This window comes from Camellia sinensis, chromosome 8 (assembly GCF_055761805.1).
Source record: "Camellia sinensis isolate YWXY chromosome 8, ASM5576180v1, whole genome shotgun sequence".
Lineage (NCBI taxonomy): Eukaryota > Viridiplantae > Streptophyta > Magnoliopsida > Ericales > Theaceae > Camellia > Camellia sinensis.
In genome coordinates this window covers 7,691,489-7,763,577 of record NC_138968.1, presented here as the reverse complement: position 1 = coordinate 7,763,577, position 72,089 = coordinate 7,691,489, and the positions used below count along the sequence as shown (strand labels likewise).

Here is a 72,089-nt window from a genome sequence, read left to right as displayed (position 1 = left end):
GACTTCTGAATGCTATCTTGTGGACATCCTCCTCTGCAATGAAGATTTGGTTATAACCAGAGTGCCCATCCATCATTGATAAAATTTGATGCCCTGCTGAACTGTCTACCAACAAATCTACTATAGGCATAAGATATTCATCTTTTGGAGTTGCTAGATTCAAATTTCTGAAATCAATGCATACCCTTATTTTACCATTCTTCTTAACTACAGGCACAATATTGGATAGCCATTCAACATACTTGGTTGTCCTAATAAAACCTGCCTTGAGTAGTCTAAGAATTTCCTCTTTAACTTTCTGAATCACTTCTGGACTCATTCTTCTTGGTTTTTGCTTGTATGGCTTAAAATTAGGCCTCATAGGGAGCCTATGTTCTACTAATGACCTATCCAATCCTGGTAGTTTATTATAAGACCATGCAAAACAATCTTTATATTTCTTCAAAACAACCAACAACCGGTCCCTGTCCAGAGCATTCAACCAAGCACTTATATAGGTGGGCTGTTGTATAGAACCTTCCCCTAAATTTACTTCTTCTAAGGGGTCTTGTGTCTGAGAACTTACTGAAGCTTCTTCTTTGATTCCTTCTGCCTTCGAAGCAATCTTCTTGCTTTGTTCTGCTCCTAGGTTCTTTAATTCAACATCTTTATCCTCCTCCTCATAGAAAAAGTCTGTCCACAAGGCTTCTTCTTCCTGTATTTCCTGGACTTTTGTTTCAATGTCCAATGCACAGTATTTATCAAGGGCCAAAACTCTGACCTGTTGCTGCTCCTGCTTGCAGCCAATTATCATGGCTTCTTTCTCTTGCTCCTGCACTTTATGGATTATTGATTTTACATCCAATGTTGAGAACTTTATTAGAGTCAAAGACTTAGCTTCTTGTGCTTCATCTCTTTGCCTACAACTAGGCATCATTGTCATCCTTAACGACAATCTCTTCATCAGAACTCTCCTGGACTAAGTGCTTCAGGTGTGTCACTTCCCCATAAGCCGTCACTTCGGCTGAGCCATCAGGTTTCCTCAGTATACTGAGTGGTGTCACTCCCTCAATATACAATTTGGCCTCTGCGAAGTTTGCACAGGCTATGAAGGGTTGAGGATCTGCATCAATTTCCTCTGTCTCTCCATTGCCAAAGCCATCATTATTTTCTGATGCAAAGAGGAAGGCACACATTTGTTAGTGTGAATCGAATCTCTACCAAGTAAAGCATTGTACTTAGCATTGCTGTCGATAACGAAGAATGTTGTTATGCAGTCCCTGGTTCCCACACTCAGGTTGATGGGCAGAATTTCCTAAGCCATCTGTTTGTCTCCAGCAAAGCCAGCAATGGTTGTGCTGGTAGGGATCAACTTGGGGTTCCTTTTCCCTAGTTTCTTCAAGGAAGATTTCGGTAGTAAGTTCACTGCTGCTCTATTGTCCACTAAAACTCGGTTCAATTGTATCCCATCGAAAAAGGCCTTGATATATAAAGGCTTGACATGTTGTGTCATAGAGTTCAAAGGATACTCAAAAGGATAAGAGAGGTTAATGCTCACCTCTTCTTCACTCTCGTATTCAGTTTCCATTGGGGTAGCCATTCCGGATTCATCTTGCACCATACTCACTTGTGAGTCTTCACTAGAGACTGGAATTGGGTCAATTTCTTGCCCCTCTTAGTTCTCATCTCCAGCTTAGAATTCATGCGGTAGTATGTGTACCATATTCACTGACACTGAGCCAAATTGGATGGCTGGTTGTGCTTGTTTCTCCTCTTGGCCACCTTGTTCAGTTACTTCAGATGCATCCTCCATGCTGCATTGTGGCACTTCATTACTAACAGACTCCTTCGAATGGTCTTTTCCGACTGGCTTTTCAACCAAAAATGTTTGTTCAACCATGAAGGTTTCGAACATTTCTTCCTCAACCATTCCTTTCTTTTGGCCTAGGCCAACTTCTTCTTCTGTCTCGCTATCACTCTGCATCAAAGCCCTCTCCAATCCTGCTAAACTGGACTTCTCTCTGGCTTTTAGTTCAGAGTGAACTTTGGCCAACTGTTCTCTGCTGTAGCCCATTTTGCCTTGTAGAGTTGGTTTTGGAGTATGCTCTGACTTTGGATTATTCTTTCTTTCTGTTTGGACCAATGAAGAGCTCTCTCCACTTTCTTTCAGGTCTTTCTGGTATTGAGCGTACCTACGCTGAATCTTTCTCCTTTGTGATCTTGAAATTATTGGGACCATATCTGGTTCCTTTGTTTTTGGGTGTTTAAGTAATACCCAATTGTTTGGGGCCACCAAAGGAGGTTTGATCATCATACCTTGGTTTCCAACAACATCTCTTCGGGTAAATACCTCCCTATGTTTGTTCTGTATAACAAACTAATCTGGAACTCCAGGTACCCACGAACTTACCGACCTAGATGTTGAACTGTTCTTTTCTTCCTTCGAAGCCATCTTCGAAGCTGGCTGTGAAGGCCACTACTTGGTCCTGACTTTATGTTTTGGGCCTAACTCAGGCCTTCGATGAAGGTGGCCACTTTCTGTCCTGCGTGAGGCTGGTCTGGGGGTCCAATCTCTGGCTTTGATCCCATGAACTGAACCCTTCTCCAGTCTTCTTTCAGAATGACTGCTCTCCATTCTGTAATAATTAGGTGGCCTAGACTCATACAAAGGTCTCTTGCTTTTAGAATGCACTCTATTGGCGGTTGACTCAACCAATAATAGCTGCTGCCAACCACTAGTTGGATATGGCCTTTTGTTATAAGCATTGGTTGGTTTAGGACGTTTCTGCACATCCTTGTAATATTGCTTCCCATCAATTGGAAGCCCTTTCAACCACTTATCACTCAGTCTGTACCTGGGACACATCCTTTGCATTACAGCTGCCTCTAAGGAATCGTCATCCAGTGCTTCTTCATCAGAGTCTTCCCTCTGGTGTGAGAAACCTTGTCCAATAGCTGGTAGATTTCTAGTGTCTTTATTGATAGTTGTCTGGTTGGCAACATGCATCTGCACATTGACTTCTTCCAATTCTTTCAAGGACAAGCTCTGAAAGTCTGGCATAATGACATTGGCTGCCACCTCTCCAATTTCTGGAAATGGATTACTGTCGATCCCCATGGCCTTTTCTGCGTTGGCTGGGAATTTCAAACTTCTTTTCCGAATTTGTTCTTGGATCCTGTCTCAAAAAATAATATAGTTTTTAGTCAAGTGAGACCAAGAGTTATGCCATTTACAATATACTTTTTCTTTAAGTTCATCTAGAGATGAAATTTTGACTCCCTTTGGTAACTTAAGGAAGTTGGCCGTAAGCAAATGATTAAAAATGTCATCTGCCTTAGTTAAATCGAAAGAGTATTTCCTATGAAGGTCTTTCTTTTTAAAGTTGGTCAATGGTTGTATCCTTATGAACTAATGCTTCACAGATCACAGGTTCTTCCCCCATAATCTCTGCTGCATCGATCTCATAATTAGGATCTCTATAACATGTCTTGTACGATGCATTATTTCGATCTTGTTCCTCCTCTAGTAATGCTTCGTACCTAGACACCTTATAAGTCAGTTCCACTAAATCTCTGAACTCAGTTGAGTCAAACTTCTTTCGAAGACCAAACTCTAAGCCATTTTGAGCCAATCTTACGAATTCTGGCTCTGGTAGGATGACTCTACATTTATTTCGAGCCCTTTTAAATCTGGCAATAAATTGAGTAGCCTTCTCCTCAGGCCTTTGACTCAATCTTGCCAAGTCTGTCATGGAAACTTCTGGCTCCGATTAGAAGAATTGGGCATGAAATGCCTCTTCCATTTGTTACCAAGTTTGGATAGAGGCAGGTGAAAGGTTAATGTACCATACAAATGCTCCCCCAGTTAGAGAATTTTGGAATAACCTTAACTTCATATAGTCATTATTAGTAAATTCACCGCATTGAGCAGCAAACCTAGCAATATGCTCTACTGTTGATTGGTTTCCATTCCCATAAAAAAGGGCAAAATCTGGTATCCTGAAACCTCTTGGGTATTCATGTATCCTATCTACCTATTCTAGGTATGGTTTCCTGTACACATGAGTCTGGACCCCCCGAGCCATCGATCCACACATTTCTCTAACAATATCAACAATTTGGTCCCTAGGGACCATATTTTGTGTCTGCTGAACCACTACTGGAGGGACAAACACAGGATTTAGTGGACAAACTTGTACCTGTGGTCCTCTTGGTCCATAAGGTGGTAAATTTGGGACTGGTTGTCCCTGTGGTGCAGGTTGTTGTTGGGGTTGTGGGTAACCCCTTTGAGTCTATCTTGTGAAAGGACCTGCGAAAGGTGCTGGAACAGGCGTTGTGTCTCTTCCATTTGTAGGAAAACCTTCCAACCCCCAGGTATAAATTCGAACAAGGGATTAGTGTACCCCCTCGTGCCAGGTATGGCTTCGAACATGGGATTTGGAACCATTCTTATGCCATTTTCTTGTACTGGGCCAGATCCATCAATTTGCTTGGCTTCACTATTAAGTACTGAGGCATTTTGACCTGCTATAGGCCTCGAAATAGGTTCGTACCAAGACTGAGGTGATGGTGTTTCATAGTTCTGATTACTAGTTTGACCATTAGAATGTCCATTAACTTGCATTAGTTGTTTATCTCTAGCCAATCTTTGCTGAGGGACATTTAAAACTTCCTCCATATGTTTTGTGTTTGTTGGTTGGTGGTTATTCATTCGATCCAAAAAGGATGTTGCCTACCTTTCCATTGTGCTCATTAATTGCTGTCCCATAGCATCTACTAGGCCACCCCATGGATTTATTGGCTGAGTAGATGGAATAGTGGATGGTCCAATTCCTTGGTCTCGTCTAATATTATGAACATGTGGTTCTTGTTCCGAAGTGCTGGTCTGTTCGACCATAGGTTCTGATAAAATGGGAGTTTCCACAGGATGTGTTATCATATTATCCCCTAGATTAGGTATCTCTACCTCTCCTTCCACACCTTCTTCCAAGCGTTCATTTTCTCCTTGTCTCCTACGTTTAGCCATTTCAATTAGTCCCACCGGGTGTGCCAAAAATATATGTTAGCTTTTTGACTTTCCAAGGTTATTATTGTAATTGCGAGCGTGCCAGCAAGGATCAATCAGTCCTTACAGAAAAATAATTGCCAATCAATTATCAGACGATTGTTTTAGTTCTTTTAGCCTCAATGAAGAGGACTTTTACTGGTGGTGGCTTGATTTATGAGAATTATGCAAAATAACAATTAAATGAAGAGCAATTGAAGCATTTCATAAAAATGAAAAACTTACAATGATCCAAACTTAGCCTCGTAGAGGTTTACAGCGACAATCTATTTGAAACTACTCCTATGAATGAAGTGCAGTGCAGGAATTGTAAAGTGCAGAAATGTAAAGAACAGGAAATACAAAGAACTAGAAATGTAAAGCTGGAAATGTAAAGCTGGAAAAAAATAAGTAGAATAAGACTGGTTTTTTGGATCTGAGTCTGGGGCATTTTTTTGGGGCCTTCTCTGCTATTTATACTTCTCAAGGATGACCATCGAACTGCATTTCGAACCGTCGAACTGCTCCTCCATGATCGTTGATCATGTTGCCTTATAATTAGCTCCACTATGCCATCACTTGCAGTTAGGCTTTCCTCCTAAATTTGAATTTAAATGTGAGTAACCGTTGAAACCACATCATCTTACATCTCTTCGTTGATGCACTGTTACTCAGATCTCGTAATAACTAATACTAACTGCCACATGTACGATCAGGATCGAAAGTCTGAATTATTTTCTCGTATTACCCTTAACCTACCACATGTCGAATTGTAATTGGCTTGTACAAAATATGTAGCCAACAGGTACATAACTTTTTCCTAAATATTTCATTAAATATTTATTTGCTTACGTATAGTAAAAATAGTAAACCCATGGTTATGTGTTTAAAAAACGAAAAAGAAAAATCAAGTTACTTAAACGTATGTTTGGATTTAAAATTTATTTGAAAAAGAAGAAGAAATTGAAACATGACAAACATATTTTTTTATTGGGTTAAGAAAAATGAATATCTTTTGGCAAAATTAAAAAAAAAAATCAATTTTTTTTTTTGTTTGATTACATAGTTAATGAATATATATTAGTAGTTTCATTTCTAATTCATTTTCTTTCACCTTGATAAATTTAATATCCAAACATAAACATAGCATAAATGAGTAAAAGAAAGTTAAAATTATTATTTTTTTATATATATATTTCAATACATTTTATACATATTTTTCAATTCTACCAATAACTTTTAACATTATGTTTAACATCTCTTGTATAATAAGATGGAGTTTGAAGTTTGGAAAATGACCATCCTGCAATATCATGTGTGGTGTAGTGTGGTACATTGGATCAAATAAAGCCAAAGCATGTGCATGATAAAAGAGGTGGTTTTTTTTTTTTTTTTTTTTTTTTTGGCAGAGATGCTTGTGGAGCAGCCTTCTGCTCTAACCGTATCTTTGGAATTTGATTTTGAGGGAACTAGTTCCTCCGTCTTGTTCCAGTTTAGTTTGGTTCTTTTTGTGTCTTAATATAGTATATTAAGATATATTAGGATATTATTTGTATATGTCTGTTATAATATATTTTCTGTATATACTTATCTTCTCTCTTATATAAAAGAGTGTACTTATTCATTTATTTAATGAATACAAGAGTTATCTTTTCTCTTATTTTTCTACTCTCATAACACGGTATCAGAGACTAGGGTTTTTCCTTAGCCTCCTCATCTTCTGCATCACGTTTTTTTTTTTTTTTTCTATCTGGCAGATTGCTTCCTTCTCACATTGGTTTCTACGTATCTAGTCCTTTTTTGTTTCACCGATTGGACTATACTAGCTTCTTTGTCTCTTTAATATGAAGCCAACGCCACCAGACTCATCTTTATCCGACGCTCCACGCGTCGCCCTAAGATTGGCCACATGCTGTCCCGTTATCCTAAGTGCCTTACACACCTATTGCACTTCTCTCGCGCTATTGTGCGCCGCGGCCTCATCTGCTAACGTGAGCCGCGTGTTTCTAACGTTAGCCCTGGTTGCTTCTGTGCACTACTCTTGCTCCCTTGCTATCGTGCGCCGTGCGCCTCTCTGCTAACATACGCTGCGCCTGTTGACATCATTCCTCCTGCTGTGACATTAGCCTTAGTTAACCAGATTGGTTAACCCACTTTGACCAGCCAATTTATTGCCTTTCTGGATGTATTTTTGGTCTGTTCAGCCATATCCCCACTATTTTTGGCCTCTTAAATCTGCTGGTGTGTTATGTTTTGCCAAAATTAGCCTCTACAAAGCACTTTTTTCTTTTTTGGCCCTATTTGAGCATCATGGATCGTTCTGACAACATCCATTCTGTTTCTGTTACACTTGATGGGTCTAATTATGTTCTCTAGGCCCAAGCTCTCTCTGGATTCATCAAAGGGAAACGGCTTCAGAGTATTATCACTAGTGCTCTTTCTAAACCCTTCCAGGAAGACAAAAAGATTGCATCTGCTTTCGATGAGTGTCTTGATGAATGGGAAGAGAAGAACTACCAAATTATCACATGATTTTGGGCTACTTCTGTTCCTTCCATTAACCTTCAGTTTGGACACTTTTAGGATGATGATTCCATTGTCTCTCCTGCTAAGGCAATTTGGAATTTCTTGAAGGAATGCTATCAAACTACTGGCCATGCTCACCAATATCAACTCCTAAAAACTCTTCATCACATGCGCCAAAAACCTGGTCAGTCCATCAATGATTTTTTATCCCATATGTCATCTGTCTAGGACCAGTTAGCTCTTTCTGAACCTACTTGGGCACATTCGGAGGATGCACAGTTATTTATTGTTCATAGGAATCATCAGCAACTATTACAGTTTCTTATAGCTCTTCATAGTACCTTTGAACCTGTGTGTGCTTCCTTACTCCATCGTCTGCCCTTACCGGCTTTGGAGCAAGCCATTACTAAACTTTGGTCAGAAGAAACTCGTTTTGAGATGCTTAAAACTTCAACTTTGGATTCTGCTCTTGCTACGCCATCATCACGAGGTTCTTCATCTGCACAGCCTCCTAGCTCATGCATTTATTATCGCAACCGTGGCCTACTTGCCAATCATTCTTTACTTCAGTGCCAAGTTCGTGACTGCTTGACTTGCCACAAGATTACTCCCGGTCATCTCCAAAGCAATTGTCCTCGCGCTCCCCCTGCTTCTTCTTCCAAGAAAAGGTCTTCACATTCTGGGCCTCAGTCCAAATCTGCTCATGGTTCTCGTCCTGCTGCTACATTAGAGAGTTCTTGCATTCTCCACTCTACTGATCCTATTGCTTCATCATTTTCTATGGATGATGTTGAGTCCATTATCTAACAGGTGCTTGCCAAATCTGGTACTCTTCCTTCTCCTACTCTTTCAGTCACATCAGGTAATCTTTCATGGTATTTTGATTTTGCCTGCTGTAATTATATGACCTCTGATTCTACTATATTTTCTTTTATCTTATCATCCTCTTTTGTTCCCCCTATACATACTGCTGATGGTTCTCATATGCGAGTTAGTTACATTGGTCCAATTTCTACTTCCACTGTATCTCTTTCTAATGTTTATTACATTCCTACTCTTAAATTAAACCTTATCTCTATTGGTCCATTGTGTGAACTTGGTCTCATCGTCACTTTTTTTGCTAATGGTTGTTTGGTGTAGGACCCTCAGACGAAACAGCTCCTTAGGATAGGTCGTAGGCATGGACGTCTGTTTGAGCTTCTTAATCTTCGCATTCCATTTACATCATCCACTGCTGCTTCTGTTGCCTCTTCTGCTGCTTCTACTTCTATGTCTTCTTTTCACCTTTGGCATTGTCGTTTAGGACATATCTCTTTCTGTCGTTTAAAAATTTTGGTTTCTAATGGTTGGTTAGGTCGTGTTAGTTCTGAAAATGATGCTTGTTTACCTTGTCAACTTGTTAAACAGCCTGCATTACCTTTTAATAAAAGTAATTCTATGTCTACTGCCTCGTTTGCTTTTGTGCATTCAGATATATGAGGACCCTCCCCCACCCCGACCATGGGAGGTCTAGATATTTTGTGATTTTTGTTGATGATTTTTCTTGTTATACTTTGATATTTCTTCTCAAAAATCAGTCTGAACTTAAACAGGTTTATTATGATTTCTCTATCATGGTCCATACTCAGTTTTCTCAAACTATTAAAACCTTTCATTCTGATAATGTTATGGAATACTTGGATTCTAATTTTCTTTCCTTTCTTCGGCCACATGGTTCCAATTCTCATCATTCTTGTGCAGGCACGTCCCAACAAAATGGTTGCGCTGAAAGAAAGTATCGTTATATTCTAAACATTACTCAAGCCTTTCTCATCTATCTCTGATCTCTTGACTCGTGCTGGTCTTACCGATTGCAAGACTATTATTACTCCAGTTAATCCTCAGACTCGTTTCACACCTCTTGATGATTACCTATTGGCGCTGTTTGGGAAACACAGGTTAAGGCTATTATAGCCTCATTTAGGATATAAGCCAAAAAGCGTGAACAGTAGGCGGAGGTGCAAAATACAAAAAAAAAAAAAAAAAAAAAAAAGACCGCAGCTCAGGACAGTGTAGGCACAGCCTACACTGTCAGTTGACAGATTGTAAAATCAATTGAAAAATTACAATTTCACCCATTTATATCAATTTAAAAATTATAATCTTAAGGACAAATTTGTCATTTTAACTTCAAACATCATTTCAACACATTTTTCAATACAACAACTCAAATAAAAATCTATCTCATCTTCCCAAACACAAAACCTAAATAGCCTACTAAAATAGCCAAAAAGCCTCTAAAATAGCTACTTCCCAAACGAGGCCATTATCTGATGCTACTTTATATCGTCAGCTAGTTGGCAGTCTTGTCTATCTCACAGTTACTCGTCCAGACATTGCCTATGCTGTTCACATTGTCAGTCAGTTCATGACTGCTCCTCACTCTCCGCACTATGATGCTCTAGTTCGCATTTTGCGCTATCTAAAAGGCACTATGTTCCATGGTCTTCACTACTCAACACACTTTTCTCTACAGTTACATGCATTTTCTAATGCAGATTGGGCTGGGGATTCTACTGACCGCCGCTCTACTACAGGATTCTACTTCTTCTTGGGTGATTCTCTCATTGCTTGATGTAGCAAGAAGCAAAATCTTGTTGCTCGTTCTAGTGCTGAGGCTGAGTATCGTGTTCTTGCGGATACTACTTAAGAGCTTGCATGGCTTCGTTGGCTTCTTTCTGATATGGGAATTCCCCATCCTGCTGCCACTACCCTCTATTGTGACAATCAGGGGTTGTTTGGGGTGTCCTAAATAAGTGCACTTTTTGATTTTTTAGACTAAAAAGTTGAGAAAAAATTATGATTGTTTGGGATAACTTTTTGACTTTTTACGAAAAAATGTGTATTAAAAAGTTGTATAAATTAGTGCATAGAAGAAGATTGGGATGGAATAGGCAGTATGGTGGGATTAAAGGTGGGACAGCGTGTGTAGAGTATGGGGGGAGATGGTTCCTTGCTTTTCGGGCAGTGAATTGAAGGCGTTGTTCGACCCGTGGGGGCCTACCACGGGTCCCGTTTTGCTAATTAAAACCGTTCAATGTGTAGAACTCGTCGACTATTATATGCTTGTAAAAAATCACGTTGATCGGATATCGATAGTTATCTGATCGGTTTAGTTTGTTTTTAACTGTTAACTATAACACCATCCATGTTATAAATTTTAACTGATTTGATCATATAGTTACCGATACCGATCAATGTGAATTTTTACAACTATATAGTACTCGACGAGTTCTACACATTGAACGGTTCAGATTATTAAAACGGGAGCCGTGATGGGCCCCCATGAGCTGAACAACACAGTGTTATTTGTGCACCTAAATCAGTGCAATTTTTGCAAAAAAGTCAGCTGCGCCTGTGGGACGTCAGAGTTGCTTGAAAATTAATGTTGTGTAAAATTAATTTTTTAATTTTTTTTTGGTGAATAGTGATAACTTTTTAACTTTTTGGCTTTTTTTCATTATCCCAAACTAGGCCTTAGAGTGCTATTCAAATTGCACATAATGATGTCTTTCCATGATTGCATCAAGCATATTGAGATTAATTGTCACTTCATCGTGTAATACGTTATTAGTGGCACTTTCATCTTATCTTTGTGACCTCTGCTGGTCAGACAGCTGACATCTTTACCAAAACTCATCTTCCAGGATGATTTTCTGATTTACTTACCAAGGCTCATCCTCCAGGACGATTTTCTGATTTACTTACCAAGGCTCATCCTCTAGGACGATTTTTTGATTTACTTTCCAAGTTCAACTTGATATCTGCATTACCATCTTGAGCGGGGGGTGTTAATATATTATATTAAGATATATTAGGATATTATTTGTATATATCTGTTATAGTACATTCTCTGTATATACTTATCTTCTCTCCTATGTAAAGAAGTGTATACCTATTCATTTATATATTGAATACACACTACAAGAAAAAACACTTTTGGCGACCACCTATTTTTTTTTGTCGCAAATAGTCCACTTTCTGCGACTAAAATTTAACTTTTGGCGACCACCATTTTTTGGTCGCGGAAAATCACCTTTTGGCGACCAAAAAAAAAAGTTGGTCGCGGAAAGTATACTATTGGCGACCAAAGGCTTTTTTGGTCGCGGAAGATCACCTTTTGGCGACCAAAAAAAAAGTTAGTCACGGAAAGTATACCCTTTGGCGACCAAAAAAAAAGTTGGTCACGGAAAGTATACTATTGGCGACCAAAGGCTTTTTTGGCCGTGGAAGATCACCTTTTGGCGACCAAAAAAAAAAGTTGGTCGCGGAAAGTTTGCTATTGGCGACCAAAGGCTTTTTTGGTCACTGAAGATCACCTTTTGGCGACCAAAAAAAAAAGTTGGTCGCGGAAAGTATACTATTGGTGTAACAACCCTCACACTGTTTACCGACTAAACACTGTTTACCGACTAATGACTGACTGATTACTGTTGAACTGAATTGATTATGACTGATAATTGGACTGATTAAAAGTACTGAACTGACTGACTGACATTGGAAACCGAATTGATTGAGTATATGTTAGTTAAATTGCATTCTATCTGTTTGACTGTATGATTATCTGTTCATGCTTATGTGTTTAAACTGCTAATTGAAGGCCTTATCGACGGCCGAATCGGGAATTGGTTAGTGTTTTATGACCCTCATAATTAATATGATTTTATGGTATATTTATCTGAAAACTGATTAGGTATGATTAAATTAGATTAAAACGAGTTAATTGCAAAGTTTGCCATAATTACCAATTTGCCACCCTTAGTGGCCCACTCAATATAGCATATGTGAGCCTTGTACACACTGGAAGAACATTTCATCAGCTTTCTCCTTGCCATAACCGACCAAGAAGAGAGTTAGAGAGAGAGAGAATTGTTCTTGTTGATTTAGCTTGAGAATCTTGAAGAATTGAAGGAGTTTTGTACAATTGAGCTTCCCTATCCTAAATACAAGACTTAAGGTAGCTCCATTGTCTTCTTATTCATGTTTTGAGTGGATTCTTGCTTGGTTCATGTCATGTTGATGGAGTTTAGAGCCAATCATGGATTAGATGTTGAATTGGAGCTTGATTGTTGCACGCATGTACATATATTGAAGTTTTGAGGTTGTAGTTCATAATACCTCACATGCATGTCCATCTTTTGGTCATACTCCATGAGTTCATCTTGTTTTTGAAGGTTTGAGCTCTTTTGAAACAGCATTAAAGCTTTGGAAATGATTTAAGATCATGCATGCCATGTTTGAATGTTGTTCTTGAAATTGGGTTTGAATTAAACACCCTTGGGCTTTGATTTTCTAAATTGAGTCTTGAAACATGGTATTCTATGTGTTTAAAAGAGTTTTCCAAAAAAATTGGCCCAAGAGGATCGAAGTTTATGCATCTAAGCTTGGTTTTGAACCTGGAGCTCGAATCTGGGATTTCCAGATTTCAGTCGTCCGCTCGAGCGGGGGAAGTGCCGCTCGAGCGGGAAAATCGAGCTCCCAACATCTTGCACTGTTTTACAGTCCGCTCGAGCGGAGTAATGTACGCTCGAGCGGAGACCTTTGTCAGCATGTCCGCTCGAGCGGGGAAACACACGCTCGAGCGGGACCTCTAATTTTCTGAAAATCTTTTTTGAGCGCATCTTTGTATCCTCATCCCATTCTAGGCATTCTTAGGCCTAGTTTAAGACATCTTAACGAGGATATAGATGTAGAACACACCGAGGCATTAGGGGTTAAGTTATTATCTTTCCCAACTGTATAGCTTAGTGTGTGTTCAATCTGTTGACTGTGTAGGGTTGACTTCCGAGGAGACGCTCTAGCTTACTATAGCCCAGAACTCTGTGAGTAACATTTGTGTAAAGATATGTTCAAACTGATTATCTTTTGAACAATTAAACTGAACTGTTTCTGAACGGTATTGTTAACTGAATGAATGAATGTATGACCTATATTCTGAACTGTATTGTGGCATCCTTAGCAACTACTGTTATTGACAATTACTGTTACAGAGATCTCTGTCGGTTCCCATGTTGGAACCACTACTGTTTACTGATATGATAGCCATCATTCACTGTTTGGTCTATTATGACCCGGTCTATTAAGACCTACTGTACTGTTTAGCTACTGGATGTACCACATATGACTGTTATAATCTGTGAACTTGGAGCAAAGTGCTGCACGGAACTAAGTGCTACAAAGTGAGCCACCTCTAGAATCTGGGCGAGACACCTCTTGAGTCCATAAGAACTGTACTGTTACTGTTACTGTTACTGCTACTGTACTGTTACTGTTACTGCTACTGTATTGCTACTGTACTGTTACTGTTACTGCTACTGTACTGCTACTGTACTGTTACTATATTGTTACCATTACTGCTACTGTACTGACACTGCTACTAGTACTGCTAACGAATGTGCCACGTACGATTACTATGATTTCTAAATGACTGTTACGGCATCAATATGAGCCACAAACTGACTGGCCGATATACTGAATCAATGAACTGTTTAAATGTTGAAAAGACATTCATCCTAAACCTCTTTACGTATTATGTTATTCACTGGGCTTTAGCTCACTGCTCATATATATATGTAGGTGTTCAGGCACTGGACCGCTGCTAGGAGCGTCAGGCAAGTTTTTGTTTTGTCAGCCAACCACTGTGCCTCACTGTGAGGTTCTAAGCCGTTCAAGCTTCGGCTTTGGGGTGTTTTAATATTCCCTGTCCGTCCCTGTAACTGTTTTGTTTACTGTATAGACTTTATAGACTGTTACTGTACCGTTTAATAGGGATTAGATCCCTGTTCTGAATGATTGTGCATGTATGTGTAGACTGTCACAGCTCATTGGACATTGTTCATTTACTATATTGGCTTCCGCCAGGCCCTGTACTCTGTTTTACTGGTTTACTGTTCGGCAGGCCTTCGGTAATCTCGGATTACTGGCCGGTTACGGTGCTAAACCCATAGGGCCGGGTTTGGGTCGTGACAATTGGCGACCAGAGGCTTTTTTTGTCGCGGAAGATTACCCTTTGGTGACCAAAAAAAAAAGTTGGTCGCGAAAAGTTATGGCGGGATAAATTTAAAAAAAAATGATACTACAGTAATTACATACTATTTTTCTATTTAGGCATTAAAAGTTTTATAAAATAATATATAACCCAATTTTTATGGGTTATATATTTTTTTTGCCAAATATGAACAAGAAGTATGTTATTGGTAGAGTGGCAGAGTGGATTGGGTGCATGGTGACTCCTTGGTCAGGAGTTTAAGTCCCAGGGAGCACAAAAGAATTTTTTTTTTTTGGGTCAAGGCGCTGACTTTTGGTGACCAACTTATCTTTGGTCGCTAAAAGTTCACTTTTGGCTAATATGAATTGGACTTTCCGCGACCAAAAAAGTTGGTCGCGAATGGTCACTTTCATTCGCGACCAAAGGCTTTTTTGGTCGTAGAAAACTATCTGTGACGAGGCTTTAGCGACCAACTCGCGACCAATATATTTTGGTCGCTATGGTACTTTTTGCGACCAAAATGTTGGTCACGGAAAGTGTTTTTTCTTGTAGTGACAATAGTTATCTTTTCTCTTCTCTTTCTGCTCTCATAACATTGTTTATTGACTTTGGCGCTTTATTCACCCTAAAAAAAATGATAAACCCAATAAAAAGTTACTTAAGAAAAAGCTGCTATTCTATTCGAATATAGAAAACCCACTACAATGGTGTTGTTGGTATTGGATTATGGCTTGTTTTGGATCAAAACAGAAGCTTGAAGAAATCAGTTTCATGGAAGAGGTTCATTTGACTTTTTTGAGCTTCCTTGGATAACCAAAATGGCCTTTCATTCTAGTTCCAAAAATCAAATTCAACTGAAATAAGTTACCCTTATGACACCATAAAAATTCTCTAATTTAATTCCTCATATTCATCCTCTGTAAATTATTAATAACTTACTGTAATTTAATTCAATTTAACATGGATGTGACTTTGCCAAGGTTAACATCACTCTAGAGATAGTCTACATACTTATTAATTATTATTTAAATATTAATTTTTAATTTATTATTTGAGATAAATAATTTTAAGAAGGTGGAGTGCTTGTGACCTTTGGATGTGATTTTTGATGGTGTGTAATTCCCTCTGTCAAATCATGCCAAAGTTACGGCCTTATGGAGGAGGGGATTCAAATCAATATAGACTTGACTGGGCTGGCCCATATTTTGAAATATAGGTATGGCTGTACCAGCCCTAGCCCATTACTTATGTCGACGGGTAAGGCCTAGAACAGGGGTTAAAAAACTAGCCCGACTTTGTGGGCTCAGCCCAAGCTCAACTGGGACTAGGCTCTGGCATGCTTTTGAGGAAACATAAAACATGGGGAAAATTATGAGGTACTGCGTTTAGTAAGTGATGCTCCCGACAAATGAAAAATCGTGAAACATACTATGGAATAATTTTCTTGAAAAATTAGGTTGCCAAGTGAACAAACACAAGAAAATAATTTTTCTTTTATTTTATGTTACATTAATATACTTTTTCATAACTTTTTCCGAAATAATTTTCTTGTGTAAAATTTTTAATAACTATAATCATTGATTAAAAATACCACATAAACAATATAAGAGGACTCTAATAATTACAATAATATTTACGTATCAATAGTGACGAATGTTTCTTAATTTCCTACTAGTAAAGACAGACAGGACAGCATTGCTTACCCAACAAGGTGAGTGTGGGTGGGCCTATACTATAGAGGCTACGCAACTAAAACTTATCCCAAGGCAAAGAAAAACAGAGCATACAAAAGATAGAAAAAGTTCTCAAAGATTGTTGCCAAAGTCATGTCTCCGTCCTCATCTTCACTCTCTTCCACTCCTACTCCTACTACTACCACTCCCATTACTACAAATGTCTTTGATGTTGGAAAGTACACAACTCTTCTTCTAAGTGCTGAACCAAACACTTGCACCACCAAGTCTTCACTGTCTCTTCCCCCTCCAAAGCCACTTTTGATTGCCATACCAGATGTAGCTGGTGAATTCCCTTTTCTGCTCTTGCTTGCTTCATGGCTATGGCTATCTTCTCTACAACTCTTTCTACTCTCAACTCATCCGACATATCGCTTCCAACGGATTCATTGTTGTTGCTCCTCAGGTTAGTTCTTTTCTCTCTTTGACACAATCTAAATTCTCTGTTTTTGATTGATTTATGAATGGACTATAAAGTTTTTCTGTGATATGTTACAAAGAAATTCATATTCCTTGTTTCCAACCTCTCAATTCTATGATAATTCTTTAACCCAATTACGTCAATTTTGTCATGGCAATGCACAGAGGCCTAAGGCTCTGATTTTATAATATGTTTTTGGCTTTCAAGTTTATTGTCTTTCATGTCCCACACAGCTCATGATAAAATGTGAATTTCATACGGTTTTTCAAGGCACTTTTTAAATTTTTTTTTTTTTTTTTTCTTTTACAATTGATAGAAGAGAATTAGGATAAAATTTTGTGTTTCAACTATAAAATTTTGTTACTGCATTTTCTTGTTTTCTTTCACGGTAATTTTTTTTTTTTCTACTCCACAATGTAAAACAACCTACTTAGCAGATATTTATCTATTCTGCTGGCTGCATCCTGTTCCACTCACTTTGCAGGTTTAATTTTGTAAAATACATTTAGGGACTGAACTATTGAGTTTACTTATTTGCTGATTTGTGTTTACATTATTATGTTGAATTGTGTTTTTAGTTTCTATTATCCCACTCCAAAATATTTACTTCTTTCAATTTTCAATTAAGAAAAAAATAATCATGTATAGTTCTAGACTTCTAGTAAGAATTCCCCTGACAAAGATCCTGACTCTGCCCTGGTTTCAAATTTTAGTCCATCAAATTTGTGCAAAATCAGCTAAACATTTGTCATAACAATTTCTTTTTGTGCACTGCAACAGTTATATACAGTGGCTGGACCAGACTCAACCAATGAAATCAAGTCCGCGGTTGCAATAACATACTGGCTACCATCAGGACTCCACAAGGTGCTTCCAACCCATGTTCAACCAAACCTAACCAAAATCAGACTGTCAGGCCATAGTTGTGGAGGCAAGGCTGCTTTCGCGCTAGCTCTTGGCAAAGTAACAACTCCATCCTTAAAATTTTCAGCCCTCATAGGCATAGACCCTGTTGATGGCATGGACAGAGGGATACACCCCCACCAGTCCTCACTTAGATACCTCATTCCTTTGATCTCGACATGGCGGTTTTAGAGATTGGCTCAGGTTTAGGTGAAGTGAAAAAGAACCCTTTGTTCCCTCCTTGTGCTCCTAAGGGAATCAACCATGAAGATTTTTACAAGGAATGTTGTGAACTGGCTTGTTATTTTGTTGCTAAGGACTATGGTCATGTTGACATGTTAGATGATGAGACAAAGGGGATAAGAGGGAAGACAAGTTATTATTTGTGTAAAAAGGCAAGTCTAGAGAGCCCATGAGGAGGTTTGTTGGAGGGGTTATGGTTGCTTTCATGAAAGCTTATTTAGAAGGTGATTCAAGCTGCTTGGTGGGTATTAGATTTGGGCATGAAGTGGCACCTGTGGAGTTTCAAAAATTTGATTTTCTTTAGTGAAATTATATAGCACTTTGACAGTAAGCAGAGAAAAATTGTTATACTCGGAGCTTGGAGATGGAGATCTTGCTAGTTTGTCGATGAAACTTGATGGGAAGAAGTTGGGCTGCAGGGGACTATATCACACTCATTTTCTCTGCTTCTTGTTATACTTGTAGCTTTCAAGGGTTAAATATGGTTTTGAAAGTATGCATGTTATTTTGATCCTCTATGTTTTGATTGTATTAGTCCCAAACTTATTCAAAATAAAACTTCACTGGTGAATAGAAATAGAACTGAGCACAAACTTTGGAGAACAATAGCTTTCAATGGTGAATAGAATTTGTGATTACTTTATAATGTGTATGGTGAATTTACACTACCAAGCATTAAATTCTCATGTATTATGTATTTGGGGATTCAAATGTCTCAAAATGCCAGTGCAATACGTTCACGTGGTGTTCTTAGACTAATAAGAGCAGTAGTCACAAGATGAGTGGAGCTGACTTAAGTCATCTTAATCGGTTCAGTGAAAGACAATGTCAGTTCAATTCATTTCCTCTTATACATTCTCATTGAATAGACTAATAAGAGCAGTAGTCACAAGATGGGTGGAGCCGACTAACTCATCTTAATCGGTTGAGTGGAAGATAAGGTCAATACCATTCATTTCCTCTTATACATTCTCATTGAATAGGAACACCACGTGCACATGCTACGATGATAATTTTGAACTATTGAATAATTTGATTTTTGAGGGGCATTTGTTCTGTTTTCCAGTTTCTAGTTGTTGCAAAATTGGATTGATGATCAAAGAAGCTTTGTTATCTCTTGTGAATTGGTTTAGAATATTCAAGAGGGGAAGAAAAAAAAAATTTGTCGCTATTAGTCTGTCAAGATATTTGAAAATTAATTATCACACCTCTTTTGTCTGAAAGCCGAGCAAAAAATTTAATTTAATCTCAAAGTGTGACAAAATAAAACCAATAAATAAAATCTATAAAACTCATCCTAATTATAAGATTATATATATAAATGAGTTTAATATTTTTTTTAAAAATGGCACAATGTAAAAAGAAAACAAACTAGTAAGTATTATTCAAATATAAAAAAAATCTCATTTGAGATTTTACTTTGAGTACCCAAGAGTATTAGGCTGGCATTGTCCTAAATTTGTAAGCTTTTTATCTGTTATTAGATTAGTCTAAAATAGTAAACAAAATCCTATTAAAAGTGAAATTAATTCTTTGGTTTTATTGATTTTTTGAAAATTGAGTTTTTTTGCACAAATATTTTACTTTTTAAATGCATCTAGAAAGTAAAAAATTTACTTAGAATATTAAAAAATCCACTAAAAAAATAATAAAATTTAATAAATACACAAGAATGCAAAAATGTATTCAATTTTTAGTGTTTTTCTTTTTTTTGTATTTGATGAATTTTGTAAAGATTTTGTTCATAAATATTATCATTTTTAACTGTATCTAGGTGTATCCAAAAAATAAAAATAAAACATCTTAAAATATTAAATTTTTTGACTAAAAAAAAATATGAAAAATAAAAAATTTAATTTTTTGAAAAATAAATTTAATTTTCTAAAACCAAACGAGATGAATATTTGAAAATGTGTTCCTGAATCTCATCAAGGAGGGTCTAGAATCAGATCTTACTTCCCCTTAAATTGTTGTTATAAATTTTCATTAAAAATTTGAAGAGTATTATAAATTTTTGAAATCCAGGGGCCGAGTGTAATGTAGCATAAATTAAATTCATCTTGAAAGCTAGGCTAGACATTAATAGCGAGTGCGTGTTGTAGAGCTACTGAAAGATATCTCCACTCGCCATCATCACTGCCGCCGCGGGCACCACCGTCTGCTACGGTTGCTTCTGCCACCATTTACTACAAAAATTTATATTTTTAGCGATCAAATTTGATGACTAAAAGGAATTTAGCCACAAAAAATATCACTTTTGGCAACTACAAAATGTATTAGTCGGTGTTGATTTAGTGTATAGCTACTAAATTTTTTTAGTCGCGATATATTAGTTGTTGGCGACTAAAATTTTTTTTATTCACCGAAAGTGACATTTTTGGCGACTAAAAATTGTATTTGTCGCCATTAGTCTATATTTTGGGCAGCAATTTTTTTTTAGTCATCGTGTAATAGTTTTTGCCGACAAAAGAAAATTTAAACCTTATTTGGTTTAACTCTCAAAACACAATTTTTTTAAAAAAAATTCCAAAATTTTGTTTGATTGGAAATTTTTTTCAAAATCACTTTTCTCTTATACACATCAATCAATCATTTTTTCTCTCTCCTCTCTCTTTCTCAACCATTTTTTCTCTCACACACATCTACTTAATTACAACAAAATATCAAATCATTCCAAACCCCTATTTTCCAAAACTATTTCAAAAATATACAACCAAACAAATCAAAAAAATTTCTAAACTCTTTCTCCAAGATTTTTTTTGAAAACTTATATTCCAAAACCAAACGAAACACACCTTTAGTTGCCAAATAACGGTGATATTTGTTATGATTACTCTTTGGCAACCAAACAATTTTGCAAGAAAATGTTGGCATTGTTTGGTTTGTTTTTAAGAAAGAAATTTTGAAGAAAAATTTTCTAAAATTTTGTTTGGTTTAGTGATTTTAGAAAAAAAAATATTCTAAAATCACTTTATATCTCTTACACATCAATCAATCATTTTTCTCTCACACACGTCTACTCAACTACAACAAATTATTAATAGGTCCTAACAGTTGAACTTAATTCCCATCAAGTTCTATTGAAAATAAGCCTTGGTAAAATTGTCGCTAAAAATAATTTTTTTGTGACAATTTTTTATATTTGTCGCTAAAAATTGACAATTAGTAATTTTTTTGTCATGATTTTTATAAATTGTCGCTAAAACTTACAATTTGTGACATTTTTTATGACAAATTTTTTTCATAAGACCTATTAGACAATAAATCTGCTTATTAGGACCTACATGTAAGTATCCCAAATATCAAATCATTCCAAATTCTTACACTTCAAAACTATTTTCAAAATATACAACCAAACAAATCCAAAAAAAAAAAATTAAACTCTTTCTCAATATTTGTTTTTAAAAATTTATCTCTCAAAATCAAACTAAACAAAAAAAAATATTAATCATCGTATATTCATTTTTTCTGACCAAAAAAAATTAGTTGCCAAATTAATATTTTTGGTGACTAATATTTTATTCGCCGTTGATTGAGATTTGGCTACCGACAAAAAATAAATTTAGTCGCTAAAGGTGAATTTTTTTTTGGAGGGATCAGAGGGAAATTATTTAACATTGGCGCCCGCCCCTGTTCTCCGTCTAGACCAAAAAATTTGTTCGAAGCTCTCACACAACAAAAATTCTCCTTCACCACACCAAACCTCACCCCACTTCACCAGACCATAGACCACCGCCACCGCCTCAGATCGCCATCGCCACCGCCGCAGATCACAGGTTCTCTCTCTCTCTCTCTCTCTCCTTCCTCTATTTCCCCCTTTCTGATTGTTGCTCTAGGGTTTTATATTCTTGATTCAGTTTAATTTCGTATTGATTTCTGAAATGGGTTTGGTTGTTGTGGTTTGATTTCTAAAGTTCTATGGGTTTGATGTCCTAAATATGGGCTTGATTTTAGTGGTTTGATACATTTCCCCCACTTTTTCCTTTCTCTTTCATTAGTTTATTGAAAAGATGTAGCCACACATAACAAGTCAAAATGAGTATTGCGTATGAGTTTGTTGCTAATATATATACTTTGAAAGTGTAACTAATTTAGTTTTTAAAGTGCTCCATGTTTAAGAGGGTTAGAAACCTATGCATTTGTAAAATGAGAATCACAAACGGGGAACTCTTTGTAAATGAGGAGAAACAGGAAAATGGGTTGTCATGTATAGCAAATGATAAGAATTTTGAGTTACTAACCATTTGGACAATCCTCTCCCTGACCCTCTCACTTAACCAATAGGCATTTTTAACAGTGAACTGTATGTCCACCTTGCTGTTCCACTGTAATATATGGAACAATAAACAAACATAGTCTTCAATAAATACCGGCACAAATGAACCAGAAAGCATAATTTGCTATTAAAGGAACCAGAAAGCATGTTGTAGATACAAAAGACACTAAGGAATGACAAGCAAGCAAGCAATGCTCTTAAAGAGGGAGAGGGCAAAGGAAAATGTCAAATAAATTTATTCACCAAACACTAGGATGACCAAACACTTGTCTTCAAAGCTCTTCCTGGGTCATTGATGTCCCAGACTGGGTGGCTTCGTCTCGTAAATTGATCATCTCAGCCTGCAATTGTAGGAAAAAAAACCACAATAAGGGATATATATGAAGTCATTGTTTTCTAGATTAACATATCAGGTCATTGTTGGAACATTAATATATGAAGTCATTGTTTTCTATGACAACTTTTTTTTATCCTATTGCTAAGATGATTATTGTTCTTGTTATTCTACTTCTATGCCTTGTGATTTCACTTACTGATAAATTAGTAATCTTATCTTCACTAATGGATTTACACAGCTTGCGTTGTGCTTACTGTCATTAAATTTGTCCATTTCTCCTGTGCTTCATAAGTTTTTGGTGACAAGACTGGCACTGTTGGTCTTTTGAGTAGGCATGCTTTTCTTTTGTTTTTATTTCTTCTTTGTATTTAATTCAATGGTAGGAATGTGGATACCATTTTTCACTGTTGGTGGTAGTGTCACATGATTGGTTTCAATTCTCTTACAGAGCTTGAACAATCCCTTCATTACCCATCTCTGCTTGCAAATAGCACAGAAAGTATAAAATAAAATCTCTCATTGGAATTTTTTGTTGTTTGTAGCTGTGTTTATTCAGTTTAAAATGATCTCTGGACTCATATATGAATGCTTGGGCATGCCAAGTGGAGAGAACCACCTGGTTCTTTGCTTGCCTCAATGAAGAGCACTTAAAATGTGTTAGAATGTAAAGGGGACAAAGACAAATGTTGTAAGTAGCAGAAAATCAAATTACATTCAAAATGATCAAGAATGCATTCAAAATCGAAATGCAGTCTAAAATATGCAGAGACATTAATGCTTTCTCATAACACTATACAATCCTCCCCTTGAATGAATTTAATCCATTAGATGTTTAGAGTTGTGATTATAGGTTTTAACCTTTGTCATTCCAATCTTATTTTTGGGCATGCATGTTATGAGTTTGAGAGCAAAGGTGCTTAACTAGTAGCAATTTTTGTGTATGAAAACTGGGCACAAATGCATATGGTTCATAAGTTTGTCTCAGATGCATATGTAAGCTTTTTTTTGTCTCAGATGCATATTGTCTTGATTTCTTACGCTTCTCATATGGTTCTTGTCTGTATAATATGTTTTTGGTGTGATCTCTGTTATACAGTAATTGGGTGTATTTTTTTTTAAACTCTTCAAAATTGTGCTATGTTTTCTCTTCTATTGGTGTGATTAGGTGATTCTTTTGGCTTTGGAAAGTCTGGTGTGTTCTGTTGTGGTAACAAACGCCTTCTCTTCCTTTCTTATGCTTCTTACATGTTGCTTGTCTTCATTTTTTGTTTTTTAAAGAATCTTTAGGTATATATATTTATCCTCTCTCTTAAAAAAAAAAAAAAAAGTGTTTTGTTTTCCTTTTTTTCGTTGTCCTTGGTATATTTATTTGACTGTTTTTGAGTTTACTAGACAAATCTAACTAATTTGTCCTTTTAATGTATGCCTTTGACCATAGTCACAATAAGCAATTTGTTAATAATACTCATCTCTATTTGTTCTATAATCTGTGTATGATATTCTCTCTCTCTCTTTTTTTTTTTTTTTAGGTATAGTTATGGTTTTATAGATTTTCTAAATTTGTTGACTTTGAGTTTGTGTTCCTTGTTATTGATTTTTTGTTTGATTACTCATGGTTTGGGTTCATAATGGCCATTCACCCAAAAAAAAGGTTCTTAATGGCCTGGTTTTTAAGTGTAGGGATTTCAAATGTAACCATGTTCCTTCTGTAAATTTTGCTTGCTTATTTCCTCTTCTATGTTTAAGGTTTATCTCTTTCTTTCTTTCTTTCTTTCTTTTCATGCAAGTCTTGTATTTGGTAAGTCTTGTGATAAAAAAAAAAAAAATTAAAAAAAAAAAAAGAGAAGGGGGGAGAAAATAAAATGCTTTCAATACAGTAGAAGTTGTGAAAAGTACAAAATAGGAATAGGGGCAGTAATAGACCCATCTTTCCTGTTGATTGTTTTCCTTTTCTTTCTATTTCTCTTTCTCATAGTTTTGCTTTGTTTTCTTGTTATATCAAAGGCAAGAAATTCTTTCTCTTACTGATGTTCAGGCTTTAATGCATCATTCAAGTAAGTTGCTAGCATAACCTCACTTAGCTTTGAGTCAAGTTCATTAAGTTTTGACTTCATATCCTCAATATCTATCACTAACTGCAGCTCCTCGACAATAATATAAACTACAAATAGATAAGGGCAACAAACAGTCAGAAACTATGGTGTACAACTTTGTAAAAAAATGTCTTAATTAGCACATGTAGGTTGGGAGTTGGAGTGAAAAACGCCTTAAACTTAGTCGAGAAAGGCCGTTCGGGAGGCAAAAATGCAAACAGCCCCCGAACCACTCTATAGATGTCACAGGTAGCTTCCTCGTGACAAATAAGACTTGTGGGGACAGACGGGATGTAATTAGCACAAGTAGGTTGGGAGTTGGAGTAAAAAACGCCTTAAACTTAGTTAGAAAAGGCCGTTCAAGGGAAAAAAATATAAAACAGCTCCCGAACCACTCTATGGATGTCACGGGTAGCTTACTCGTGACGAATAGGATATGTGGGGACAGCTGAGATGTAATTAGCACACGTAGGTTGGGAGTTAGAGTAAAAAACACCTTAAACTTAGTCGGAAAAGGCCGTTTGGGGGGGCAAAAATATAAACAGCGACCGAACCACTCTATGGATATCACAGGTGGCTTCCTCATGACAAATAGGACTTGTGGGGACAGCTGGGATGTAATTAGCTCACATAGGTTGGGAGTTTGAGTGAAAAACACCTTAAACTTAGTCGAAAAAGGCCGTTCGAGGGGTGAAAATGCAAAATAACTCCCAAACCACTCTATGGATGTCACGGGTGCTTCTTCTTAGCTTATTTGTTAAGTGAGGCACACCCATACACACAATGAACTACAACAATTTTCAAACTTCCTCTCAAATAAAAGTGACAATGCCATGCATGTCCCTATTTCAACATAAGGCAACAACCTTTGCCAAACATATTCTTTGTCTTTTTTTTTTGTTTGTTTTTGGGACACTATGTTATGTGCAAGATTATTTTGTAGGAAATGCTTCTTTTATGCTAAAGCTTCTACAATGCTGTAGAAGTCTGCCGTTTAAATAACCATAAGTGAAAGACAATGTCGTGAGGCAGACAATTCATTCACCATTCAACTTGTGGGTTTTGAAAAACCATGAAAGTAAAATAAAAATTGACTTCCAGTTCATAATACACAGGTGTGTTCAGAAACAGATTATACGTACATGATCTTTTTATGTACTTTTGTTAGGAAAAATGCCTATGAGTGTTGGAGTTTCTCTAACCCATTGATTGGGTGTCTTCAAAAATAAAAATACTGATAACTGCATAACACATATATATATTCACGTACAATGAAATTGGAGAAAGAGAGAAAAATTAGATAGAGAAAGAAGCAGAGAGATAATTGTAAATTTTTATTGAATTCACTAGGTTAAACAAAGGAGAATTTCCCAGCAACTCTCTCCCTAGCACAAAAATCCAATAAGTAACAAGCAGATAAACCTGTCTCCCTAAAAAATGTAATAATAATAGAGGCTAATCAATAAGGAAAATTGCATGTCATGAAAAAGTTGAAGAAAAGACAAATACACCAAAACTGTGAAATTATCTTCGAATGCTATATGGAACTAACGGATGTAATTTTTGTTTTCTAGATGGCTTTTGGCATGGACATGTGGATCTTTCATTTTTGTGTACGGATGACAATTTACACTTTTGAATAATCTTGCTTTTTTGTCGTCCTCTGCTTTTTGTGTGAATTTGGATGAATTGTACATATAACTTTTGGCGGGATACAGAATACTTTTGACATCGAACAAATATTTATTGCCGTGGTATATAGATTATCTTTTGTTGTGGTACAGATTATTATGGTAATTTGTACCATGCTAAATGGTCATTTCACCTAGTAGTAAATATGATAGGCAACTAAAACTTTAGTAGCTAAACAAAAAAATTAGACTTTAGGCGACTAAACATTTAGTAGCTAAAAAAGTAAGATGAACAAAAAACAGAAAATTTGCGACTAAAACTTTGGTCACTCTACATAATTCAACTTTTGGCGACAAAAATTTGGTAGCTGAAAATGTGATGTTAAATTTAATTGTAAGCTTTTGGCGACTAAAAAATTAGTCGCCAATTTAGCCTTTCAGCAACTAAAGATTTTGTTTGTTGCCAATACCTTTACTTTTGGCGACTAAAACATTAGTCGCCAATTTAGTACTTTCGGCGACTAAATATTTTTTAGTTGCCAATACCTTCCCCGACAATCATCCGGTGACAAAGCCGGCGACCAAAAAGTTTAGTCGGGAAAATGTTTCAGTGACTAAATAAAATTTGACTTTTTGTGACTAAAAATTTAGTCTCCAAAAGTACAATTTGTTGTAGTGATTAACAGTATGCCCCACCCCTCTTCTTCTCCTTGTATTCTTTTCCATATATATATACACATATGTGTGTGTTTGGAATGGTTGTTTTCCATATACCTCTTTTCCAAATCCCTCAACCAAACACAGATTATTAGGAGAGCCTTGAATCCATTAGGGCTTCCATGAACTCCTTTTTATGTTTGTTTCTGTTTCATTTTTTATTGAAATTTCAACAACATTCAATGCTGATTCTCAAGTTTCGAGCAAAAACCCCCAAAATTTGCCTTTTCCCATTGTGTTGGTGGGTGCGAATGTGAGAGAGAGAGAGGGAGTAAAAGAAGGTAAAATAGTCAAGAAAATCAATTTCATTTCCTTTATATTAGAATTAGCCATTCAATCTTGTGAACTTAAAAAATAAAGAAAAATGAAGTCAATGAACTTTTATTTTATTTTTATTCTATTTTTTTTTTTTTTGGGAGGGGGGGGGGGGGGAAGGGGTTTAGGTGAGCAAATGAGAAAAAAATTAATTGAAATTTAGTTTAAAAAAACTACTTTTTCTGTTCAATTATCCAAAATAAGTATAAGCAATTTCATTTCCTTTGTCTTTTCTTCTACTTGACAATCCAAGATTCAAACATAGCCTCTATGAAGCACGGACACGGACACGGACACGGAATACTGCAATTTCTAAAAAATGGGGACACAGACACGGCAGGGGACACGGCAAATTTTTTAATTTTTTTATAAATATTTTTATTTTAATACATATTAATTATTTTATTTATTTATTATATTTTTTAAATAATGTGTTCCAATTAATTTTTTTATTTTTATTTTACCTACATGTGTTTTTTTATTTATTTTATTAATATGTATAAATATATGTTATCTTATAATATGGATTATATATTATCTTATAAGTATATTATATGTTAGATAATAACTATTAATATATATAGTATATTATCTTTTGAGGTGGTCAACGAAACATTTCAGTTTGAGAAAGAGGGGCAGACGAAAGGGGGAAAGAAGAGAGGCAGACGAAAGGGTTAAAAGAAGACGAGAGAGAGAGAGAAGAGAGAGAGAGAGAAGAGGCGTGACGAAGCGAGCCAGACAAGGGAGAAGAGAGAGAGACGAGAGGCGAGCCAGAGAAGAGAGAGAATAGAGACGTACCAGGTCAAGAAGTGATGGAAGATCAACTGGAGACAGAGATCGATGGAGATCGAGATCGATCGATCGAGATGGAGATGAACAGGTTCGCACGCCTCTTCTCTCTTTTCTTCTTTTGATTTTGGATTTAGCTCTTCTTCTCCTCTTTCTTCGAGTTAGGGTTTTCTGTTTTGTTCCCCTTGCCGTGTCCTCTTGCCATGTGCCGACATGTCCCCGACGTGTCCCGTACCAAAAAAATAAATTAATTAAAGGGACACGCCAAATGGCGTGTCTTGTACGTGTCCCCGGCGTGTCCCCGTGTCCGACACCGCCACGGCTTCCATTTTGGCGTGTCCATGCTTCATAGCATAGCCTTATAGTGTATTGTACAAAGGCCTGTTTATCTGCCTGGAGTTTAATCAAAGCATTCAAAATTTTATTACTTCTAAGTTCCCAAATATTAACAACATTGCAGTCCATATGTAGAATAAATTTCAAGCACAAATATGTAATTCTGAAGTTGTTCAGCTACTTTTATATCTTCAAACCTATATGGAATTAGCATTAAGTATTATTTGACCGAGTGTATTTTCATTGGATTTGCATTCATTTATTATACAAAATTCAAATTTGCAGATATATATCAAATTGGTTCCTTCCGGTGGATATTTGGAGAGTGATATTGTTTCAAAGCTAGTTGGTCTTGATCTTTGTTTCCTTGGTGATGAAGATGTACGTAATTACCCTTTAAATGGATCAACCCCTAGAACCTATCGATTTTTGTTCTGCTAATGTAGTTCTCTTGTAATAATGAGCTGGCTCTCTACAAATTTTTGTTTTCATCTTTCAACTTTTGGGTGACTGTAATTTGTTTGATTGAATGTTTTGCAGAGTAAAAGCCAATGCTGGCACACTTACCAATTTCGAAGTGCTTGATTTTTTACAATCTAGAGGGGCTGCAAAGGATTCTGCACGGATTATTGTTTCTGTTGCACAATCAGAATTCAAAGTTGCATACTTGCGAAAAATCTTATTTTTGCTTCTATTAGGATACAGTATTGGGAAGCTTCATGTGGTTGATTGTTTGTTATTGCATTTTAGGTTTTTGATTATTTGGAGCAGAGCGCTGCTTGCAATCAGACGAGAGAGAGAATTACCGAATTTGTGAAAAAATGTAAAAAGTACAACCTAGCGAAAGCCGAGATTCTCAACATCATCAACATTAGACCTTCTTCTGTGGTTGAAATCGACCCGGTAATTCTTATAGAATGCTGTTACAAATTCTTTTCAGCATCACTGAACATGGTTAAAAAATTATATACTCTCAGTATTTTTCGGTGATTCTTGATGCTTCGCTTTTTGATTTTTTAATGAAGTGTATATGTTCTATTTTATTTTTATAAGTAATTGTGATCAACTGTGAATGAATATCTAGCCATGCTAGTTGATGAATAAGTGGCAAACATGTTTCTGGTGGACAAGTGGGGCTTGTCTGCAAATCTGTTTTTCAGTTGTTTCTCCATTGTTTTGCAGATTATAGAGGAATGTGAATCACGTTTGGGAGACAGTGTTGAAGAATTGGTAGAGTTGGTGGCAGAGGTATTGCCCGCTCCTCCAACACAAACAGAGTCTGACGATGCTGGTTTTGAGGACAAACAAGAAATTCCAGATGGGGCAACAAATGGAAACCAGTTGACACCATATTGCTTGGTTGAACTAGAAACTTGTTACAAAGACCTAGAAGGGATCAGGTGAGTAGCTAGAAACTGATGAAAATGAACTGTTAACATGAATGATGTCGACTTTCCTAGTCAGTATTAAGTGTATGCTTACCTTTGATGATATGCTTGGAAACACAGTTACAAGTAATGCTTTTGAAATCTACATGGGATTGGTTGAACCTAGTTGTTTGCTTCTGTAGGCTTCATGTGCTTTATTTCCATTTTATCTAACCATTATTCACATACAAGTCCGTATCATTATGTGCCTCATGTGCTTTATATGATTTTTGTATCGTTTCTTTTTTCTGCCCCATTATCTTTGCTCTAGTTCAGATATAACAAGAAGCTTAGAGCCTTTATGGTTTTTTTTTCATTGTTTTTGTTGTAATTTTCTGTGTTTTTTTTTTTTTTGTGCGTGTGTGTGTGTCTGTGTGTGAAATCAAATAACGGGACTTGGTAACGTAGTTGTTTTCCTGCCATTTGTATTTTCTTATAATTTTTAATGTTTGAGAATTTAGGAAACAGTTTGTAATACGATCTATTTTGGCAAATTTTCCCAAAATCAGTTTTCAAGAACAATTTTGCCAAACATTTTTTTTTTTGGGGTGGCGAAAACAGAGTTCTCAAAACAAATGCCAAATGTTGGTGATTTATGTATCATAAGGTTGAATAATCACTGCTTGTCTGAGTAATTTTCTCACTGATTGGATGAAATGTAACCTGCCTTATCCTATGGCACAAGAATCGGTAAATTACCCGTAGGTACTAATAGTTGTGCTTAATTTTTATCAAATCTTATTGAAAATAAACAATAATAAAATCTCTGTTAAAAATTATTTTTTGTTATGATTTTTTATACGTCGTTAAAAATTGATAATTAGTGATTTTTTTTTGTCACGGTTTTATAAATTGTCGCTAAAATTTATTGGTGAAATTTTTTTGTGATGAATTTTTCAAATGAAAGTTAAAAATTAAGTACTTTTTTTTTTATGATTTTTTTTAAACTATCACTAAATTAGCGACATTTTTTATGATAATTTTTAAATTGTTATTGAAAATTAACAATTAGTAACTTTTTTTAGTAATGTTTGATGAAAAACATCATTAATTATCCTAGGACTTATTGGACAATAAATTCACTTATTTATTGGATAATAAGTTCATTTATTAGGATTTACATGTAAGTCTTTTTTAAAAAAAATTAAAAAAAATCCTAAAGATTATTTTATCTTTATTTCACAAAAATAACGAAAGTAGTTTTTATATAATGAAAATTTTTATATAACTTAATAGTTTTTCTTTTTTGGTTAACGAGTAAACTTTTTAAACCTGTCCTTCGTTGACTTCGAAATCAATTACTTAGTGTCGGTTAATTAAAGTAAGACGAGAGGTAAACTTTAGGTGTGCGTACTGACTCCACAACATACATATCTTTTCAGTTAGAGAATGTCACAACGTACACATCATTGTAGCTATCAGGATTCGATTTCACACCTAGGGCCTGAATATGGGTCGTCCAACCCTTAGACAATCGTCCTACGACCGCTGCATCAAATTCCTAAGAGCTGGCTTTGAGAAGTGTGAAACTTACGACTTCAAGACTTATACCCCAAAATCTTATCAAAGTTTCGCAACTCCTTGGATTAACTTCATAGATTAATATCATCCAACTAACATAATCACACACCACACAAAACAACACATAATGCAAACTCACTACTAATTTGAATCACTGAATTCTATGATATACTCGTAGGCTTTATAGCTTTGGCTCAGGTGTAGATATATCAATCAACCGCAGGAGATGAGTGTTACTGATGACAGAAGATGCAATGGCTAGCTCCGTTGATCTACGTTTGAGCACTTTAGCTTTTGAAAGGTGTAGCTTTTAGTATATGATGATGGAGTCCAATCTCAAGTCGGGAGGACACTGGCACTGCTTAACAGAAACTAAAGAAGAACCAAACAGAGCATGGTATAGTACTCTCTTACATGGGTGACAGACACCCCCATATCATGTCTTTTAAGAAACGGGGACAGTTCCTAAAAAAAAAAGAAGAAAAAGACAGGCGGGCACGGACGGATTCAAGGAGGGTAAGGCCATGCTTGGAAAGTTGGGTTTAAACTAAAATAGTTAATAAAGATTAAATATATTAAAATAGTTAATAAGATAAAATGTTATATTCAAATTAAAATTATTTTATTTTTTTTCTCACAACTATTAAATCAACTTCAAAAAAAAAAAATCAATTATCATTCTAAATATAACTTTTTTAGTCAAGTTAAAATAATTAAAAAATTAACTAAAATAATTTATTCTCAAACGGGACCTCCTTTTCTCTCTCTCTAATTAAGGATTCCTCTCTCTTTGAAATATCTCCCGCTCATTTATTTTAAATTATATAAAAGTTTAAAAATATGTATATCTTAGTACATATAATTGAATAATTGATCACGCTTGCTTGAAAGGTAAGAGCATCTTCAACCATTATTGCTATAATGTTATTGCTATTGTTATAATTTGGTAATAAATAGTGTTATTTTGTCAAATTATAGCAATGGTGCTCCAATGGTCATTTGCTATTTTAGCAAATCTCAACCAATTTTCCCTCCAAGTTTGTAGGTGTTGTTTGAATATAGGTTTTTTTGTAATTTTATTTTTTGTTTATTTTTTGTCTTTTGTGACATTTTGCCAAATTATGACATTTTTTTGGCAAATCTCAACCAATTTTCCCTCAGTCTGTCTTCCTCATCTCTCAGTTTTCACTCTTCATCTCCCTCTCTCTGTCTTCACTCTTCCTCTCCCTCTCTCTGTCTTCCCTCCATCTTCTTAAACCAGTGCCTTCTCCTCCTCCATGATCGAAACGTCTCTCTCTCTCTCTCTCTCTCTCTCTCTCTCTCTCTACCTATGAAGCTCCGATCTGTCTCCCTCTCAATCTTCACCTCTAATCTGTCTACTCTCTGTCTCTGGTACGATCGCCATCTATATACATACTCCCTCTCAGTCTTCATGTGTTGATTTTTTCTTTATTTTTCTGATTGTTGATGTGGATCTGAGGTGATCGTGATTTTTGAAACTCAAATCTGGCAATGGATTCAAACTGGATCTTCAAAGAACTCAAATCTGGTATTTTTTTTTTTTCCAAATTTTCTTAATTATTTATTTTGATCAATTTTTGTTCATCCATCAATTTTGATATCTGTCTTCATCAATTTTTTTTGTTCATTCATCAAATCTGGTATCTATATATATATATATATATATATCTATATGTTTTGATATTTGTCTCCCTCTCAATCTTCATCCATCAATTTTTGTTCATCCGATTATTTTATTGTGATATTGAATTATCTGATTTGCTTTGGTTTATTATGAATGCATACCATCTGATTTGGATTGACTGATTTGGTGATAATTGAATTAAAAAATAAATAAAAAAAATTGAGAAACCGAATTTGGGTTTGTCAATTTCATTATGAAATTTGTTTGATTCTGAAAATTGGGTTTGATTATGAAAAATGGGTTCCCTACTGTTTCAATTCTGTTGTTTTTAACTGAGTTTGGTGCCAAATTGTTGTTGAGTTTTGCTGATCTGGCAAGCTTGGGAGTTGCTATTTCACTTGCCAAATTTGAGAACAAATATAGCATCTGCTATCTTTGGCAAGTAAAATAGCAGGCCATTGGAGACCTCTTTTTGGCATTCATGTCATTTTTAAGCTTTGGCAGCTTGAATAGCAGCTCCACTAGAGATGCTCTAAGATCTTAGTTATTACATTGTATTTGCTTAAAATTTTAATTCACATAATAATTTACATATTTTTAATAATTATTTGTTATTATATTGATAACAAAATTTAAAAAAAAAAAAAAAAGTGAGGTCAAATGGTTGTTTCCTCAAAATTTATATATATATATATATATATATATTGTCCAAAATGTTGTAAAACAGAAGAAAACAAAGAAAAAAAGGGAAGCAATGTTGGTTATGTTACCTAACTTAACCCAACTTTTAATACTTTCAAGTTTCATCAATCACCAAATATCGGGCTTGTTTAGTTTGTATTTCAAGATATAGGCCTTTTTTGGTTTAGTTTTGAGAGAGTAATTTTAGAGAAAAAATTTTAAAATTTTGTTTGGTTTAGTGATTTTGGAAAAAAAAATCCAAAATCAATTTTTCTCTATTACACACCAATCAATCATTTTTTCTCTCTCCTCTCTCTTGCTTAATTATTTTTTCTCTCACATACATCTACTTAACTACAATAAAATATCAAATCATTCCAATCTTCTATACTCTAAAATTATTTTTAAAATATACAACTAAACAAACCAAAAAAATTTCTAAACTCTCTCCTCAAATTTTTTTTGAAAATTTATCTCCCAAAATCAAACTAAGCACACCCATAATTTTTGAGAAAAATTTCTAAAATTTGGTAAAATCACCTTCTCTCTACTACACATTAATCAATAACTTTTTCTCTCTTTTCTCTCACTCTCAATCACTTTTTTTCTTACACACATTTACTCAACTACAACAAAATATCAAATCATTCCAAATTTTCAAATTCCAAAACTATTTTCAAAATATACAACCAAACAAACAAAAAAAAAAATTTCAACTCTCTAATTTTTTTTTTGAAAATTTATCTCAAAATACAAACCAAATGCACCCGATTGTTATTTCCTGCCACTTAATATCAAGCCGTAAGTTCTATTTTTTAAAAAAATTACAGATTAAGAAAAATGTTTTTAATTATTAAATTATATAAGATTTATCATTGAATTGGATTTTGTTTTTGGAAAATTACACTCCATCGTGATCTTCTCATATTTTTAAGCACCACTAGTGCTGCTTTAAGCTATCAAATAAATTCTATGGAAAATATCAAATCAACAAGATAGATGTTATAATTTTATAGTGTGTTGTGTAAATTTTTTGTGTCTGGGGCAAGTCTTTACTATGTGGCAAAATTATCCCACAAAAATTTTCATCTCTAATATAATAATTTATCCACTGTCCCACGGGTTTGATATTTTTCCTATATTCTACCACTCTTAACTTAGTCTACTATCCTATCTGAAAAAAAAAAAAAAAAAAAAAAAAAAAAAAAAAAAAAAAAAAAAAAAAAAAACACTTGGCCAACAAGAAGTTATTTAGTGTCCAAGGGTATTGTTGTACATTACATAAATCAGGACATTTATCATGTTATTTTTTCATAAGAAACAAAAAATAATAAAAACGTTAATGAACTACATATTAGAGCACCATTTAAATTTACCTAAGCAGACTATAACTTCGTTTGGGAAGTGGATTGACTTTTTGGCTTTTTAGTTTTTTTGGCTATTTTAGCCTGGGCTAAAAAGTTTGGTTTGGGAAGGACTTTTTGGCTTTTTTAATTTTTTTTGTGAGAGAAGAGTGTAATGATTATGGGTTGGATGTGATACTTTGTTTTTTGTAGCTAAAATAGCCTATTTTGTCTTTTGTGATTAAAATAACCAAAAAAACCCCAAACTCTTCTCGCCAAACGAACCCTATAATTTCTCCTTAGCCTACTGAGTGTCCGAAAATTGGACATGGAAGGATAGAAAGAAAGGTGATTGATAGCGGGGAAGAGAGAGACAGGTGCCATTAATAAGTCTTGTATGCCACTTAACAAAAATGATTAAGAGATCTAAGAAAAGAGCTTTAGAAAGTTTTAATTGTGATAAGGGGTTGTTTGGGGTGTTTTAAATAAATGTATTTTTTGTATTTTTAGACTAAAAAATTGAGAAAAAAAATATAAATGTTTGGGTTAACTTTTTGACTTTTTATGAAAAATGTGTATTAAAAAATTGTATAAGTAAGTGTGTAGGAGAAGATAGGATAGGAGGCCGTCCGGACTCACAGTGAATTGGCAGTGGAGTCAGCTGGGTGAGTTAGATGAGAAAATATTGTCTCCTTCTCGGGCTTTGATTGGATGGTGTTGTTTGGCTCGTGAAGGCCCATCACGGGTTCCGTTTTTCTAATCGGAACTGTTCGATGTGTAGAACTCGTTGAGTACTATATGTTTATAAAAAAAAACATTAATTAGATATCGATAGATATATGATCGTGTTAGTTTTTTTTTGTTAACTGTTAACTATAACACCATCAATTTTTATACAAAACTGATTTGATCATGTAGTTAGCGATATCCGATAGACGTGATTTTTTGCAGGTATATAGCACTAGACGAATTTTACATATTGAACGGTTCAGATTATCAAAACGGGACCCATAGTGGGCCCACACGGGCCCAAATTTACCATCTAATTTTGTGATTGACCAGTTGTATTTTTTTTTTCTCTATCACTAACTAGTTGATCACGTCAGTACCAATCTTGGGCCAAAAAGTTAATTTATTTTAATATTTGTATATTAATTTTTTAATATTTTTTTTGTGAATAGTGATAACTTTTTGATTTTTTCTAAAATTGCCCAACCAAGTCTTGTGATGTGATATTTTGTGTTAGTTTTTTTTTTTTTTTTTTTTCCCACACAAATAGAGTTCTTTTTAGAGCTTTACTATTAGAGCATCCCTATCATCTTACCTAAATTTTATCCTAAAATATTATTAAAAATTTATTTCCTATTTTAAGAATCACTTTTTCATTTATTTCCCTCAATAGACTCCCTATCATTTCTTATTCTATTAATAAACTCCCTATTTTTTCTATTTTATTAAAATATAATTTTTAATTATAAATTTAAAAAAAATAAAAATCATAAATGTGTATTACAATTCCTAAACAAAACAAAGCAAAAAATAAAAATAATTATAAGAGAGCTACAGTGACTCCCTATAAGAGAGCTACAAATAGGGAGTCACTGTAGCAATTCCTATTTTAGAGAAGTGTTTAGGGCCTTTAATGGAAAGGTATAGGGAGCCACTAATTTCTTAATATTAGGGGTAGGCAATGGTTTATCCGATCCGCAAAACTTGCCCAACCCGTCCAACTCGTATACAAATGAGCGGTTTCACAGACGCAATACGGGTGGATGCGGTTTGAAATATGGCATGTTTGTAGGTTGCAAGCGGGTTTCGGGTTTAACCCACACCCGCAAGAATCCGTCCGCAATTTTTATTATTATTTATTATTAATTTTAAACGTTGATTTCATTCCTATATCATACCTAGATATTTTTGCCAAAAATAAAATACCTTTTATTCTTTGAACTTACTCTAGCATTACATTTGTTAATAGTATTATATCAATTGAAATTGAATAAATATTGATCATATTATTATTGTTTCATAACTGAACTTGTCCCGAATGAAGTGTGATTTGGAATTTTAAATCCCTTAATGAATATGAAATTATAGTTTAAGATTTTGAAATATGTACTTGTGTTAGTTTATGATTTGATTTAGGATTTTGAATGATTTGTTTGTGTTACGAATTGATTTTGTTGTGTTTTTAATTTTATAAATTTTAATTCATTAATTATTAATATTGGAGCATTTTAGAAAATAGGGAGAAAATGGTCCAAAATAAATATTTACAAAATGGAAAGAAAAAAAATGCTCAAAAATAAAATTTTGAAGAAAAAAATCCAATTCGCAAACCGTTCGCAACCGTCCGCACATCTGTGAACCTTATTAACACAAATCGCAAACCGCACTGTGGACATTTGCGGGTTGACTTTTTTCCAAACTGATCCGCAAACCGTCTAAATCTGAACCATGAATATCCCTACTTAAAGGAGTATTTTGGAAAATTGGTAAAAAGCTAAATTTTAGTTTTTTGACTTTTTTGGTGACTTTTTAGACAAAAAAATTGGATTTTTTTAGATAAAAAAATTGATTTTTTTGACTAAAAAAATTAAAAAACTAAAAAATTAACTTTTTAGCAATATTGTCAAAATGCTCCAAAATAGGTAAGAATAAAATTTAAGAATTTCTTCTGTTATCTATATCATCACTAAACCACCAAATTGCCTGGCAACACCAACAATGTTTGTCAATTCGAATATCACATCAAATCATTTATCATCTCTCTCTAATTTTTTTCATTTTTTTATTTTATTTTATATATGTGAGAGTCAAAGTAAACATATGCCCTGTTTGGTAGGGCCGTGGGAAAGTGCTTATACCTTATGCCTAAACAGCTTATAGTTTATAACTATGAACATAAGTTGATTTCTGACTTATAAATTAAGCATCTCCTGCCCCACTCAAAGAATAAGCTGATTTCTGACTTCCAAAAAGCTATAAGCTATAAACTAAACCAAACACATCAAAATTGCTTAAATTAAGCTGAAAGCTGAAATAAGCAGCTTTTAAGCTGCACCCAACAGACACATAGCCGTGCGAAGTGGGGGCAGCCAGCCAGAGTGAGCCTTCGTTTGGAATGAATTAAAATAGCTTGATTTTTTGATTTTTTAATTATTTTATTTTAAAATTAAAAAGTTTTATTTGGAATAAATTTTTTGATTTTTATAAAATAAAAAATAAAAAAATTATACATTAGATGTAATATTTTATCTTATTTGACTAAAATAGTTTATTTTATCTTATATGACTATTTTAACCCCAATCTTTCTTCCCAAACGGATCCTAAATTAACATTGTATATTTCAATCTTCAATTATAAAATTTATTTTACTTTTACAATGGACATTTTATAGTTTTCACAGTATCAATTAAAATAGGAAGATTTAGTAAAACATTATTGTCCAACTTTAAGTAATAGGAGATGTCTAATATATTTTTTCTTATTAGTTAAAATCCCTCAATAATATTAGAATTGAAATTTTTTTGTAAATTTTTCTTTAAAAGTTGAAATTTGTTCGTGAAAAAAAAATTCCTGTAAAAATGTTAAGAGACCCCAACTATTATGAATATGTTGCATATCCCTTATCTTACAAAATCCTAATATTAGGGATTTTAAATTAAAAAACTTATCAAAATATTTTGTCAATTTATACAAAATATATATATGATATAGTATTTCATAGTTTGTAATACTTGATAATATGCCATCCATACAAAAAGTAGTATAATTTTTCTTATAAAAAATATATATAACTTTTTAGTAGTTATCAATTTGGAACACTAGAAGTAATTAGATTGAATCAATGGTTGAAATATTAATAAATCTTTTAATCAGTCTTGATATCATGATAGGATGAATAATGGAGCCATCCAACCCAAAAATAATTAGTGATGGATAAAAGGGCCTCTTATCTATATAAACTAAGGTTGAGTGATTGAAAACATCCACAATGATATAATTAAAATCGTGTATTGAAGTGTTAGTTAATTGACAAAAAATAATAAAAGTGAAAATTGAACTTTGTGTGTTAAGTGATTGTTAATATGATCTAATTATGATGATACTAATATTGAATTAACATAATTATTTATACAAATAATCTCTTTAGTGAATACTAAAATATAAATAATTTAAATTATTGAAATAGACTTAAAATGGACTCACCGCCCATTAACTAGTTCCTTCAATTCAATTAGTGGACTAGAGGTAGACTTACTTCATTTATAAATGCTAATTGGAACTAGAAATATCAACTTGAACACATACTTACCTCACATAAACCCACCTCACAGAACTTGTTACAAGCTGAGGCTGGATTTTTGCTTTGTAAATTTGTGCTAAAAAAGCCACCCATAATTATCAAGAGAATCGATTTTATCCATAAATTGAGATATCAATGCATGAACATAGCCAATGGCAAACAAAAAATTAATATTGGACTCTACATTATGCTTCTAATATTATTCCAGAATATTGAGTTTATTCCATCACAAAAAAAAATCACTGAATACACATCAAAATCACATCCCAAACAGCTAAAAAAAAGAAAGAAGAGGAATTGAGACAATAACAACAATGGGTTGGCGGCGCGACTAGCTATTGTGTTTCCTTCTGGATGTGTTTGATGCCATAATTAATTTAATTAAATTCAGTCAACACACAGAAAGGGCTTCTAATTAATGCTTACACGAAGATGGAAATCAAACAGATACATATATATAGTTTCTAGGGAATTTGAGAGGCTGCGGACATGGCTAGTTTGGCTCTCAGATCTTTTCTCAATATCTTTCCAGAAGGAGACTTTGGAATGGCATGAACAAAGTACACTTTGTGCAGTTTCTTGTAAAACACCACCTGTTTGTAAAATTCACCGCCAAAAATAAGAAACCGATTTGGTGAATTAATTGGTTTGGTTTTCACGTTTAGAATCATTAATCTCATCACTCACAATAATAGATACATAAACATAGACAAACCTGCTTTGCTATGAATTCTTTAACAGCATCTTCTGTAAGTTCTAACCCGTTTGACCGAACCACAAATGCTACGGGAACTTCACCGGCAACGTCATCTTTTTGCCTGATTAATTTGCATTAATTAAATTAGGCTCGTAGTTAATTTCCAGCTCGGATATTGGGTTTTTAATTAAGTTGGTGAACATTGTTCTGAGTTGTATATGGCTCTAAGATGACTAGTATGAGTGAATGAGCTTAGCTTCAACACAGCCTAGTCTACTCTCATCTCATCAACATATAGAAGCATAATAAAGCAAGGTATGTCTATTTGAACGCATTGGCTTAGTTCACTCCCAACCTCACTAAACACAACTAATTACATGTCAGTACTAGAGGCTCACCAAAAGTATGCTTATTAGTTGGGGTTTTTTTCACTATCTTCGCTAAAAGTAGACACCATTATGTTAATATATAAATTTTTTTGGGTACTCTTTTTTTTTTTTTTTTTTTTTGTGATTTTAATTATGTGTAGGCAGATTTCTTAAATAGAAAACTAATTAATAAGGGCTGCAAATGAATCTAAGTGTGCTTACGGGACAACAGCAGCATCCGCAATGGATGGGTGGCTCACAAGAAGGGCCTCAAGCTCGGCTGGTGGCACCTGTATACAAAAAAGAGTATGATGTTATTGGGAGAATCAAGGAAATAGTAATTAACTTGATCATGAAAACAAATTACTTCACATGCATATTAAATTGTGGGTAATTATATAAGAAAGAGAAATGTAGTAATGTGATGCTTGTGAATTTGAAGAGAGAAAGATAGAGGGGGAGAGAGTTTAAGGAAAGGAAGTGCAAGCTATATATAGAAAGAAAAGTAGTGAACATGCCTGGAAGCCTTTGAATTTGATGAGTTCCTTGACTCGATCAACAATAAAAACCTCATCATCGTCGTCTACATAGCCAATGTCCCCAGTGTGGAGCCAACCATCCACATCAATTGTTGTAGCCGTGGCCTCCGCATCATTCAAGTATCCTACGTACCGACCCCACCATAACAAAATCATTATAGAAATATGTTATTCCGAGAATACTGAATACTTTTTGCATTTGTTGGGCATGATGACAATTGAGCAACTTGATGAGCAGAGGGAATGAATTATTAAAAGAGAAAGCAGCAGCAGCAGCAGCAGTAGTACCTTTCATAATTTGAGGACCACGGATGCAAATCTCGCCGGAGTGGTTGGGGCCAAGGGAGCAGCCAGTTTCAGGGTCAATAACCTTCAGCTCGGCGTTCCTGACCACAGTTCCGCATGAACCTGATTTTGTTGGGAATGGCTGCTTTGCAAACGCCAGGCACATTGATAATACCGGCCCTGCCTCTGTCATCCCATATCCCTATACTCACAATACCCAACCCAACCCAACCCAACCCAACCCAAACAAAATCAAAATTCATGCTAAAATTAAACACTCTTGCCAAATCAGTGCAAAATTTTATAAAAATTTATTATTTTGATTTTTTTTTTTTTTTGTGTCTTTGTTAAAAAAATAAAAATAAAAATAAAATTGGCCTCATTATTTAATAAGTGAGAAATTACAAATCAAGTGTGATTTTCAAAAATAATTACATGTCCATATCAAAAAATTTATATGGGTATGTTTGATTGAGAGATTTGACAAGAAATTTAAAAATAAAAATAAAATAAAATGTATAAAATTAGATAAAATATAAGTATATTTTTTCACATTTCACCTATATTTTCTCTTTATCTTTTTCTTTCTAAATTCCTTTCTAAATTTCTCAACCAAATACAACGCAAGAGTTTTTATATGGAATTTTTTTAAAGTCCCTCTTTCTCTTTTTCTTTTTCTTTCTAAATCTCTTTCCAAATTTCTCAACCAAATACAGCGCAAGGGTTTTTATATGAATTTTTTTTTAAGTTCTTAACATTAAGATTTTATAAGATAAATGACACATAATATTTTTATAGTAGTTGGGGTCTCAATATTTTCATAGAGAAAATTTGACACAAAAACATTTCGACCGACAAAGAAATTTCTCTGATTTCACAAAAAAAATTTATTAGGGGACCATAGCTAATAAAAAAAAAATATTGGACATTTCCTATTATCCAAAGTTAGAGAGAGAAATTCCATTAATTTTTTCTTTTTATATTCGATTTTTTAATTAACATTTAATTTTATTTGTTTAAGTATCTTTAGGGTTCCCCTATTAAGAAAAAAAAAAAAACACAGAAGGTATTTTCAGGGATTTTTTATTTTTCAAACTAAAAGTTAAAACAATAAAATAAATTAGTAAAAATAAAGGTGAAAAGTCCAAACTTATGGCGTCATGTGTTATTTCATCATGGTTAAAAACTATTTTTTAGTTTTTTTTTAGCTTTTTTGTGTAAGAGAGAAGTGGGTTAAAAGTTGGGAAGTGACTTTTAACCCACTTCCCAAAATTAGTATTGTGTTTGTTTTGGGAGTTAGAGAGGGGATTAGAATGGAAGAGGTGATATAGATGGAGGTTGGAAGGGGGATTGAGATGGAGGAAGTGGAGATGGTATTAGAAAATAGTGAGGGAATTAGAAATTTTTTTATTTTTTATATTTTTTATATATTGGAATTTTTTTTTAAAATGTTAATGTTTAATTTTTTATATATTTTTATTTGTTTTATTATTTTATATAAAAATAATTTAATAATTCCTACACTAACAACTATCATCAAAATAAACATAATTTTATTTAATCTCCTCACTATGAATTCCCTCCATTCTATCTTTGAAAACAAACGGGACTAAGTGTATGGAGGGCCAAATGAATGGGACATAAATATCTCACGAGGAGTGATCTTTAGTTGCACTTTTAAATCATAACTTTCTAATTTTTTTTATATATTTATTTGACAAAAAAAAAATGAGAAATTCTTTAGATTGTGTTTGGTTCAAACGATTTGGGAAAGAATTTAAAAAGAAAAAAAGAAGAAGATGAAATGTGAATAAAATATCTTATATTTTTCCTAATTTTATATATATATATTTCCTCAAACTCATGAATTAAATATAACCTTAAGGTACAATTTCTAACTCTTTTTTGTTTGAAACCTTAAAAAGGTATTGTATTACTGGAGTAAAAATACTTTTGAGAGTCTAATGAATTTTGTACAATAAGAAAACTATGCTTTCGTTTGGCAAGAAAAAGCCCAGGTTTTTTTGGCTAAAATAGCCACAAAAAACAAAATAGGCTATTTTAGCCACAAAAAACAAAACATCAAATCCAACCCATAATCATTACAATCCTCTCTCACAAAAAAAGTCAAAAAAGTCAAAAAGCCAAAAAGCCCTTCCCAAACCAGGCTAAAATAGCCCAGGCTAAAAAAGTCAAAAAGCCAAAAAGCCAAAAAGCCAACCCACTTCCCAAACGGAGGCAATGTGAGGGTTTATTTAGTTTGGAATGTCCTAAAAAAGTGCACTTTTTGACTTATTGGTGGGTTTGAGTTGGGTTTGGGTTGGGTTTGATATGATGTGTTAGAGAGGTAATGTGATTTAAATAAGATGATGTGACTTAAATAAGATAGTGACTTTTTGACTTATTTAATACATGCCAAACTATCAAACAAGTTTTACTTTTTTTTCGTGCAACAAATAAATTTAAATTTTATTTAGTTTTTTGAATTATATTATGAATTTTATAAGGGTAAACTATCAATAGGTGCTAACAATTTAATTCCCATCAAGTCTTATTGAAAAAAATAAATCTTGATAAAATTATCACTAAAAATAATTTTTTTGTGACAATTCTTTATATATGTTGTTAAAAATTAACAATTAATGATTTTTTTGTCATAATTTTTATAAATTATTACTAAAACTTAAAATTAGTAACTTTTTTTATGACAAATTTTTTTTATAAAACCTATTAGATAATAAATTCACTTATTAAAACTCACACGTAAGTACCTCATATTATAAATGTAATAACAAACTAATGGGATGATAGATATCCATAAATTACATCTCAAAATTAGTTCGGGTGTCAACGCCATTGTCCCCCTTGCTTTTAATTTTGAGTAAGGGAGGTGAATTAAGCAACGCAATACAATATACTCATTCCGGTCTATTTTATTAGCTTATTATTTTATTTTACGATGTCTCAAAATGACAATTCTATTTAAAAAATTAAAATAAAAGTATTTGATTTTTTAAAATTATTTCTTTTAAGTAATTATAAATATATTAAAAATATAAAAAATATGAACATTAATAAAAAAAATATTTTAAAATTTAAATTTAAGTATAATGATTTCAGTTTCTTGTTGAAATTTTCAAAAAAGTCAACAACTTTGGAACGGAGAGAGTAGGTAACATGGGACAATTATTATTAAAAATCATGAGTGACGTGGCAATATGTCTCACAACAATTATTATTAAAAAAAAAAAGTAGTTGTAGTTTGTTGTACGTAACCACCAAGTTTGTTTTGTTTTATTTTTTCTACTATTATTTTTAAAAATTTAATATTGTATTGTATGAATTTGTTTGGATAGATTAAATAAGAAAAATTGTAATACAATAAATTATTAATCTTGAGATAAGTAATTTTTGGATTATTCAACTGAAGATAATTTATATTTAACTATTAATTCGATTTTTACTTTTTAAATCGAGCGGTAGACTATCAAATTATTAGACATGAACTTCAATTTTATGATTCAATCCCATGAAACAATCACTATTTTAGAGTATTTTTTTTTTTAAAAAAAAATTAGTGTTTATTTATTTTTTTAAATCAATGAGAGTAGAATAATGAGAGGAGATAATTTTCTATAGTGAGACTCAAATTTGAATACCACACTCATAACAATGAGATTCAAATTTAAACCTCATGTTTAGTTAAGTTAAGCCCTTAATTTTAAATTTATATCACGTAAAATATGTATATATATATATATATATATATATTATAATTTGAGAGAATGCATTCTGATTGCATGGTTAAGATAAGTCCACAGCATTGTTATTATCTTTTGCTTTCATTGTCATTACCTATGGTTTTCATATACATGGCCCACTGCAATTGGTGGACACGTATTGACCATTTTCACCAATACATCTTCGATTGTGCCTAGTTTGGGCTGTAACTCCAACATGAAACCATAAATAAAAATAATAACAGCAGCCTAGAAAAGGTTAAAAAAACAAAAAAATAAAATAAAATAAAATATTTTTTATTCCAAATTTATTTTAAATATGTACATCAATAGAATAAAATAATTATAAAATTATAAAAAGAACATAGGACCCATCACTGTCACCACTGTCAAAGACACACACAACTACGGTTTTGCATATTTCTTAATCACTCAATATAAAATTGTGAGTTTTTTTTTACTAAAATTTGAATTTAATGAAATATCTAATACAACGTTGGAAATGATTTGTGTGATTTTAAGATATATTCAGGTGGTGTTTGGCAAGTGGGTTGGGGCTAAAATAGCCACAAAAGACAAAACAGGCTATTTTAGCCACAACAAACAAAACATCACATCCAACCCATAATCATTACACTCTTCTCTCACAAAAAAAAGTCAAAAAGCCAAAAAGTCAAAAAGCCCTTTCCAAACCAAGCTTTTTAGCCCAGGCTAAAATAGCCAAAAAAACCAAAAAGTCAAAAAGCCAACCCACTTCCCAAACGGAGGCTCAAACTACTTGGTGAGGTTATGAACTTTTTAATGTATTTTATTGTGATAAAAGAAAAACAATAAAATTATTATAAAAAAAATCATGGGAGAAATATTGATAAGTTAATTCAAGGAGGATAGTGTGAATTGGGATCCTCCCCTTGAGCCCCCTTCATTCCCTCCTTGCAGGGGTCTTCGGGTCCACTTTGAGACCAAATTTTGATAATCCGAACTGTTCATATTTTTAGATTTATTCAGTATATCATACCTGTAAAAAATCAAATTGATCGAATATCATAAAGTATGTGTTCGGAAAACTGTTTATTAAAAAATAGTTTGTAGTCCCAATTTTCTGAACGCATACTTTCTGATATCCGATCAATTTGATTTTTTACAGGTATAATATACTGAATAAATCTAAAAATATATACGGTTCAGATTATCAAAACTGGGCCTCAAAGTGGACTCGAAGGCCCCTGCAAAGAGGGAATGAAGGAGGGGGCTCAAGGAGGGGATCTGGACTCGGATAGTGTACGTTTTTACTCATTGTTGACTGTATAAACTGTATGGTGTGGTGAGAAGCAGGAGGAAAACCAAGCAGTTTTGATTCTTGAAGTTTTTGTGTACAAAATTCACGACATTAGCATGAAATAAAGTTGAAAAAGTTAAGAAAGGCGGGCATTACTATGCATACATACATACCTGACCAAAAATGGCTTGCGGTACTCTGGTCCGGAGAGCCTCCTCCAGCTCCTTCCCCAGCGGCGCCGCCCCCGACAACACCATCCGAATGGAGCTCAAGTCGAAAGTGACCACCATCGGATTCTTCGCCAACGCCAGAACCAGCGGGGGCACCACCGCCGCCACCGACACTCTGTACCTCTGTATCAGCTCCAGCAACGCCCCTATCTCAAACTTGTGCATCAAAAGCACCCCTGCCCCTGCTCTCAGCGAGCACAACAGCACCGAATTCAACGAGTATATGTGAAACAGGGGAAGCACGCACAACACCATATCTTCCCCTTTCAAATGCAAATTTGGGTTCTCTCCATCCACTTGTTGAGCCACGCTCGATATCAAGCTCTTGTGCGTCAGGATCACACCCTTTGGTAATCCAGTCGTTCCGGAGGAGAATGGAAGAGCTACAGGGTCGTCTGGATCGATCGAGACTGTCGGGATTTCGCTCTCATTAGCCTCCGAAAGTACTGAGAAATGAAGGCAGTTTTCAGGTGGGTCATCGATTGTGATTACACTGAATTCTTCGCCCAGTTTTGGGAAATTATCACCGGCGTCGCGGAGTTTGTCGACGTATTGAGATTGGGTAATGATTAGTTTGGATTTGGAAGCATTGAATTGCTTGAAAACTTCGGCGGGAGTGTAGAATGGGTTGGCAGTGGTAGTGACTGCGCCGATCATCGAAGCACCCATGAATGCGAAGACGAATTCGGCGCAGTTTTGGAGGAGAAGCATGATGACATCGCCTTTTTTGATGCCGAGGAGTGATAATCCGGAGGCGACTTTGCGGGAAACGAGGTGGGTTTCGGAGAAAGAGTAGGATTTACCGGTGGAGCCGATGAGGAGACAGGGTCTGTCTGGGAATTGAGAGAGATTTTGGAAGCAGTAAGTGTGGAGGGGTAGGTGGTTGGAGATGGGTATGTCGGGAAGCTTTGATCGGAAAACGTGGGTTTCGGAAGATGAAGACTGTGGGTTCTGCGGCTTAGGAGGAGAGAGCTCCGGTTTTGGGGTTTCAGCAGAAGCCACGGACAACATTGTTACCCTATCTCTTTCAAGCTCTTCTTGCTAATATATATATATATATATATATATGTATATAATTGTTTGTTTATATGGATCAATGGAGGGGGAGAGAGAGAGAGAGACAGACAGAGAGGGGATAGAGAGGGAAGGGAAAGTAAGAAATAAATAAATACAGATAAAAGGGGTGGGAATGGGGATGGGGATGGGGATGGGGATGGGGGTTGGTAGGTAGGAATGTGGGGGAAGATGAGAAAGAAGGGGGGTAGCTTAGGGAGATGGAGTTGATGAGAGAGAGAAAGTGAGAGAATGGAAGAGGAGAGGAGAGCAGAGGAGCACGCCCATCTCGCGTTAAGAACCAACCCTCCTCTCTCTCTCTCTCTCAGTCATCAACACCTACCTAACCGTCTAACCAAATTGCCAATGATCTAATTATTAATTAATTATAATAATAATTGTCTCATGAGACCATTTAAAAAAATTAAACGGAAGAACTCAAACTTCCGATTGCCAATATTATACAGAGTGTTTTGAGAAATTAATTAAAAATTAATTTTTTATTTTTATTTTTTTATTATTGTATCTTTTTGCGAATAAAAAAACTAAAATTTAACTTTTAACTAGATTATCAAAACAACCCATAGTCTGTCCCTTGTAAGTTCTAACATCAAACATGTAAACAGCCTTGATTTACTGAGTTTTCAAATTTTGTTTTATATTATAATTTTGATATAAAAAATTCAATAATTTAAAAATACTCATCATTTTTATATTTGGTTATGAATATAAATTTTGAATAAAATAAATAATTCATTAATTAAAATGTTTTATTCTCACTTTTTGACTAAAAAAAATTAAAAATATATTTTGTAAATATAACTATTATATTATTAAAAAAATTATCATTTCATAAAAAAATTTAAAATTATAATTATATATATTTTTGAAGAAATAAAATAATAATTTCATTTCATTTCATTTCATTTCATTAAATTAAATTAAACATTATTTTATTTAAAGCTTACTTGGAATGACATATTGGCAGGTTGAGCTATGAGATGCTCTCTCAGCCAAGCATGAGGGGCGTGAGTTTCCACTTGCATTGCTGGATTTGATTTTCTCCCATGTCTTGGGCGTTCTCACACATTTTCTTTCTTTCCAAACGCAAATTCTGTCTGGATAGAACTTTTTTTTTAAAAAAATTGAAAATATGATGTACACGTTTACATCCTAAACTCATTTTTTAAATTTAATGATATGTAAGTAATATAATCAATTAATAATTAAAGAAGATATAAGTGAAAGTATTGCCTTTAATATCTTAATTAATTGTCACGTCATTAGGGTTGAAACGTGAGTCTAATTTTTTATTTGAGTAAATTACAAATACATTCCCTGAGATTTGATTAAAATACGAATCGCCTCCTATGGTTCTAAAAATTATATTCCACCATTTGAGATTTCTAATTTCATAACAAATCATTTATTTTATTAATAAATCATTAAGTCAATTAGCAGTCTTTAATAATGTTATAAATATATTTTAATTAATAATTTAGGTAATTTTATTATTGTATAAGAGAGTAATTATAAATTTTATTTTTTAGTTAATTTTGTTAAATAAAAAATTCTAATAAGGAGTATTTGTAATTTTTCAAATTATAAGGGATAATTTGTATTTTAAGCAAATCTCAAGGGTGTATTTTTAATTTATCCTTTTTGTTTTGAATAGCAATGCTCTAAATTTAATATAAACTTGACACAACTGTTGAATTCATGAGGTCTACTATGAGTCTTCTTTCGATTATCTAAATCGTTTATATTGTATGACTCTCCATATCTCTAATCTATGAAAAAATCTAAATCGATATAATAATTGTAATTTTATCATTTAATCATATTTGTGCCAAAAAAAATTAATAATCTATTTTTAAAAATACATTTATCATCAATTTCTTTGAATCTTAAATTTGTCAAGTAAAACGAAAATGAATCAAGAGTTTCTATGATTAAGTTATTAAATTAATTATAAAGTAGTTACAATTGGTCTATGTGAGATTAATATTTTAACATTTTACAAAACATGAAGAGGATAACAAACCATTTTATGTCGATGATATTGACTAAAAAAACAAACAACTATGTTACATCCCTTAGGTCTATTTAGGTACTTAAGAAAAAAGTTAATTTTTTGAGTTTTTTTGATTTTTTTGAAAAGATATGCAAAAGAAAAATAAAATTAGAAAGGTAATCTGCGTCAAATAAACCCAATAAATTGGCTTTTTTCTAGTTGCCAAAGTAGCCTCCGTTTGGAAAGTGGGTTGACTTTTTGACTTTTTTGACTATTTGAGCCTGGACTCAAAAGTTTGGTTTGGGAAAGACTTTTTAGCTTTTTGATTTTTTTAACTTTTTTTGTGAGAGAAAAGTGTAATGATTATGGGTTGGATGTGATGTTTTGTCTGTTGTGGCTCAAATAACTTATTTTGTCTTTTGTGGCTCAAAGAGCCAAAAGAGCCTAAATGAGCCATTCCAAACGACACCTAACCATTTTAACTCCTAATTAGGTGGAAGACAGAGAACAGAGAGAGATAGATGGAGGGAGGATGAGAAGTGTAAGCCCACTCTTTCGCATGGTTCATTCCATGTCAGTAGAGGTGAATTGAGGGTACTCGATTAATTCTCACAAATATTTTTCAAAAAAAAAACAAAAAAATTAAATTACTTGTACACATTCTTTTTTATATGGGCAACTAAAATCCTAAATTCTAAACTAAATAAACTTTTGAGCATTACTATTCAATACTAAAAATTAGACTCAATTTTTAAACCAATTGATATGACCATCAAGTAAGATATTAAATGCAGTACTCTCTTCCATGTATTATATAATTGTTAACCAATCAAATCACCTACACATCATTAAATTTAGAAAATGACTTTAAAAAGTAGATTTATATATAATTTTCATAAATTCTTAGCACTCTCATAAATTTTTTAACATCTTTTACTTTCTTACAATTTTCTTTCATTCTTCTATCCATTTACAAATCTCAGGTCGAAAGGAAAAAGAGAAATTGAACCTTAACGTATAATGAGAAATGTTAAAAAAAATTAAGATATAATTCTTAAATTCATTTTTAATAATATGGCAAAGGTTGGATCTTAGATATTAATTGATTTTCAAATCAATAAATAACTAATACGGAATAATTCACATAATTATAATTAAAAAAATGCTTGAGACACTTAATTTATCACTCCTAATAATGTGTCTGACAAATGTCAAGTTTTAATTTGTCAAATATTACATCATGTGGAGTCTAATCTTAATGCCACACCATTAAGGGTGGCAAATTAAGAGATGTAGCATTGTTATAATTATAAATAAATTTACGAGTTATATTTTAAAGCAAAAATGCTAGAAACCTCCCAAAATTATTAAGTATTGTGTATAAATTTTAGTAATTTTTTGGGTCCCTAACATTACTCATTATTCAATAGTTGTAAAGCACAATTGATTACATAATATTCAAAATTAATTGCGCGATGTTGACTCACATTTGTTATATAATTGAGACAAATGATATCTATTACCAAAAAATAAAGAGATAAATGATGTCTTATTTAGCATGAGTTGTGATTTCTTATTTCTCGAAAGTATCATAAATAATCTCATAAAATATTTAAAATTTAAATAATATTCATCTCGGAGAAGGCTCATATACCTCTATTATTTAGGTCCCTTCGACAAGTATACTTTTAGTCAAAAAGTAAGAAAATCTACTAAAATTGTCTTTAAAAAAAATTTAACTCATAAACAAGTTAAAAATTCTCAAAGTAAAAGGTTCTTTCTATTTACACAATTTGTGCACTTTTTTCGTAAAAAATAGTGTAAGTCTATTAATGTGTTTGGTGTAAATCAAAATTACATAAATAACTTGTTACTCTATGACTATCCCACTGATTTACAATTTTCTCATATTTTAATAAAAAAAAATTAAAAATCACTAAAATAGAGTCACCTTCGAAAACCAACCGTTTGAGAACCTTAGCTGGAAAATGCCATATTCTCTATAAAATAATGTTTAACCAGATTTTAAGCATTGCATTGAAGAAGATCAAGATGTAAACACTTTAATATGAGTTTCTCTCCCATGAATTGGAGTTGCTTCTCATACAATACCATAAATAACTTGTTTATTGATTTATTAGCTTATTTAAGTCACATTATCTTACTTTTTTGCACAATTTTTTATTTTTTATTTTTTTTATAATAAGTAAAAAAGTCAACTTGTAAATCATACCCAAAACATCCCAAGTTTGTAAATTTTTTTTTTTTTTTTTTACAAACTTTTTTTTTTTATATTTTTTTTACAAACTTTTTAATATGACTAAATTGATGCGAGTAACAAAATTATAAGTAGTTCACCAAATAGCTCTAACGTGTACCGATTCATAAATGAGAGAGTAATGAAATATTCACAGTTGAGGAAGTCTTGCAGTAATTAATTTTAAATTAATTAAATTTATAATAAATAAAGTAAACAAATGCTTGGCTAACTAACCAACGTTTGTTTGGGTGGGGTTGGTACACTTTGGGGGGTTGGTTGGCAAAATGCATACATAGACACATACAGTATATACAACCACCGTTCCATAATGCATCTTGTTTTGCTTGTTCTTTTTTTCTTTTTCTTTTTCTTTTTTTTTTTTTTTTTTTTTTTTTTTTTTTTTGGTAAGGAACGGGTCCAAGCCAAAAAAGAAAGATCACAGCCTAACAATCCTGGAGGAATTGACCCCCTGTCTATCATTCTCAATAACTTGTGCCAATCTAGACGGTGTATTCTGTGTTTGTTCTTCTTTTCTTTATTGTTCTTTGAACTTTCCGAAGCACCGAAAAAAAAAAAGAAGTGAATTGGATCTCAAAATGGATCTTCGTTTTTTTCCCTTCTCCTTCGGTTTGGGTTTGAGTCATATATAATTGGCAGCAATGATAAAATATAAAAATCAAACATAGAATGAGATATAGATATCTCATAAGGAGTGAAGTCTAAACATAGAATGAGATATAAACACCCCCAAAAGGGATTAAGTTTCTCACGGATGTGCCGTAAATACCAATTTTATGGACACCCTATCAAGTATTGACACGTCATGTACAATAAAGAAATAGTGAGATAGTTTATTTCATACTAGAGAGAGAGAGAGAGAGAGTTTTGGGGTTTTTAAATAATATAAAATAAATTATAATGAATTGAATAGGGTTAAATCCACTTTCAAAAGCTGCGCAAAAAGCCGTTCGTCTCCTCCGACGATCAAAACTTAGACCTCAACTCCATCTTGTCCAGCAACAAAAATTTGAGACCATCAAACGTGCATATAATCTAGTGAGTTGTTTGATTATCTCAGTTCTTCTCCTTTTCTATTTTTTGAAACAATTTTCCAAATCGTCATATAAATTCATCATTCTATGTCTGGAACAATTTTGATTGGATCATGGGTTTGGGAAGAGCAAAGGATGAACCATCATTCACCATTAACTAAATGATCATCTCAATATCATTTTGTATATTGGATTACAAAATTACTCTCAGCCTCTGTTTTGGTTTTTTTTTTTTTTTCCTTTTCTTTATTTTATTGTTTTTAGATTAAAGATTGGAGGGGTGATAGAAAAAGCAAAAGTGAAAGATGAGAATCAAATATACTTTGAAAAAAAAAAAAATGCTATGAACTCACCCTTGAGAACCTATAATTTACCTTAAATTAAATGTGTTTGTGTAGTGGAGATTAAGTTGATAAATTACGGGGTCTATGGGTAAAATGAATTTAAACCATTGATTTATTTTTCTAAGTAAATTTTGGATTGATAAGTGTGGATTTGTAATGTTGTTATTTAAAAATTGAAAATAAAATAGTTTTTATTTATTTATTAGAAATCGAAAATAAGAAAGGTTAATCAAATTTATTTTTTTGAATGTGATCAAGGTTATACCGTACATTTTTAATTTTGAATCAGTATAGATATAATAGAAACACAAATCAAACCCACTTAGTTAATGGTGAATGATGATTTCATTTGTTCATTACTTTCTTTTATATTATTTTTTAACGAGTACATAAATTTGAATAATGTTAATTTTGTATTATAGATTTGATATGACAAGCACATCAAGTGAAGGGATTGATATCCTATTTTCTAGTAACTGTTCAGAAGAAGAATATTTTATGGATTTAGAATTAGGGGGTGATTTGAACAATGCAAATTTGTTAGAAAATCAAAACACCAACCTGTCACGATTCAAACTCGCCCCTATAAGTTTGGCGTCATAACCGGCTAGTAATCCGAGATTACCAAAGGCCTTCCTATACAATCAAAATAATCGGGGCTAGCAGAAGCAATATACGAAAATACCAATAGTCCAATGAGCTGTGCATTTATATGAACAAACATGTACATACATAATCGTTAATTACCCACATACATATACCTATCTTATAACATAATTTATCATACAAAACATATGCATGTGCCGAAAATGTACATCATGATCAAAAGCTTGACAACGACCTTCCAGGCCTAGCCCCAACTTGGAGGGACTCAAAACACTCTAGAACGTTCATCTATACCTATACAAAAAAAAAAAGAAAAAAAACAGTGAGCTAAAACCCAGTAAATAGCATTAAAGTAAAAGGGTTAGTGAACTAATTCCAAGTATAACGTATCCGTAAAACAAATCATGACACAATCATTCATATCAGTCTTATATCAGAACGTAACATAATGGTACATCCAAAGGAATATTTCGTAATGTCTTTCGACTAGAGTAATCAGTCCCAGAAACCAATTAAACACATATCACCACAATAAAGTGGCTAACAAGATCTCGTAATCACATGTATATCAGGGATCTGCACTAACGTGCCGTCCCCCATGACTTGGGACTATGCTTGGATGCCATATTAGATTCACAAACCGGATATTCGTTCACAGAATCAAAATCACATTTCTGAAACATATCATATCATACAGCATATCGTATAACATTTCAAGTATAGTGCATATCAATATATCTTTACAGAAATGTTACTTACAGTGGGCGTCCGATAATGATTGCGCGATCCCCGACTCATGACCTACAAGCACAATGCACATAACACAACCTATGTCTTATCAATACATTTACAACTCGTACAGTTGGTTGCTAACTTATTCAGTTCATCATCTACTTGTTCATTCAATTATCTATCATTAACTTCCTCCATGCCCAAGAAATATGAATGCACATGAAAAACACGTCAAAACCATGCAAACGGAGGCCCAGAAAGGAGGAAAACGGAAAGAAAACAATTCCGAAACCACCCTGAAAAATCGAACGTGCGGGAGTCCTGACCGTATGTACGGAAATGCCACCGCACGTGCGCTCGCACATGCAATTTTTGCAGAATAAAACCTCACTTTTGCCCTGTTTTCAACACATGTGGGGCCTCAGGCCGCATGTGCGGTTCTGGGTAGCTTTGAGTCCGAAAATTTGTGTTTGAAGGACCTAAAATCCATAACTTTAAAACAAATCCCATTTCCAAATAAACAACTAAAAATCAGAAATTAAATGTCAAAACTCAAACATGTAATTAAAAGCTTCAACTCAAGCTTTCATGGAAGAATTTCTTTCAAATCTTAGAAGCCATGAAAGAAAGCAAGTTTATGAACATAAATTACATGATTTGATGTCATACATGGTGAATATATGAGCTAATTTCCACAAATCTAACAATACATGTTCATATATGCTTTCTCCTTCACTTTACCCCACAAACACTCTCAATGAAACATGAATCCCCCTTAATGCAACTTAAATTCCATAGATTGATGAGCATCACTTCAAACTCATGAAATTAGAGAAAGATCCTTACCTTTGTTGGTTGGTTGATTTGGCCCTAATCCCTTTTCTCTTCTTCTTTCTCTTCTTCTCTTAGCCTCTAGAAGTTTCTCTCTCTCTCTCCCCCTCTCACAGATATTTTTTCTTCTCTTTGTTGAGTCTAAGCAATGTATATGTATATATATACACTACATCATATATATCTATTTAGGCCAACCAAACATAACTTAATGAATCAGACGGAATCAATTTTTAATTAAACTTCCCAAATGGCTTTAAAAATTATCATTAGTCTAACTATGTGCTCAATTTTGGTTTTTGAACCTATTAAGGTCGTCAATATCAGTTCTGAAGTCGTAGCTCCAACAGATATTATTCTAATTCAGACAAATATTCTCAGATTAATTCATATTAACGCATAATTAAATAAAGATAATTGTGACACACATTTTGGGGCCGTTACAGTCTCCCCACCTTAGGAAGTTTGGTTCTCCAAACTTATCTTACATTGTAACAAGATCAGAAACCTCAGTCTCATATAATTTTTTAACTCAGTCACATATGGTCAATGCAATTCAAAGATCCATTTCAATCATTCAAAATTCGAAATCAACTCCATATCTCATATCAGTGAAGGTAGTAGCAGTCAAACACATAAACATTTCTCGCAAGATCAATTGTAAGATAAGGTAAGACAGCAGTAATCAATCGGAGAATGTATACAAGTAATATATTTCCCAGTTGGCAACGTTTATAATCACAATGGTTTCCTATCAACGAGTTCCATAGGATCAATTTCCAAGTACAGTAATACGGTAACAGTTATTCTTTTAAGCACATAATTCATATATTCACATAGCATAGGTCATTTTCCAATTACAGTAGCACAAAAGCAACCATTTTCTAAACGACCAATCCCATGATAATAAAAGTAGTATCCAAGCAATTCTCAAGCAATCATTCTTTAACAATACATGCAGTCCCCAATCAGTCGAAGATAAAAAGGAAACAAGTTTTCGGTTTACCACCCCATTAGCAAAGATAACACGGTCATTCGTCCAATAACAATTCATAGTCCCCATAAACAAAAGCAAATCAAATAAAGGTTCCATTTCAAACACAGTGTCGTCCCAAAGATCACAATCAATTCATTAGATAGACATTCAACTGTTCTAAAATACGTCCCATATGTGAATATACAAACTCACAGTTATGCATAATATCAAGTTTATTGTCCGAGGTAATCAAACGGGTTCCGTCGCCACAAAATCATGGTCTTGAGACGCTAATTCAAAGGGTCAGATATCATAACAAATCATTCCGAGGAAAGACACACACACATATGAGCCCAGATTCAATTATCACGTAAGTATTTGGTTGTAAATTTGTAAGTAGTAGGGTTGAATAATAAACATTCGTTCTCCCATAATCAGCATAGGTTTCCAATCTCGAAAGTTCTATACGTTGAATAATTCAAGATATATCATGCAAGGCCATAGTTCTAATTATGCAGTAAGTTTCCAACTGTATATCCAATCAAAGAACATATAATTTCACACTAGTATTCACATAAACAATTTGCACATGATTAAGAAAATTTATGCATCAACTGTCTCATTATGTTGGGTCTTTTCTGCAACTAGGGTATAAACTCTTCCCTACCTAAGATTACTTCTCTCCACAGTAGCAGTTGCATTTGTTCTTGGTGTCATTGTTGATCCAATCCCACTGGTAAACGGTCTTTCATTGCTTGGGTGGGCTTGTGAACAAGATTTGGCTAGTGTCCTTTTTGTCCACATCTAAAGCAAGCTCCAGAAAGGCGACGACAAATGCCTCAATGTTGCTTCCCACATTCTCTATAGGTGGGTATGTCATTGTTTCCACTACTTCTTCGTCTTGTGTTGTCACCAGTTCTTGAATTTGATTTCTCATTCACGGAGGCCATTGATTCACTAACCATTTCCATTTTCTGTTTCTTTAATTTCTTACCTTCTCCTTCGGTTGTTGCTATTGGCTTAGACATTTTCGAGGCAGCAATATTTGCTTCGAACATCAAGGATCTATCAAGTAAGTCCACATACTTTACCAATTTCAAAACATTTACCTGGTCAAACATTTCGACATCCAATCCGCCCTCAAATTTCCTTGCCTTTTTGTAGTCAGTATTAACCATATGAGGTGCATATCGGGCTAATTCAATAAATTTTGCTTCATATTCTGCCACAGTCATGTCACCTTGTTTTAGTTGTTCAAATGCAGATACCTTCCTATCTCGGATGCATTGCGGGGAGTACTTTTTGTAGAAAATTTCTTTGAATCGATCCCATGCCAAATCTCCATTCTCATCCCGGATGAGCATCCACCATCTCCTAACTTCTTCTTTCAAGGTAAAGGTTGCTAACCAAACTATATGTGTTTCGGTACACGAAAATACTTCAAAGATCTTTTCAGTTTCCAGTATCCAAGCCTTTGCTTTTAATGGTTCAATACCCCTCAAAAATTCTAGTGGCTTCATTTTCTTGTATTTCTGTGTAAGAGCAATGATATCATCTGTATTTGGCTCACTTGAACCGGAGGTGGTGGATGAGGTACGGGTAGTTGGCTTTGCTCTTGTTGTTGTCTCACTAGTTCAGTTAAAACCTCTACCATTCTTTCTAACCATTCTATTCTAGCAGTAGAAGATTCTGTCTCATCTACATTTCTTGCATTCTTCATTGGTCTATATAAGTAAGGGTAATAATAAACATAGGAGCTTTCATGTTCACATAAGGCACTTGTGTTATATCAAAATCAAAGTTGCATGTGAATCCACATAATTCCACATTCTCATAGAGGTTATCCACTTTTATGTATCGAAATTAAATTATATCTCATTTCTTTGCTTACGATATCACATAGTCACATACTTACTTGCTTAGTCATGTTGGAACAGTAATCATGTTCATTAAAATCAAACTTGCATGTTCATTCACTTAATTCTTTTATTCATGCTCATGGTATTCATTTTCAATTCCTTATCACACATGTACAAAAAAATGCACACATACCCACACATGACAATGCAATGTCCCTATGTCTTTTCTTCCTGTAGCTCAATTGGACACGTGTGTGGGTAAATTAACTTGTGCTCTGATACCATTCTGTCATGACCCAAACCCGTCCCTATAAGTTTGGTGTTATAACCGGCTAGTAATCTGAGATTACCAAAGGCCTTCCTGTACAATCAAAATAATTTGGGCTAGCGGAAGCAATATACAAAAATACCAATAGTCCAATGAGCTATGCATTTATATGAATAAACATGTACATACATAATCGTTAATTACCCATATACATATAACTATCTTACAACATAATTTATCATGCAAAACATATGCACGTGCTGAAAATGTATATCATGATCAAAAGCTTGATAACAGCCTTCCAGGCCTAGCCCTAACTTGGAGGCACTCAAAACAACTCGATAGGCTTCAAAACGGTGACTCGGCTAAAGATCCCTTCTAGACTTGCCCTCCAGAACGCTCATTTATACCTATAAATAAAAAAATAGTAAGTAAAAACCCAGTGAATAACATTAAAGTAAAAGAGTTAGTGAACGAATTCCAAGTATAACGTATTCGTAAAACAAATCATGACACAATCATTCATATCTGTCTCATATCAGAATGTAACATAATGGTACATTCAAAGGAACATTTTGTAACGTCTACATATCACCACAATGAAGTAGCTAACGAGATCTCGTAATCACATGTATGTCACGGATTCGCACTAATGTGTTGTCCCCTATGACTTAGGACTATCTTTGGATGCCATACTAGATTCACAAACCGAATATTCATTCACAGAATCAAAATCATATTTCTGAAACATATCATATCATATAGCATATCGTATAACATTTCAAGTATAGTGCATATCAATATATCTTTACAAAAATGTTACTCACAGTAGGTGTCCGGTAATGATTGCACAGTCCCCGACTTGTAACCTACAAGCACAATACACATAACACAACCTATATCTTATCAGTACATTTACAACTCAAACAGTTGGTTGCTAACTTATTATGTTCATCATCTACTTGTTCATTCAAATATCTATCATTAACTTCCTTCATGCCCAAGAAATGTGAATGCACATGAAAAACACGTCAAAACCATGCAAACAGAGGCCTGGAAGAGAGGAAAACGGATAGAAAAAAATTTCGGAACCACTTTGAAAAACTACACATGCCGGAGTCCTGGCCGCACATGCGAAAATGCCATAGCACATGCGTCTGCGCGTGCAATTTTTGCAAAATAAAACCTCACTTTTTCCTTGTTTTTCGCACATGCAGGGCCCCAGGCCGCAAGTGCAGTTCTAGGTAGCTTTGAGTCTGAAAATCTATGTTTGAAGGACCTAAAATTCATAACTTTAAAACAAATCCCATTTCCAATTAAACAATTAAAAATTAGAAATTAAATGTCAAAACTCAAACATGTAATTAAAAGCTTCAACTCAAGCTTTCATGGAAGAATTTCTTTCAAATCTTAGAAGCCATGCAAGAAAACAAGTTTATGAGCATGAATTACATGATTTAATGTCATACATGGTGAATATATGAGCTAATTTCCACAAATCTAACAATACATGTTCATACATGCATTCTCCTTCACTTTACCCCACAAACACTCTCAATGAAACATGAATTCCCCCTAATGCAACTTAAATTCCATAGATTGATGAGTATATCATTTCAAACTCATGAAATTAGAGAAAGATCCTTACGTTTGTTAGTTGATTTGGCCCTAATCCATTTTCTCTTCTTCTTTCTCTTCTTCTCTCAGTCTCTAGAAGTTTCTCTCTCTCTCTCTCTCTCTCTCTCTCTCAGATATTTCTTATTCTCTTTGTTGAGTCTAAGCAACGTATATGTATCTATTTAGGCCAACCAAACATAACTTAACGAATTAGACGGAATCAATTTTCAATTAAACTTTCCAAATGGCTCTAAAAATTTCCATTAGTCTAACCATGTGCGCAATTTCAATTTCTGAACCCATTAAGGTCGTCAATGTTAGTTCTGAAGTCGTAGCTCTAATAAATATTATTCCAATTCAGACAAATATTCTCAAATTAATTCATATTAACGCATAATTAAATAAAGATAATTATGACACAAATTTTGGGGCCGTTACACCAACCTATCAAGTCTTCTTTATGTAATAATCCTTTAGAGCCATGTGAAGGCATGATTTTTGATGAACTAGAAGATGCCATGACTTGTTATAATGCATATACAAGGAGAAAAGGTTTTGACATTTGAAAAAACCACACTCAACTATCTAGTAAAGATAATTCATTGATTGGAGAAGAATTTGCTTGCACGAGAGAAGGATACCGTCAACCAAGTTACTAAAAGAAAAATAAGAATGTCACAACTCGTCCTATGACCATGATTGGATGTAAAGCAATGATGTGTTTGAGAAAAGACAAAGGAAAATGGGTTGTAAGTAAATTTGTAACTGAACATAATCATGATTTGTGCTTTTCGAAAAGTACACTTCTACTTTGAGGACATAGAAAAATGACTCTTGTTCAGAAAAATCTCATTGATATGTTTAATGACACTAGTGTACCCACTAGAAAGATAACGTTATTGTTGAGTCAAGAATTTAGTAATGATTGTAATGGTGGTTGTGTTACAATGAATATTCAAAATTATTTGGGAAGTAAAAGAAGAAAACTTCTAAAAGATAGAGATGCACAGAGAATGTACAATTACTTTATAAAGAGTCAATCAGAGAACCCATACTTTATTTACGCAATTCAAGTGGATAAAAATAATTGCATGGGAAATTGTTTTTGGGCCGACGCAAGGTCAACGTTAGCTTACCAACACTTCGGGGATGCAGTCACATTTGATGCTACATACTTAACTAATCGCTATGGTATGTCCTTTGTTCCTTTTGTAGGTGTTAACCACCACTACCAATCAATTATGTTTGGATGTGCTTTACTTGTAAATGAGACGGCAGAGTCTTACATATGGTTGTTAAAAACTTGGCTTGAAACAATGGGTGGGCATAATCCTACTATTATTATTATTGATGATGACAAAGCCATGGCTAAGGCAATTTCATATGTATTGCCTAATAGTATTCACCATTTGTGCACGTGGCATATCTTACAAAAAGTTCCTGAACATTTGGCTCATCTTTATAACAAGTATTCCTCATTTCAAGGAGAATTTCACCATTGCATTCATGACACAGTCACAATAGAAGAGTTTGAAAATGAATAGGATGAATTGGTTTGCAAATATGAGTTAAGGGAAAATGAATGGCTGAAATACTTGTACATGCGGCGTGAAAAATGGGTACCAGCTTATTTGAGAACAGTGTTTTGTGCCGAGGTCAACAACACAAAGAAGCGAGAGCATGAACAAAATTTTCAAAGATTTTGTCAATTCTAGTACATTGGTTAGTGACTTTGTCCATCAATGTGACAAACCATTGGATAGAAGATACAAGAAGGAGAAAGAAAAAGATGTTAAAACAAGAACAACCAAAGCAATTTTAAAGACATGTTACAAAATGGAGGTAGAGGCCGGAGAAGTGTACACAAGGAAAATATTTTTGTTGTTTCAAAAGGAACTATTTTCCAGTCAAAAACACAAAGCATCTAAATATCTAGAGAAAGGAACAATGAAAACTTAAGGTAATGACAAATGGGAAAGAAAAACAAATCTATGAAGTAGTATTTGATGGTGTTGAAAAGAAAGCTACTTGTTCATGTCATATGTTTGAATTTGTTGGAATTTTTAACAGACACATTCTTATTGTCTTTGTTAAAAAATCTCTTGTTGATTATCTCCCCAAACAATATGTTCTTTGAAGATGGACAATAAATGTGAAGGATCATGTTGTAGGACAATCTTCACTGTATTACGAATAAATAATGTTTGTGTACTTAACAACAAACAGAAGAAATAAAGGAAAGGGCAGAGATTTTTTGATTATAAAAATCAAACCAGCAAATAAAAATAAATAAACAAAAACAATTTTTTATTTTGTTACAAAAATAAAATCAAAATCTGATATAAATAAATAATAAACAGAAAATAAATTAACAACTTACTTTATTAATTTCTCGAATGAAGTTTTGATCAAGTCTAGTGTTTAACACTGTGTCCTTAAGACAGATTTGTCCTCTCCACGGTGCTTTCAGATTGTGGATATTTATCTCCCAAGATAAAATGATCAACAGTGAATAGTAGCAGCACTACAAACTATTCATATGATGAACACACTTAGTGTTTACACTCTTTCTCACAAGGAAAATAATGCAACAAAATGCAGAGAGAGCAAGCAGGATTTTGGATGAAAATTGAAGTGAAAAACCAAATGAGGGACTGCCTATTTATATAGGAAAATGGTGGCTGTTTGGTTTGAATCCAACAAGTATGGTACCTGTTTGGTTTAAATTAAACAGATACAAATTTGTTTGAATTTAAATTAAAACAGGTAAGGGTTTTTTGAACTGAAACTGTTCGGACAGATTTGAAATCTGTACAGAAAAGTGCAAATTTTTCAACCAAAATTTGAATTTAAACAGTCAGATTTTATTTTACCAAAAAATATAATTAAATTCAAATGTTTTTTTTTCTTAAAAAGATAGGTATTGAGCTGGACAAGCCCAACCCAACCTCACGCCACGCACCCGCGCCCAAGCCCAGGCCCAGCCCGACCGGCCGGATGAACGGACAGCGGCGGCGCGCACGTGTTTATTTTTGGGTCCAATGGGTTTAGCTTAATTTGCCTATAACCTCTCCCTTCTACAAACTTGGGGTGCCCCTTGAGGCCCTCCCCAAGTTACAAACTCAAGCTTTTATAAACCCATAAAATTCTTCCCACCAAACCAATGTGGGACAAGCCTTTATTCAAACCTTAAAGAATTTCCACTAAAAACTCCATTTCCATGGAGCTCACTTTGGCTTCAATTTTCCATTCACCCGATAATAGTTTTGAGTAACCAAATATACTACGTGAATCACAACGCGGCATTAAACACGTTACTACTTAGACTCGCCAAATTTGGCGCATGGGTCCCACCTAAAAATTAGACCAAAGTTGAGAAAAAAATCTGTTTTTCCAAAACTTCTTAAACCATTCTAACAATCCCCCACATGAATGGAATTTGATGACAACGGAAATGCAACAAGATGCAGAATTTGTCGAAAGAGTACAAATTAAAAATATCTTACAACAGGATAGGTAGCTTTTAGCCTTGAACCTTCCCTGGTGATAACCTATCGGATTTACTAGCTAACTAATGGATGCGATGCCTTGAATTGTTCAGCCGTTTGTGTAAGCCAAGACAATAGACTTCACACAAAATATCTTCTGACATATCGTGGTTCTCACGGTTGTGTTCATTTTGGCCTTGAACTCTCCTGGTTATTCATCAGTGTTTCTAGAGAATTTAGCCTTTTCATTCTCATAGAACCGGTCCCAATTCGACACTCATATAGATGATTCTTATTGTGAGTATCTCCTTATACTCGTCTTGATTTTTATGCCTAAATCAAGATATAAGTAATCATTAAAAGCAAAGCTTAGCCTCAAACCCCCACATACAATACATGTTGCAGCTATCACTCTCACCATAGGAATGGATAGGAAAATTTTAATCCCTTGGTGATTTCTGGCGAGCCACACATAACTTAGTTGTCCCTTTGAACTTAGTTCTTGGGATCTCCAGTCATTTAAGTAGGGTTACCATTATGATGACTCTTATGTAATAGGCTTTAATCACATCCCTTTGATGAACTATACACTTGCTCTTTTGTCAAACATTTTGTTAACGAATCTGTAATATTCTCTTTAGATTTTGTATAATCTATTGAGATAATTCCATTTGAGAGCAATTGCCTTACGGTATTATGTCGACAACGAATATGTCTTGGCTTACCATTATACATATGATTTTGTGTCCTGTCTATTGCAGATTGACTATCACAATGAATGCAAGTAGCTAGCATGGGTTTTGGCCACATTGGAAAGTCTTCTAAGAAGTGGCGAAGCCATTCTGCTTCTTCTCCTACTTTGTCTAAATCAATGAACTCAAATTCCATTGTGGATCATGTAATGCATGTTTGTTTCATAGATTTTCAAGAAACAACAGCACCTCCAGAGTAAAGACATATCCACCAATGGATTTTGAATCTTTAGTATCCGATATCCAATTGGCATCACAATAACCTTCTAGTACTATAGGATATCGAGTAAAGTTCAAACCATGATCATGGGTAAATCTTAGATATCTAAAAACCTGGATGATCGCTTTCCAATGGTCTTCTCCAGGATTACTAGTGTACCTACTTAATTTACTGACATCATAAGTTATATCAGGACGAGTACAATTCATTAGGTACATTAGGCTTCCAATGATTTGAGAGTACTTTAACTAAGACACTGCATCACCTTTATTTTTTAATAAATAAAGACTGATGTCTACAGGTGTTCTAGCTACATTCATATCATCCTTGATAAATTTATCAAGAATTTTCTCAATATAATGAGATTGAGATAATGCATACCCATCAGATATTTTAGTAATTTTCATTCCTAATGTAACATCTATGACCTCCATATGATAAGCATGTCATCCACATAAAGACAAATGATGACATAACCTTTGTTAGTGTTTTTAACATAGACACACTTGTCACATTCGTTTATCTTAAACCCATTAGTAAACATAACATGATCAAATTTTTCATGCCATTGTTTAGGCGCTTGTTTTAATCCATAAAGAGATTTTATAAGCCGACAAACTTTCTTTTCTTGCCCTGGCACTACAACCCCTTCGGGTTGCTCCATATAAATCTCTTCATCTAGATCACCGTTTAAGAAAACTATCTTAACATTCATTTGATGTATTTCTAAATTATACAACGCTGCTATAGCAATAAGCATGCGAATGGATGTTATTCTTGTCACAAGAGAATATGTGTCAAATTGGTCCAGACCTTCCTTTTGTCTCTAACCTTTTACTACAAGTCTTGCTTTATACTTGTCTATTGAACCATTTGCTTTAATTTTTCTCTTGAATATCCATTTATATCCAAGAGGTTTAGAACCAGGTGGAAGATCCACCAATTTCCAAGTATGATTTTGCATAATGGATTCAATTTCATTATTAACAGTCTCTTTCCACAAAGGCGCTTCAAGACCTATCATTGTTTCCTTAAAGCTTTGAGGTTCATTTTCTAATAGGTATGTCAGAAAATCTGGACCAAAGGATTTTGATGTTCTTACTCTCTTACTTCGTCTTGGTTCATCATCAGTTAAATCCTATTGGTCGAGACCATTACTAGTCTCTTGTATTTGATTGTCATTAGTTTCTTGACTTTATATATGATCATAAGTTCTTTTATGTGAACTTAATTCCTGTCCTTTCTTGTAAGGAAAGACATATTCAAAAAATACGGCATTCCTTGACTCTATAATAGTGTTCACATTTATGTCAGGTATTTTTGATTTATAAGTCAGAAATTGATATACACTACCATTCTGAACATAACCAATAAACACACAATCCACTGTTTTCGGTCTTATCTTAGTCTTTTTTGGAACAAGAACTTGAACTTTTGCCAAATACCCCCACACTTTTAAGTATTTGTAGGAAAGTGGTCAACCTTTCCATAATTCATAAGGAGTGCTGTTGGTTTTCTTGTGGAGTATTCTGTTAAGAACATAATTAGCAGATAATATTGCTTTCCCCCACAAGTTCTGTGGTAAGCCTGAACTTAGTAACATGGCATTCATTATTTCTTTTGGAGTTCTATTATTTCTTTCAGCAATTCCATTTTGCTGTGGAGAATAGGATGCTATAGTTTGGTGAATAATGCCTTGTTGTGTGCAAAATTCATTTAATGGTGCATCATATTCACCACCCCTATCACTTCTAACCATTTTAATGGTTTTATCAAGTTGATTTTCAACTTCAGTTTTGTAGAGTTTAAATATTTCCAAGGCTTCATCTTTACTTCTAAGTAAATATACACAACAATATCTTGTGCAATCATCGATAAATGTTATGAAATACTTCTTACCTCCTCTACTTTGAACAAATTTAAGATCACACACATCAGTATGAATTAATTCTAGAAGTTCGGCTTTTTTTTCAAGCGATTTAAATGGAGCGTTAGTTAGTTTCGCTTCTACACAAATATCACATTTGTGATTAAGATCAATTGCAAACTTTGGTATATAATCCAAACCAATTAATCTACGCAGAGCATCAAAATTCACATGTCTTAATCTACCATGCCATAAATTTGACTCAAGAATATAAGTAAAAGATATATTATTCTTATTAATAGCAAGTTTTGGTACAACCGTCATTACATTCAACTTGAAGAGACCATCACTCATGTATCCCTTACCAACATACATACCACTCTTTGATAATACAAATTTATCAGACTCAAATACAAGCCTAAAACCATTTTTCCTTAACAAAGAACTAGAAACTAAATTCTTCTAGATGTCTAGTACATGCAGTACGTTGTTAAGTGTAAGTTCTTTTCCTAATGTCATCTTCAAGATCACCTTGCCTTGTCCAGCCACAGTAGAAGTAGAAGAATTTCCCATGAAAAGTTGTCCATCATTTGTAGCCTCATTGTAAGTAATGAACATCTTCTTGTCCACACAAATGTGACGAGTTATCCCAGTGTCAACCCACCATTCCTTGGGATTTCCAACCAAATTAGCCTCAGACACCATAGTAGAAATATTGATGTCATTTATCATGTCAGACATGTAATCTAATTCTATCACATTGGCTTGATTGGTGCTCTTCTTGCTTGTACTTCCGCGATCCTTCTTAGGGCGGCAACAATCAGAAATTTGATGTCCAATCTTGCCACAATTATAGCATTTTCCTTTGAACTTCTTATTGTCATTGTTGTTGCCTTATTTATGACCATCTTCACCAAACTCCTCTTTTTGTTATGTGGGTTGTGCGCTTGTTTAACCACATTAGCCTTGGACTCAATGGAATTTTTACCATTCCTCTTTTCAGCCTTTCGATTATCTTCCTCAATTCTCAGTCTTACAATAAGTTCATCGATGGTCATCTCTTTGCGTTTATGTTTTAAATAATTTTTGAAATCTTTCCAAGTCGGTGGTAAATTTTTCACTAAAGCAGCGACTTGGAAAGATTTGCTAAGAGACATACCTTAAGAATGAATATCATGTAAAATTAATTAAAAATTTTGAACTTGAGAAATTATTGTCTGGGAGTCTACCATAACGATGTCTAGAAATTTACCAACAACAAATTTCTTTGTGCCGGCATCCTCTGTCTTGTATTTTTTCTCCAAAGAATCCTACAATTTTTTTGCTGTTTTTAGAGAGGTGTAAACATTATATAGTATGTTGTCAAGGCCATTGAGGATGTAGTTTCTACACAGAAAATCAAAATGTTTCCAGGCGTCTACAACGACAACAATTTGTTGATCACTTTCATCCTCTTTAAGTACTGGAGCCTCTTCACAGAGAAATGAGCCAAATTTAGAGTTATAAGATAGAACAACATTTTTTGCTGCCATCTCTTAAACTTAATGCCATTAAATTTTTCCCGTTTTTCTCCATGATTTATTAGAACTTGAACATAGTTCTGGATAGAGACCGGAGTCGTTGTAACGATCGGATTTGAAGTACTATTTTCAGCAGCCATAATATCTTATTACAAAAATCAGAAAAACCAAAAAATAAATTAATTTTCTAGTAACTCAAACCAGAAAATAAATTATAACACAAAATAATTTTACTTTTCTTGTTACTAAAACTAGAAAAATAAAATACCACAATAATTTCTTATAACACAAATTGATGTTCTGCAATTGTTAATGACACCAGTATATTACTACTAGTTGTCAAAGAAAATAAACAGTATATTATTACTATTTGTGAAACAGTATATTACTACTATTTGTATTTTCCAACCAGAGTATCACTTGGTGTAGGCACAAAAAAATAAATACAATGAAGACTCCAGAAAATGGTTTGTCTTAAGATTGTAGGACAATCTTCACTGTATTACAAATAAATAATGTTTGTGTACTTAACAAAAAACAAAAGAAATAAAGGAAAGCAGAGAGATTGTTTGATTACAAAAATCAAACCAGCAAATAAAATAAATAAATAAAAATATATTTTTATTTCGTTACAAAAACAAAATCAAAATATGATATAAATAAATAATAAACAGAAAATAAATTAACAACTTACTTTATTAATTTCTCGAACGAAGTTTTGATCCAGTCCAGTGTTTAACACTGTGTCCTCAAGACAGATTCGTCCTCTTCATGGTGCTTTCAAATTGTGGACATCTATCTCCCAGGATAAAATGATCAACAGTGAATAGTAGCAGCACTACAAACTATTCACACAACGAACACACTTAGTGTTTACACTCTTTCTCACAAGGAAAATAATGCAGCAAAATATATATAGAGAGAGAGACAGAATTTTGGATGAAAATTGGAGTGAAAAAATAAATGAGGGACTACCTATTTATATAGGAAAATAGTGGTTGTTTGGTTTAAATCCAACAAGTATGGTACCTGTTCGGTTTAAATTAAAACAAGCAAGGGTTTTTTGAACTGAAATTGTTCGGACATATTTGAAATCTGTACAGAAAATGTGCAAATTTTCCAACCAAAATTTGAATTTAAATGGTCAGATTTTATTTTACCAAAAACTAAAATTAATTGAAATTGTTCAAAAAGATTTGAAATCTGTACAGAAAGATGCAAAATTTCCAACCAAAATTTGAATTTAAACAGTCAGATTTTATTATACCAAAAAATAAAATTAAATTCAAATATTTTTGGCCCAAAAAGATAAGTATTGGGCCAGACAAGCCCAACCTCACACTACGCATCTGCACCCAGCCTGCTCGACCGAGCGGACAGACGGTGGCAACATACGTGTGTTTATTTTTGGATCCAATGGGTCTAGCCCAATTTGCCCATAACCTCTCCCTTCTACAAACTTGGGGTGCCCCTTAGGATCCTCCCCAAGTTACAAACTCAAGCTTTATAAACCCACAAAATTCTTTCCACCAAGCCAATGTGGGACAAGCCTTTATTCAAACCTTAAGGAATTTCCACCAAAAATTCCATTTCCATGGAGCTCACTTTGGCTTCAATTTCCCATTCACCCGATAATAGTTTCGAGCAACCAAATATACTACGTGAATCACAATGCGGCATAGAACGCGTTACTACTTAGACCCGCCAAATTTGGTGCATGGGTCCCACCTAAAAATTAGACCAAAGCTGAGGAAAAATCTATTTTTTTCAAAACTTTCAAAACCCATTTCTAACACATGTTGCACATGAAAATTTGAAGGATGTAGCACAAGAAGGCAAAAAAATTTCTTATACTATGATGAGAAATAGTTTAATGATAGAGTTTTTGAAAGTTGTTGAAGAAAGGCAGAAAGCACAAAAGAAACATGATTATCTTGCACTTGCTTTGTAAAAGACACATTGCTTCACTTTGCCAATATAGAATTCACTTTGCAAGATCCCCTACCTGTTGCTTCAAAGAGGCAACCCAAATCGCTTAGACAAAAACATCCTAAAGAAAATCATGTGGGCAAAAAGCGAAAATGTAGTGTTTGCAAGCAAACAGGGCATATCAAGACTAGTTATCATCGGCATAACCGATCAAGGTGATTTATATGATTGCCTTATTTTTCTTCTTCTTCTTCTTCTTCTTACTTAGTAAGTTAAATTTTATGTAATTTTAAGTTATAGTTTTTTTTCCCTCTTTCAGAGATAATGCCAATGTAAGTTTGTCGCCTAACAATCAAATATTTCATTAGGTAATTTAAAAGTTCTATGAATTTTTGTTTCTTCTCATAGATGATTATAGATGATTAGTTGTTTCTCATAAATGAATTTTTTGTTTCTTGAATTTTCTCACATGAAGGACTCCATGCCAATAACTTTGGATCTTCCATGTCCTCAATTTACTATGTCTCAAGATCCTAAGCCTTCTACATTCGGGGTATTAATTTTTTAATTTAGTAATAAAATTTTAAAATTTCAAATTTAATCAATTTACAATTTCATCGATTTTCTTATTTCTTTAATGATTATTCTTATTATAGGATCTAATGATGGAGGTCGGAAAAAACATATACAATTGAAAGTATCGAAACAACATACATGTCAGGATTGATTTTGGATTACTGATGAACATGATAAAAATAACCACTTTGATGCAATTGGTATTGAGTAATGATAACCAACTGGTAGATGTTTGATATTATTTGAGTGTGATAACTATTAATAACTAGTGCCACTTTGAGTCTTTTTTGAGTTCAATTAACTATGATATTGGTAATTTTTATGATTGAATTTAGTTATGCATTACTTGGAGTATACATGATCGATGAGTGATTTTATTAGAATTTATTTATGAAGGTAGGGAGAAAGTTACTAGACTCAAAAGAATTCACATGTATTTCGTCTAGTAGCTGGAACAAAAAAAAAGGTACACAGGTGGAGTTCCCTTCTATTATTTTGGACAGAAATTCCATCCCCCATTTACAACTTGCTCCTAAAAAATTCACAATACATCTAAAAATTCCCACCCTCCATTTACATCACTTTTGTTACAAGCTCTAAAGAAACAGTAACTTCACCAAATATATATATATATATATATATATATAATCAAAGTTTCAAGTGAATTATTGCAATACCTTGAATATGCCTTTGATGTCAATGCTCACAGTAAGATTTAACAAACAGCACCAAAATTTGATTTTTCTTTAATGCAAATAAAATAGTACTTATATTTTTTGATTCACGAAATAAAAATTTTGTTGATGAAATCTTATATACAAAATGATAATGAGACAAACATCAATAAAAAGAAAGCTGAAAAATAGCATCGTAGCCAAAAAAAAGAAAGGAAATAAAAATAAAAATAAAAACAAAATCCTAACAAAAAAGCTAAGAAACACCAGTCACAAAATTGAACTCTTTAAAGAAGAACTATATCATTCCCAATCCTAAGACTTGAGCAAACAAGACTTGCGTAAAAAAAAGACCAAAAATCTGCCTGAATTGGTGTTTTAGGGAAAGAAAACACTAATAACTAAAACTTTTACAAGCAACAAATAGGATCAAAAAATTAATTTTTTAATCAAAAAACAAAAATAAACTACTTTGGAGGGTCAAGAACAAATTTCAACTGAGCAAATCCTCGATCCTTGCTTGGCCACTATAGGCGAAATCCCAATCCCACGAGCAGAGTTTTCTGAAACACATTCCCACCACATCAATACCAATATCACTATCCTCGATCGGACCTCTGGCTTTGAGTCCTTGACGCCATATTACTTGTATTTTTCACTAGATTTCCTTTGCTCTAGTTGTGACCTGATCAAAATCGTTCTAGACAGAGAATGATGGATTTATATCAAGATTCAAAAAATTGTTTCAAAAAATAAAAAAGGAAAAGAATTGAGATAATCAAACAACTTACTAGATTATATGCATGTTTGATGGTCTCAATTTTTTCTTGCCGAAGAAGACGGAATTGAGGTCTAAGTTTTTGATCGTCGCTTTTGAAAGTGGGTTCAAACCTATTCAATTCATTATAATTTATTTTATATTATTTAAAACTCTAACTGTAGTTAAGTTATTGGAAGCTCCAACTCTCTCTCTCTCTCTCTCTCTATGGTATGAAATAAATTATCCCACTATTTCT

At 33.7% G+C, this 72,089-nt stretch overlaps 3 protein-coding genes and 1 pseudogene across 7 annotated transcripts; 2 read left to right on the top strand and 2 right to left on the bottom strand.

Moving 5' to 3' along the window:
* The first annotated feature begins 16,379 nt into the window (after positions 1-16,379).
* Positions 16,380-18,372, top strand: LOC114257017 (chlorophyllase-2-like; annotated as a pseudogene). The gene is made up of 2 exons (XR_014339256.1): positions 16,380-16,715; positions 17,511-18,372. The product of XR_014339256.1 is annotated as a chlorophyllase-2-like (transcript).
* A 3,093-nt stretch (positions 18,373-21,465) lies between these two features.
* Positions 21,466-29,923, top strand: LOC145788603 (uncharacterized). Of its 4 annotated transcripts, none has more exons than XM_082881979.1 (6): positions 21,466-21,652; positions 23,655-23,696; positions 28,656-28,751; positions 28,911-29,028; positions 29,121-29,273; positions 29,553-29,923. In XM_082881979.1, the coding sequence occupies exons 3-6, from the start codon at positions 28,744-28,746 to the stop codon at positions 29,772-29,774; spliced, it is 501 nt and encodes a 166-aa protein (XP_082738105.1). In that variant the 5' UTR covers positions 21,466-21,652; positions 23,655-23,696; positions 28,656-28,743; the 3' UTR covers positions 29,775-29,923. The 4 variants fall into 4 exon arrangements, with proteins under 4 accessions (XP_082738105.1, XP_082738104.1, XP_082738106.1 ...); XM_082881980.1 differs by lacking the exon at positions 23,655-23,696 and adding an exon at positions 23,032-23,177 and having other exon boundaries at positions 21,503-21,652; XM_082881978.1 differs by lacking the exon at positions 23,655-23,696.
* Positions 29,924-39,464: 9,541 nt separating this feature from the next.
* LOC145796806 (4-coumarate--CoA ligase 2-like) lies at positions 39,465-47,819 on the bottom strand. Its single transcript, XM_082881977.1, has 6 exons — positions 46,379-47,819; positions 41,190-41,388; positions 40,881-41,026; positions 40,585-40,652; positions 40,013-40,115; positions 39,465-39,890 (listed from the first exon to the last, which is right to left on the bottom strand). The coding sequence occupies exons 1-6, from the start codon at positions 47,444-47,446 to the stop codon at positions 39,762-39,764; spliced, it is 1,713 nt and encodes a 570-aa protein (XP_082738103.1). The 5' UTR covers positions 47,447-47,819; the 3' UTR covers positions 39,465-39,761.
* A 9,323-nt stretch (positions 47,820-57,142) lies between these two features.
* LOC114257015 (uncharacterized) lies at positions 57,143-57,823 on the bottom strand. The gene has a single exon (XM_028196726.2). It carries the CDS (start codon positions 57,821-57,823, stop codon positions 57,143-57,145), a length of 681 nt encoding a protein of 226 aa, XP_028052527.2.
* Positions 57,824-72,089: the final 14,266 nt, after the last annotated feature.

Bases quoted from the DNA above. Each gene is read 5' to 3' on its own strand.
- LOC114257015 (XM_028196726.2), bottom strand. From the start codon at position 57,823: ATGAAGCCACTAGAATTTTTGAGGGGTATTGAACCATTAAAAGCAAAG.
- LOC145796806 (XM_082881977.1), bottom strand. From the start codon at position 47,446: ATGTTGTCCGTGGCTTCTGCTGAAACCCCAAAACCGGAGCTCTCTCCT. The intron at 41,389-46,378 runs GTATGTATGTAT...TTGTGAGTATAG, and splicing joins CGCAAGCCATTTTTGGTCAG to GGATATGGGATGACAGAGGC. The intron at 41,027-41,189 runs GTACTACTGCTG...GTCGGTACGTAG, and splicing joins TGGTCCTCAAATTATGAAAG to GATACTTGAATGATGCGGAG.
- LOC145788603 (XM_082881978.1), top strand. The intron at 29,029-29,120 runs GTTGCATACTTG...ATTGCATTTTAG, and splicing joins TTGCACAATCAGAATTCAAA to GTTTTTGATTATTTGGAGCA. The intron at 29,274-29,552 runs GTAATTCTTATA...ATTGTTTTGCAG, and splicing joins CTGTGGTTGAAATCGACCCG to ATTATAGAGGAATGTGAATC.